At 42.9% G+C, this 72,089-nt stretch overlaps 1 protein-coding gene across 6 annotated transcripts; it reads left to right on the top strand.

Moving 5' to 3' along the window:
- The first annotated feature begins 13,217 nt into the window (after positions 1 to 13,217).
- LOC118220801 (gamma-adducin-like) lies at positions 13,218 to 68,511 on the top strand. Of its 6 annotated transcripts, none has more exons than XM_035405049.1 (16): positions 13,218 to 13,362; positions 40,600 to 40,821; positions 48,395 to 48,533; positions 50,159 to 50,310; positions 50,700 to 50,780; positions 53,635 to 53,784; positions 54,216 to 54,359; positions 54,724 to 54,822; positions 56,542 to 56,715; positions 58,386 to 58,646; positions 59,567 to 59,683; positions 60,273 to 60,362; positions 61,128 to 61,145; positions 62,521 to 62,641; positions 64,045 to 64,137; positions 65,550 to 68,511. In XM_035405049.1, the coding sequence occupies exons 2-16, from the start codon at positions 40,627 to 40,629 to the stop codon at positions 65,798 to 65,800; spliced, it is 2,085 nt and encodes a 694-aa protein (XP_035260940.1). In that variant the 5' UTR covers positions 13,218 to 13,362; positions 40,600 to 40,626; the 3' UTR covers positions 65,801 to 68,511. The 6 variants fall into 6 exon arrangements, with proteins under 6 accessions (XP_035260940.1, XP_035260941.1, XP_035260938.1 ...); XM_035405050.1 differs by lacking the exon at positions 13,218 to 13,362 and adding an exon at positions 36,727 to 37,026; XM_035405047.1 differs by lacking the exon at positions 13,218 to 13,362 and adding an exon at positions 36,728 to 37,041.
- The last annotated feature ends 3,578 nt before the right edge of the window (positions 68,512 to 72,089 follow it).

The following is a 72,089-nucleotide window of genomic DNA, read 5'->3' as shown; positions in this document are numbered from 1 at the left end:
GCTAAGAGTCCGGCCGTTTCTCTATAAAGCAGAGTCAACACAACCCAGATTAGAGAGGCTTTTAGTGCGGGCTGCAGTGCAGACTGAATCGCTGTCAGAAAAAAACAAAACAGCTGCTATCAGGGAAACCTCAAATACTTTGGTTTTTTATCTGTTCTGAAAGGCCAGCTCAGGCCACCAAACTCTCTACCTTTTTTTAACATTTAAATGTAAATGTAATCAGAAGAACGCAACTGTTTTCAAATAACGTGTTTAGATCCATTAATTCCAGAATTGATTTTTAGCATGTTTTTTTTATAGATCCTTGATGTTTTTGTCTTCATATGTATAAAGGCATTTAAAATGAACACCTACTATTATGTGAGCTACTATAGTGTTAGATTATGATCACGCATTCTATTGGTCCTATTATTGTTATATTGTGTTCTTTCAGAAGGGCCATCCCATCTGCTTACTGATCCTGTGCTTACGTGATGTGATTGTGAGCCATTTGCTGTCAATATGACATCAGGAATGTTTGCATGAAGAACACGGTGCTCAGTACAGAAAGCACTGCTGAGCTGCACAGACTCTCTAACAGTTGTTACGAAAGACTGACAGAACACAGTTTGTTCAAGATTTTGAGCCGGCAAAAACAGGCTAATGATTGCACTTATGTAACTGTTTAAACACTAAATGGGGCCATATCCTTAAGTTTTTAATCAAGGAGGGTGCCTGCCCACCATCACTAAATCCAAAATCAAATGCCTTACAGTATTCTGATTTCTCATGGGGGAGGAAGGGTTATCACATTACTAAAAATTATTGTGGTTCTGTTTCAAGTGAGCAGTGAGCCTATGTAATTAGAATCAAAAATTGCAGGATTTTTTAAGCCTTTTTTCCATCTGCAATCCCACCTGAATTTGAAATGTCCAATTTGTGAAGTATGTGCAAGCGTGCTCATTTATACTCCGGCTGCCAGGTTGGGAAAGTGAAAACAACACTGTTCTCCTCCGAATCATGCGATGCCAGCCAGCTGCTTCTTTTAACACTGCAGCCACACACCAAGCACATAGTGAGGATGCAGGAGACCCAGTCATACAGGTACACGGAGAGCAAGTCATAGTTGCCTGCATGGGAAATGAACAGTGCTATCCCTCCAACCAAATTCCTCCCATATATCCCTTGGGCGACACAAAGCAAATTGTGCACCGCCCCTACAGGGCTGCTTGTCTCAGTTGATACTGGCACAGGTCAAATTTGATCCTAGACCTCAGTGCTCACTCATGCACCACAAGTGGCACTTTTACTGAGTGAGCTACTCAGCAGAGTATTATGATTAATTTGATATTCAAATATTCTGTTGCTTCCACAGTCCAATATTCAAATCAAGTCACACTTCCACCCCAAGGTACTACAGTTCTTTTTATATTTAAAAAATGACTCATACCCTAGGGCAGGAAAATTTCATTTTATACATAGTTCTTGTGATCCCTTTACAGAATATTAGAATTCTTTTAAATTTTTTTAAATTTTTTATTTTGAACCACGGGCTCCAACTATTGCTCTGGGCCCCGAAGGCATAAATGTCCTATTTTGCAAATTCTGTATATGAAAAACCCTGAAACAATAACAGAAAAAATAAACTGAAAATATATCCTCCCCCCCATCCCCCCACAATATATTTACAAGGATACATTGAACACTGTTCATATTCATTCATTTTCTTTTTTTTCTGTTTGTTTTGAATAACATAAGTTGTTAACATGGATTTGAGCTACAGTATAACCCAGCAAAGGTTATATCTGAGTGGCCTTCTCTTGTAGTGGCTGTAAAAAAAGTTGTATTTACTGAGTTTATTTAGTCTTTAGTTTTTATTTGGTCTGGGTTGGGGAAGTGGGCAGTATAGAGAATGATCTTTAAAGGATGGTCGTTGGTGGAAAATGTGTGGTGAACTCCAGTCATAACTCTTCAGTCACTGCTGTAGTACTGCTGTACTGAGGTACTTGGAATACTTTTGGTTGTGGTTGAGTTGTGACTCAAACATTTATACATTTGTTCTGTATGTGGATAGTGGGGGAAGAGGCTGTTTGGGTGGGGGCAGGGGGTGAGGGGTGTCGGTCTCAGATACAGTACCACACAAGCACTTGTTACTTTGATAGGCTTTGCTGTGGGGAAAGTGGGCGAGTCCCAGATGAAGTTCAGGTCACACCTACTCACTGCAGGCATTCTGACCCTTTATTTCTGGAGGGTCAGTGAGTCCTGCTAAGATCCAGCGGTGTTCAATGTGGGGGCCTCATCTTCCCTAAAGGGGTGGATGCAGTTGATGAATGAGTCACTTTCTAAGTCTTGAAACCAGATAGCAATACTTTTAAACGTCACACCCATCTGCAAAAGTATTTTTGCTCACCCACCCCCTCCTGTTTCCATCCTCACGCCATTTAAAAACTTCCATTCACGTGATGCTCTGCATACATGAATGGTAATAATCAGTGCTATGATAATTATAATTGTTATTAATAATGATATGATAATTAATATCACATTGAATCATAGTACCTTTCCAGCACATGAAGAGGAACCAGTGCAATAAAAATTGCTCTGCAACATTGTTGGCAGAATGTACAGAAAAATACAGTATATGAGTTGGAGAAAAAACAAACTATTAAAGTGAAAATACATTTACTTCCAGGAACTTTCAGTTGTTTTCAGTCAGGATTTGCATCCTTAACCCCAAAGGCTTTTTGGAAGCATTACTATGAGAAATGTATATTTTCCTTGTTCCAGGGGAGACATTTTTACCTGTGTGAACAGAGAAAAGAGTTTATAGAAGGTAAGACTATTGGTCTATTTCCATAGTCTGCTGTGCACTGTAAGGCTCTACTTTTTTTTTTTTTTAGCTTATTCTTGTTTTTTTGCTTATCATTTTGTCATCAAAAGCCCTGTTTTCATTGTGCTTTTGAATTGTTTTAAACAATGGACAATGTTTTCTTTGTATTTAACTCTGAGCTGGGTTCTTTCAGTGTGTTTCGGCCCCATGTGGAGCTATAGGTATTGTTGGGGGGGCGGGGGGGGTGTAGAAGACAGGTGTGTTTTTTAAGAAATAAGTGGTTTGACTCAGGTGTCAATGGCCAGGTTCACAGCATCTGATGGGCCCTGGTCTTTGCCAGCCACTCTGTTAAGAGCTAGTTACTTCTGTAATCAGCTTTTCTTGTTTTTTAATCAACTTTCTGGTGATCAGTCAATTTTCTGATGTAACCCTACATCTGAAGAAGGGTGGCATTTTATATACAGGGATAGGTGGAGAAGGTTTCAGTCTCTGATGTTGGTTCTGTGTCCACCAACGTTTTCTGTGGATTTTAAATTATGTGTTTTAAAAATGATCAACCAGAAAAGGCCTGAGTTGATCTCTACTGGAAAAGGCAGTAATGTCAGGATTATTAATGTGAGGAAATTTTCTTAATGATGCTGTAGCAGGGTTTCCATTCACAGCTGTCTGTGTTGGGGCAATAAACACACACCCTCGCACGGTGTCTGAAGTAATTGGATTAATGCGTGTGCACGTAATCCAGCCTGCTTCCGTTTTCCTTACCCTGGATTGTCTTGTCGGGCGGTGCGGCAGCGTGTCGTCCACAGGGCTTTGTGGGGAGAACACAGTCGTCCACATTGTGCCTGCTGGGCCTCGCTGCATGCGTCAGGCTGCTCGTCAGACGCCACGGGCGGCTGCCTGCTCACTGAGCGTGTCCTTACGTGCCACTGCGGCCGCCTGGATTCAACTACGGCTCATCCCCCCGGTCCACCAGACATTAGCGATTGTTCTTGTTTGACCTCACCACCCCCCTCAGAGTTTGTACTCGGTTGATTGCGCATCAATAGCGGGACAGTGTCTCCCAGTACATATTGATGAATCATTTACAGCATCACAAGGAAGTGCAGTATGGCAGTCAAGTTGAGTAAGTGCATTTTTAGCATGGGATCACACTGGACCACAGCTGATTTACGCGTCACCAGTACATTATGTAATATGCTCCATAGTCTTATGATAGACATGCAGATGCACATGCAAGCATGTTTCACCATCAGCAAGAACCTGTGTATTTACAGTAGGTTTAAGAGCAAGTTCAGTTTGGTTTTCACAGGCATATTGGAGATTAAGAAGTCAATTGTTTGTCAATATGCAGTATGGGCCAACATCTTTGTATTGTTTTTTTATTTTTTATTAGTGTGCACATTATCACTTACAGTGTGTATTTACCAGCATTGGTCAGCATTTTCAAGTTGTATGAGTGGATATAAGGCCCATAAATTAGCACATTCTTAGTCAAACAAATGTTCCTCTGTAAGATTCTCATTAAATCCAAAGGACGAATGTCTTTCTCTCTCCCTTCCTCCAAACCTGAAATGTTCCTCTCCTGTCATTGCTTTATTCATGTGGTTATTTTATTCGGCTGCACAGACGTAGTCATCAGAGAAAGAGGGCCTCGAGGGTTGCTCTCTAAAGGTTGTGAGGCTGCTCGGTGAGGTACATAGTTTGTGAACGCAGGGGTAGAAGTGGGGTCGGAGTCAAGAGAGGAAGGAATGGGGTAGGGCCACGTGACCGGTGATCTTTTTTTATGGGCGGGTGAAAGTGCCGGTTCGGTGTCTCACCTGCTGGGCAAGGTCACTCCCGGCGATAGCTAGCTTAAGCATAAAGAGGCCCAGGGTCCCCATTAAACCCCTGCCCCTGCTGGTCGCATAAAAACCTCTGTTCTCGGCCCTCTGCCTCCCCCTGAAAGATGGAAATGTTTATACCATGACCTCGGTTTCCACAAAGGCTGTACGCTTTGCTGTGATGTAATGGAATACTGCAGGCTGTTATGGTAGAAGTTTCAGTGGCAGGTGTGCCCAGAGTGGCCTGTGGGGTACTCTGTGGGGTTTATTTAAAATGGTTATTAGCAAAATATGATAACTATAAATTTAAGTCATCCTGTACACTAAACATACAAAAACTAACTGGAAACCAAAAAATAATTAAAAGCTTTTAGGTTAACTGGCAGACAACAAATTAGTTCATTACATTGCTACAGCACTGTCCTTTGGGATTGGAACCTGGAACTTTATTTGAAAGTCTGGTTAACCTGTACTTTGCACTGTTACCACTAAACTGACTGTGACTCATAGGAACCCACAAATCACTCTGGAGGAGCATCATTTACATGACATCATCTATTTGAGTGCTTGAAGTTTTGGACAAAGATCATTCTTTAAGATGGTTTTATCTCCTTTGCTGTAAAGTTGTTCCCTCTTTCCCTGCCCTATTGGCCCAGTGACCTGCCACCACCATGTGGGAGTCAGCCTATCATATCTCCCACACTCACCTTAACAGTTTATCTACCAATTGCAAGGCCTCCCTTTGGAACTTATTGAACGGGAACTAATAGTCTTTTACTCTCTTTCTGGAGCCTTCCATGCATTTCTGATGAGCACATTAGTTCCTCCCAGTTACACCCTCCCAGTTCCTCAGAGCCTTTCGAGTTGCAATAAGTTGTACTGCATCCTTAGGGCTATAGTAGATCACTCATCTTGATACCTTTGGAGTGACTGAAACGATGTAAAAACCTGCTGTTACAGTATGTGCTGAAAATTATATAAAAGCATTTCAGATGAACGCAGCATTTTTTGTGTGTTGTTGTTTTGTGCAAGTTTTAAGGGAAACCCTGAGCATAGTAGTCTGTTCTGTTATTCAAAAACGTTTTCTGGTAGAGATGGATTTGTATTTGAAAATTATGCATTGAAACATACTTTAGTCAGTTTTCATTTGAGGCTTCGTCTGTCCACCAGACTTTTAACCTTGCTTTCATTTTCCCCTTGAGCAACTTTGACTATTCTTTAGCTTACACTATAATCAGTATTGGTCCTCATTAGTCAAAATCAACATTTAAGGCTGGTCTGGTTTTGTCTTTCTCTCAGCCGTTGGGAAGTTTAGGATGTTGACACTGAGTACGAGGGCTTTTTTTTTTAGAATCGAGCTGTGATGGACTTGGTGCCTCAAAAAGCCATGAGCGTCGAGAGGCATTCTTGAAGGGGGCACAAATTCCCTCCATGCCCCACAGTGATGAATGTCGCAAGGTCGGGTTCATAGTCCTGCCTCTCCCTGACCCCTCTCCTTCTCTATGGGACAGATTTATTCAGAGAATGGGCCAAAATATCATGTGCAAAACCCATTTTTCTCAGCTGATCTGAGCAGTTAGGGGAGGGAGGATGGGGTGGTGGATGGATCCTCTTTTTGACAGTGACCTCAGGGCCTTTGAATGCAGAAAACACACTGAGCTCTGTTCATCGGCAAAATCTGGAAGTAAAATTCTTCAGAGTTTTCATGTCCCTGGAGTGGAAAAAACAAATTGGCAGGGGCGGGGTTCTCAGTGACAAAAAACAGCTGGAGAGGTTCCATGTGAGTCACGCTATGAGTTCTGATCGATGTTTTTGTCTCTTGTGTCTGCAGAATCTAAAACTGTCTGCCAGTTGTGCAACAAGACGGAAAGACGGAAATGCTTTTCTACAAGATACTGTTTGCCAGTTGTCTGCCTAATAGTTCAGGCACTGATCGGCTAAGCATTATATTCAATCTGGCCATGTTGAACCGCAACCTTCTCTGGAGAATTTGTGCTAGTTTTTATTGTTTCTTACTTGAAATCAGAAATGTGAAAATTCATGGAGCAGTTGTATATATAAAATGTAATGGCTTGCAATGGTTTTTCAAAGCTAAACACATGCATTGTGCTTACATAGCATCAAAGCGTATGCTTTTTTTCCTTATATAGGCCTCATGTTACCGGTAACACTGGTACATTGTGTAACTCATGCACACTTTGCTGGGTCAGATGGTCTTCGCCAGAGCAGCTGAGGTGAAGTGAGTGCTGCACCTTCTTCTAGGGTACACGGGCAGGGTTCCATCTGGGATTCCAGCCTACACCTCCCATGTACCCCTAGGTCCTGCGAAGTCCAACGAGCTAACCTTTACACCGCGTTCTACCCCCCTGGGCTACGGCCATCTCTCATATCCTTTGTGCACCCCCTACCCTGCCCTCTGCTTTCAGCATCGGTGGTCTATGGATCCTTTGTAGCCCTTTGGAGGCCACAATCGGGCACATTGTCCCAGCATAGCTGGGAAAAGTCCGCCGAGACCCAAATGTGCACTGTTGCGTCTGGCTCCTTTGCCAGTGTCAGGCCAGTCCGCCGCTCCATTCAGCCTCAAAGAGCCCGATTCATTGGTCTTCTCATGAGAGTCAACTGGGCCTAATGGTGACCACAATGGGCTGCCAGCGATTTCACATCTCTTGGGACAGCACGCCCATGAAAGAAAGTGAGCAGCATGTTTGAGTTTGAAGGTCGGCATTTTTTTCACTGTGACACGTGATATGTTTATGATTTTTTGCAGTGGTCATTAACAAACGTGAAAATGTATCTTGTAGTTAAAATATAATGCTGGAGAATTGAGCATGGCTGTAAAATAAATGGCCTAGATGTATTTGAAGTCCACTGTTTAATCCCATGTCGAATGAATTTCCTTTATAAGGATCTCTTTATTGCATAGTGTTTTTATGCAGTAACTGAGCTGATACAGTATGTACTGTATTCTGGTCTGACATGCTTTTCTTGTACCTTCAGCATATCTGTACCCACAGAACATATAGTGTCATATTTGCTGTGGCCTTCGGTGTATTTTGCAGGCCCGGTATAGTCTGCTAGATTGAGCGGTTGACGGCGTGTGCATTCAAAACCATAGTTCAGCGTTATTCAAATAGCTGGAGCGACCGACTGCAGGTGCAATTTGCAGAGACGACGGTAATGATGAATGGCATCCAGATAGCGCCAATACTCGAGGGAACGATCTTGAGTCTCAATCCCCCTGTGGTGTGTTTCCTTCTTTTTTTTCTGTCTGAGAAGTGAGTTCTAATAAACGCCTAATCTCTTTTTCCAGGATCACACTTTTTTCCTACTTCCCCCACTCTGTGCAAGAAAAATAGTTTTTATCTAATATCATTGCCTGGGTCTGGCAGCTTATGTGGAAATGTGTTGCAACTATTGTTTACAGAAAAAGGCAGAGTGCAATAGGGGCTTGATTTTGTCAGTGAAAGTCCTCCACAGACTTCTTTGATTTGTATTTTTTTTTCTGTATTTTTTTTTAAACAGATCCCATCTGGCTGTTCTCACACAGTCCATTTCATTTTAACATGCGCTTGATATGCAGCCATTTCAGTTAATATCGTAACTAGTGGTGACATTTTAATCCACCTCCGCCAATGTCTCTGACCCTTCATTGCAACTCATAAAAGCCCTTTTAGTTTACACAAAATAATGATTTATTTTGTGTAAACTACTTTTGATCAGCATGCTGGAGTCATTTATCATTTAATTTGGAAAGGGGCATTATACAGTCTATTTATTGAAAGTAGTTATTTTTCTTAAACCTGTGCCGAAGGGGTGGGAGGAGCACCTGCTTGTGTGTCAAAGCCTAAATGTATTTACCCATGAGAGAACGAGAGAAATGCATGTTCGCACGTACGCACATGGGTATGCACATACACGTACACACACACACGCATGAGCACGAGCATACACATGCAGAACACACCCTTCATATAAACCCACGGGGTGATTTCTTCCCCGTTTCATTTCAGTTCGGATCAAGATCAAAAGGGAGGGCAGTGGATGGCTTTAGCTCAGACTCGGTTCTCTGCCCTGCAGGGGTAATCTCTTATTTTCAGTCTGCCCTGGGGACCCGTTTCACATTGTGTGGAGGCGAGGGGCCCGAGCGTGGGTTGACTGATTGGCTGTCTGCCTGTCCGCTCTGGTGATCTCTCCAAGACTTTAAGTGTACAGTATAGGTCAGGCGTATTGGGTGTCAGAACATACCTTGCCCTGTAGACATTTGCTCATTAGAGTCCGCCTAGTCCGCTTTTGTCACATGATATATTTGAAAAAAATAGGTAATGCGATCTCGCACATCCATGAGTAGAGCAGGATGTGGCCTTGGGTCATGGATGAACCATCTGCTCATGAAAATTATGGCAAATGTGAATTTAATCTAGCGCTCAAGGTTTCGGTAGCGGTCACACTGGGCATGTTTAGCATTTCCTATGTTTTATTTCAAATAAAATGTGAAACAAAAATATAAACTGGACCACATTAAAAAGCTCTTAGGGCTCTTATCTTGTAGTATCTGTTTGTAAATACCAGTGTACTTTTTGTGTGTTTAGCAGTTGACTAAACACACAAAAAAACACAGATGACACACAGAGCAGTAAGGGCCACATATGTTGGTGTTCGTGGCATCAATTGCATGTTCTGCCACTGCAGTAACTGTAAAAAAGCACATGCCACAGCATACCTTTCTGACTCCCAAGACAATGTCATTTCTAGGCTTTTGAGTCTGTGCGGTATGTAAGATCTAAATAATAGGGTTCCTTTAGAATTCCATTCTATTCTTAGAATTCCATTTTAGAATATCAATCCTCTTTTAAAATTTTTGTCAACAATTGTTCAGTCATTTCAGGTTTGCTCTTTTTGTCCCAATCATTTCACTGTGTAAACTAAAATGCATGCACATGGTAATGATGCTCAATGAAATCTTGTCAAGATGTGCAGACACAGCCGTGCCTAGACTGAAACCTTTGGGACTCAATCCTGCAGACCTCTGGTCTTATGTCCAGTTCCTGAATCCTAGCCCCATAGCACTACACATGGCTGTGAATCTGTGGCCGTCCCAGGCTTTTGTTGATGCCAGTCACACAGCGAACATCCTCTGAAATGTTTGCTGGTCACGGTGAAGTGAACACATCTGCTTTATGGTCGAATTTTCAGCATGGGCAAACAGTATGCAAACAAATACACAAATGAAACGTACTGGAGATCCAGTTAACAAATGGGGACACAACCAATTCAATGTGTGGGAAATTGTACGTTGTAGCAAGATGTTTCATTTTAATTTAAACTTTAACACATTTTTAATGTATTATATGCTTTTCTGTTCCTGTGTGCTGATTTCACTGATGACAAACGTGATAAGTTGTTGCTGGACTGTAGTTTCAACAGAGTGCATAGAAAGGACATTCTTTCTTCTCCAAGAAAATTCACTCCCCTGCAGAACTAGCAGAGTTAGCGCAGTGAAATAAGTAATAAACTATGTATCCCAGTGTTCGTTAAAAATGGAGAGTTCAAAGCAGCATAGAATTGCCACATGAAAATGTGGGTAATCTTAGACCTGCATCCCTGTTGGATCTCTTGTGGGCAAAAGAAGTTATTTTGGGCAGGTATGTGGTCTCTGGTCAAGTCGAAGAAAACCTTGTGTGCACGTGTGTACATGTGTTTTTGTGGATAGTGTGTGTGTGTGTGTATGTGTGTGTGTGTGTGTGTTGGGGCGAGGTTCTATGTATGTGCGTCTGTGTGTTTTTAATGACACGGTTTACTGTCTAATTGTAGTACATCACCCGTGGGCAGACGGTTGACCACATGCGTCTCAGTTGTCCCAAAAGCACTGTGGGAAAGCCGGCTGTCAGTCAGGGACAAGCTGTTCCCCTGCCAGGGGGTTGAGAACGCCACCACTTTCTTTTACTTGGATCTGAATTAGTCCATCTCATGAGTATTTAAAGATCCCTTAGATTCTAGACGCTAGTATTCTGCCAAGTTGAATTTCTGGAAATTCGTTTTCTGTCACTTTCATTATTACTTTCACTTTTGAAATTCTGCTTGGCTAGAGCTACGCTATAGAGTAGGCCTAACTGTGAAATCAGGCTGTAGAAGTCATAGACATTGTCACCAGTGTTATCTTAATAAATGGTTCTCTGGCCCTGTTAGTAACTATGAAAAAGGTCGGCTATGTTAATGAGTGAACAGTTAAATAAATAATTACAGCAGAACAGGACTGGCTGTTGTACAAAACATGTGCCTGCTGGCCCTAATTGAAACGTGACTTTAAAGGTCCTTCTGCTTCGTTGACTAAAAGCAATGGAAATGTCAGGCGGACATTGTAATTCGAGTGTGATGCATGGGCACACAGATTCTGACAGTACATTATATCGGAAATGTTGCACCGTGACTGATGGTTTTAATTAACCTAGAGGTGGTGGCCTTTTTAAAAACAATCACGGTCCATCAAGAAATTAACTTTTTATTTATACATTTTTTTATTACTTATGAGGTATTATGAGAAAATGGACTGATGCATTTTGTTAAGAAAAAAAAAAACAACCCCTAAACATTTTTCAGTTGAATCGTTAGATTCAGTTGGCTGTTTAAATGGCTTTGCTTTGTTCTGCTTGAGTTCACAAATTGACCTTGTAACCATAGTAAGGCTTCATTAAAAGCACATTGAAGCCACACTTGCATTCCGCAGTTGTAATTTACTTTTTAATGTGTGCACTTTTAAAAATCATTGAGCTGAGGTGAAGAAATGCACGACAGTATCTTACACATTTTGTATTCATTATACTCATCATGCTGTGTGTTTTTCTGAATGTCTGTTTCTGAGGCTGATTTCCATTGCACTCGTTTCTTAACATCTTACTAACAATCTGGAATAATGTAAAACATTTCTGCTTTGTAACATGTAGTTTCTAATGTTCAATATATTGTATGTGCAGGGTGAATACTAGGAAAAACTCATTGTACAGTATATATGTTTTCTGATGGGTTTGGATTCATGTGTTTCCTGAGGCCAATAAGCAAGCAAGTAATGCATACAAGTGTTGAGACCGTGTCTGAGCATGAGTAAAACATGGGATCTGGAACATAATGACAAACTGAGATCAGTAACATATTTGCTTCATTAGAGGATGATTCAAACAAAATGCAAAGTGGTTTGTGCTTGTTACATTCATTCTTGGCACAACAACCACAGTTTTGTTTGTTAAATTTTCTGGGAAAAGCTTTTTACTTTAGATATTAAATAGACAATTAAGAAACATTGTGAAATTGTGGAGTTTAATGTCCTTTCTCATTCATTTATCTCTCTATTTTGTTCTGCTCCCATTTTGTTTGTTATGAATTCGTTGTAAACATGTATGTGAATAACAGGCCATGGTTTACTTTATTTCATTATCAGAGGTCCAGTTTAATTGTTTGGGATTCAGTTTGTGGAGTCCCATGCTCTCATTCTGTCTTGGTTTTCAACAGTGGCACCAGGCAGTTTTAAAATTTTAAACTTAAAAGAGAAATGACACTTCTGAGAGATGTACTGTATGACTAGTCACTATATCTGTATAGATTCAGATTTGGTTTGTGTTCAACTAATAAACATGATACATATATACAGTGAGCTTCATAATGTTTGGGAGAAATATATTTTTTTTCTTGATTTGCCACTGTAGCCTACTCCATAATTCCCAATAGTGTGAATATATTTAACACAGGCTAAGAGGTTCAAATGGGCTTAATACACAGAACACAAAGGTTAATTGCAGGTATTCATGCAATTTTGGGTCAAGAAAGGCGGCCCCCCTTTATAGAAGCCGAATATGTTAAATCCAGTGCCTATCTCGGGAAAAATCGAGAGCCCCTATACAATTTTCTAAAAGGTATTTAACAAGGCTTTGTGCCGGGCACAGAGCCTTCCAGTTCTGGAACTTTTGTCAGCGTCTCCATTGGGGAATGCTCAGCTGAAAGAAGAGAGATGTGTGCAGGCGGGAGGGGGGGAGGGGCCAGTACGTGGTCTGTCCACTCTGGAAACAGCTGCTCTGCTAGCGTTCTTGGACCATTGTTCAAATTCTCTAACTGAAGGAAGCGATACAATTTCACTCATAGTTGTGGAAAAGTGTGTGTGTGTGTGTGTGTGTGGATTGTCCATTTTTTTTGGGGGGGGTGGGGGGGGGGGGGGGGGGGGGGGGGGGGGGGGGGGGGGTTCACAGAAGGCCTCTGAACCCTCAGCCTAGTGTTAGGTGCATTACTCATTAATCTCTTCAATCAAAATTTGCTCACACAGTGCCAAAAACAGTAAAGAGCAATGGACAGGAACTCTCACAGCCCTTCACTATCCTGCATGTGCTATGAGAATTCTAATCAGCTTGATTATAACCCCCCCCCCCCCCCCCCCCCCCCCACAGACGTAGGAAAGTCAGGCACCTCAGCCTGCTCTCCGTGTCCTGAAAATAAAGACCTCGGTACATTTTCCCCTCGTGTGCAGTGAGATTAAACAGGCCACGTTACAGAAAGAGGAGGAGTGGACGGGGAGCAGCCCTTTCCCATCACTCCTCTTCAGATCCAGCAGGCCTGCTCGCCTTCACAGTGTGAGGGGGAGGCCGGAGGGAGAGCAGGAGCCACGGACAGCAGGAGCTAGGGAGGATTCGCCCTACACTGGGGGCAGGTGAAACCCGCTTGCTGAGAGACGGACTCCAAAATAGTTTCCAGGTTAGTGAGAACGTGTGGTTTGGCTGGGCAGTGTGGCAGAGTTTTGTACATTTGGACTCCCGATAAGACGGTTGACTGGCACTTGGCTGAGGGCCATTTATAAATCTGCAGATACCAGTATGGTGGCTTTATTTTTCGGTGCTTTAAAATGAATTACCTTGTTGAATTCATTGAGTCAGAAGAAAAACTGCCAAGGATGTCCATATTGAATTTGCAGCAAAACTAAGCTAACTTTGTGTGAACTGCGAGGGTAAACGTTCTCAGACTTTGAAAATAAATGTCTGTTCATTCCTTTCTTTCCAGCAAATAGCATTTCAGATAGGATCATCAGAACCTCAACGATCCTCTATGGTACATAAATAATGCATTCTATGGACTGAATCATTTCTTGCATCTCAGTGGTGAGTCTCAGATGGTCTCACCGCAGGAAAGCCCCCGTTTCCCTCCTTCCCGGTCTGTTGGCTCTGTCCAGCTCTCCTTGGAAAAGCCAGCCTGTTAACTATTCATGGCTCAATAGAGTGCAGCTTGCTCTCAGGTGTGAAAGTTTTAGCAATATCCAAGCTTTATGTATAGGATTTCAGTTAGAGAAATTGCCAGACTACCTTCTCAACAGATGACAAAACCTGTTTCCTGTGGAGTATTTGCGTTTTCTTCCCCTGTATCGGTGCCTGTGAGAGGACGGAGTTGTTAGTCATCCGGATGAGAGATCCAATCAAAGTAGGGGCTTTTCTTTTGTAGGTTTCTGTTTACCGACAAGTGCTTAAGCAGTGATAAGAGACATTAAGTAGCAGACTTTTTTTTCTTTCAGCTGATGGAAATTTTGGATGAATGCACCTCTTTCATGGCCAGATAGCATGCAGTGAAAGCCCTCGGTCCACGTGATGGCTGGGTCACTCCCTTTTCAATGCTTGCACCCTTAGCTCTGTGTGCACTTAGAAGAGCACACAGTGACAGAAGGAAATAATGAGCTTAGATGGGAATGTGCTGTGTGAGGAATTCTCAGTTTGTGATGAAATACACTTTGGCTATCTCTGGGTTTATATCATTTAGTTTTTCGTTCATTTGTGTTTTTTTAATTCAGTCCAAGTGATTTTGGCCAATGCGGAGCAAGGGTTCAGTCTGTTCTGGGGCTTACTGCAGGGAACACATACGTTTTGCATTTATGTTAAATTCTTTAAGTGTTGTTGGTGCATTTGAGGGGACTCCCTTAATGGAAACAGATGTGTTTTCAATAGTCCCTTAACCACTCACTGGCTGCTGTCCATCAGTAATCAGCCAGCTGATAATCCGATCAATAAAATTGAATTTCCTGACATTGTAAATGAGATCATCACTGAAATGCAAAAAGGAAAGGTGATTTTTGGATAAAATAAGTATTGTTGGTTTCTGTGAATATTGTGCATTTGCACAAATAGGATCAGTATGACAGGTTGTGAAAAGATTCATTCAGCTTAGATTAACTGATAGCACAAGATGAGAACTGCAGATATCATGATAGCTCCTCTTATTAAGATGAGAAAATGCAGCTTGGCTAGCTAGCTACACTGTCTCCAGGCAAAAGCGTAAATCACTAATATATCCTATTCCCAAAGCACTTACTGCCAGGGTTACAGACACTTTTGCTCTGCTTTTAAATCCAAAATGTGGGATGGAAGTCAAATATTTATGCAGGCCCCACCCCAAGAACTCTAAAATCCCATTGTGCTTTCCCCCCCTTTTTTAAATATTACTCTGTACTTAGTTGGTCCTCCAAAATATAAATGCATTATTTAGAATTTGACTTGCGTCACATTGCTCAGTTCTCCTTGCAAGATTTATGTTACATCACTTTATGTTTTTGTTCCATGTGTCTTTATGAATTTTCATAATTGGCTGTTGTTAAAATCCAAAAAAAAATGCTCTGCTTTATGAAGTATATCTTCATTATAAAATGTTTGAACATATTGGGCCAACAATTCATCAAATTTTTACTCAGTTCATCAATGGAGGAATGAAATTTCTGTTAAATTTTATAATCAATATTTATTCCAGATTTTATTTTTTCTGGAATTTAGTATGTCAAATAGCTTCCGTAAGCACATCCCATCACTACAGTTATCTTTTATTTGTGTCCTCTGAAGTATACTCTGCCACCTGTCACTTCTTTTTCACTCTGTGGTCCACAAGCTGAGTCTGAGTCATTACATTGGAAGTCTTCATGCTTGGCTGACATAGACAGAGGTGCTGTCACAGGCAGTGATGGGAACAACCATGCTACCTGAAACTCTTCCTCTCCAGGCGATGCTACAGTTGACAATGCTACAGTCATGATTTTATACCATGAAGCGCATCACTACTGAATCCCAGTGCATTAGCAGGACAAAATACCGAACAGCTCCTTGTTACATCTTTTAATATTTCATTACTCTGACCTCACAAATGATTTGACTTCAAAGTACATTATGGACTAATGGCAATGGGCTTATATGAAAGCTGACAAGCTAAGTACCAAGGTGTGGCTCATTGTATACAGCTGGAATTTAGCTGGGCCTGCCAAACATCATAATTTAGAGATACATGCAGTGTGTGCTGTGTGCCCCTTCATATGGTCATGGCTGTCACTGTCTGCTGTGCTAGGATTAGTAATCACCACCAACATCTGACACCAACTGAATACTCAGTACCATGCTTGAAATTTCAGGCATTGAGGAAACTATTAGGTTTGCTTGTATGTACCTGTTACCAAAGGAAGGAGCTTTGAGTCTCCCAAACACTGTTATAGAATTGACCCTATAATTAGGATACATACAAGTATCCCCTTCATTTCACAGTAACTGTACAGGACAATACACAAACACACATGGATTCAGCACCGCATCCCTTACGTACTTTACTGTGTGCGCTGACTTCAGTTCAAGAAGTCAGAATGCCACTCCCTCTATTTCAACATCTGCTGACCCAGCTGTACCACCTCAAATCGCAACACATCTATCAGAACATGAAATGTCTGTTATCAAGGGTGATTTAATGATCTGAAATTGTGTTGATTTCTGGGCCTTGGGGGGGGAAGGGGGCAGGACTTCCCTGCACCAAAAGGGTGTTGCCAGCCCCTCTGCGTATCAGACGGGTTTATGTAATGGCGATTCGACGCAATCCAGTTAAATCGCTTGGCAGGGCCGCCTGCAATTATGTCACCCAGCAGCATCGGTTCCAGCTGCTGAAGTCACCTCACAGCTGTGTTCACTTAGACTTCACCCTGTGGAAAAACAACACTATACGTGAATTTATTTACTTTCAGAGTGAAATCAGTTTTCAGTTGCTAGCAGGAAGATCGAATTCTCTTGTTTTTGCGAGATTTCCTAAGACCGCCTTTTTTGACGTGGGGTTTCAGATATTCCTAACCCTGAGGGTTTGGAGAAGAGGGAAATGTATTCCTTTTTTACACTGCCTGATTGAGAATTCAGAGTGAAGAACACTGCTAAGCTAAACCAAATGCAGTAGGGCTCGGCTTTGTCAAGAGCGATAAATGAATACGCAAAAACACATTTCTGTTAATGGACAAAGGTCAAAGGTGTGTTAGATGGGCCGTGACATTCTGAAACTAATGTCGGGAGATTTTGTAAATAAAAGGGAAAAAATGCATTTGGCATTATCTGTGAACCAGTGGGCTTAACGTCTCGTTGCTGTTTAGATCATATTTCAGATGCCGTGATAAGAGGATCATGATATTGACAGGGTTATATTTTCATGGATGGAGAAGTCTGATAGATTGGTTGTTGAAGTGTTCAGCAAGGAGATTAACGGGACTCAGCTGTGAGTGTCTATACACTATGTAACACGAAGACAAAGTTGTATTAATTGTTTGTTAGTTGGATTAGTGTATGTTAGTGCACCCATCTGTACAGCTGTAAATTTTCTAGATAACCTGTAGAATGACCTTTTTATGTTATAATATGGTAAATATTTATTCCCAATAAACAGTGATACCATTTCCCTTTAAAGAGCAGTAAGAGGAATGATTGGATGAAGAGCAGCTGCCTTTTTGGCCAAGGAGTGTTTTTCTTTTTTTTCTTTTTTGAGTATGTTGGAGCCCAGCTCATGGTCTGCGGTTTAGGGGAGATTTATTGTGACTAGTGGGTGTTTCTGGGTTTCTCCAGTGTGAAAGACCCCAGGGGAAGGAAGGAGACGTCGGACAAGGGGAGGCCTCCTCCCTCTCCTCCTCCTCCTCCTCTGAGCCCTGACTGCGAGCCAGCCACACCCTTGCTCGCAGGTGAAGGTCGGGGGAAGAGAGTCCCTCTGCTGAGTGCTGAGCCTCTCTGTGAACCAGGCCTGAAGCTGATCTGCCTTTCAGCACACACTCCCATACACACACACACATGCACACACACCTCCCTGCCCCCCCCTCCTCTGTGAACCAGGCCTGAAGCTGATTTCCCTTTCAGCACACACTCCCATACACACACACACACCTCCCTGCACCCCGCCCTCCCCCCCCCCCCTTCTGCTGAGCCTCTCTGTGAACTAGGCATGAAGCTGATTTCCCATTCAGTACACACTCCCATACACACACACATCTTCCTGACCACTCCCCACCCCCCCTCAAACCCCCACACGCATACACATGTGCACACAAACCTGTGCACAAGCACATGCACAATCTCACAGTCATGCACTCACTCACTCATTCACACACGCACGCATGCATGGGCACATAGTCATGTGCATTAAATCCCGTCCCCACACACTGTCACGTGCACACATAGACCCACAACTGTCACACACAACACCCATTACATTACATTACAGGCATTTAGCAGACGCTCTTATCCAGAGCGACTTACACAACTATTTTACATAGCATTTTACATTGTATCCATTTATACAGCTGGATATATACTGAAGCAATGCAGGTTAAGTACCTTGCTCAAGGGTACAACGGCAGTGTCCTACCCAGGAATCGAACCTGCGACCTTTCGGTTACAAGTCTAGTTCCTTACCCACTGTGCTACACTCCGTCCTAGTGTACACCCATACACTCATATACACCCCCCCTCCCCCCATGGATACCCACCCATGTCTACGCATCAAACGAAATACAGTTCAGTCTCTGAGTTTGTAATCGATATTTCTCAAAATTAATTAATCTGAATTATGGTTTTGATCCCATTTTCTTCCCACATCCTGATTCATCTTAAACAGACATGGTGGAAATTTCTTAAGTGCAGTTCATGCACGCCTGTTCGGTTGCATCTGGAAATCATTGAGTTTGTTTACATTTTTTTATAGTGTGACTTGAATGAGACCTCCAGCTATTTCAAGCTGTCGGTACTCCAGCTCCATAATTCTGTTGTCTTTATTCGGAGGGCATGCATTTTATACATAATTAACATTCATGCACAGGCACAGGGTGAATTAAAACACTCCTCGTACTGTGTCTTTTGAAGATATCCACACTCTTTATTACTACAACACAAAGGCTGCAGTACATTTTCAGAGCACATTCCAGCTTTTCACTTTACGAACAGTCTGCAGTGCTGAACCTGTATCTGAACTCCAGGCTTTTGTTCACCGTGCAGTAAACAGTGCTCATTCGCATTCAGTCATCTGTGATAAATGGAATGGCTTTCTCTTCAAAGATCAAAACCCCCTCATTTAGGTACCGATAAGACTTTTTATGATAGTCTGAACTTTTCATGCTTTTTTGGTACAGGGCTGCCTTTGTCAAGGACAGGATACGTTGCAGTTTGGCATGAAAAAGATTTTTAGATGGTGCTCAGGGGCTCCTCATTTTACGCTCGCTGATTTTGAAAAAAATATTCTTTTCTCCCCTGTAACATACGTGAAGGCTGTTTCAGCAGGATATCCTGTGAAAATCTGCAAGGTTTACAGATTCTCTGATTGAAAACTGGAAAAGGGGGGTAGGGGGAAGGAATGAGGATGTTACTTGTCGGGCTTTGCCACTTCCTATGTAACAATAGATAGTCCATATCCATTTCTAATGTGATGTGTCCCATAAATGTGTGTGTGTGTGTGCGTGTGTGTGTGTGAATGATAATGAATAATACAACTGTTGCTATGTTTATTTTTTTTATCTGTTAGACAGCTATGTTCTCTTAGCTATGTTAATAGTTTATATTTTTGTTTTGTTCATTTCAGTAGCCTATATCAACAGTGCATTGATGAACAAATGTTTAATGTTGTCTGCTTAGTGTTAGCTTTATTGCGTTTGTGATATGTACATTGCTGACTCGATACAATATAAATAAAAGATGCCAGCAAAGAGAAATGTTCGGTCTCCAGCTGTTGACGACAGGGTGTGGAGCAATTCTGACTGTTATGGAACTGATTTCAGAAACTTGGGAATTGGGAAATTGTTTTTGTATGTGAGAGAACTGGAATGAGTCAGAATGAATCGATGGGATTTGAAAATGAAAAAGCAGGATTTGCCTAGATGAAACTAAAGGCTAGGTTACGTGTTGTTGTTGTAAGGGTAGACTCAGTCTTATATGGCTCTCTGTCAGGCTACTCCCTGGGCCCAGTATGGAATAGTCATGTGAGGGAGGGTCCACCAGGAAATTAATATCAGAACCTTCTACAAAGCAGGAATTACTCCAGGAAGAGAATTCAAACCAATGTAAATGGACATATATGATAAAATACCGTATTAGTATGTTGCCATATGTGAAAAATCTTTCAGGTTTTCATTACCCAGTGCTGTTTTAGGGTCTGAGCTTACATGAGCAATTATTTTCCTAATATAAATGGCGATTTAAAAAAAAAAAAAAAAAGTTTTGAGTGACAAATAAGCGTAATGGTCACTAACTTTTGGCAGGTTTAGGGAGGTGGGAAAGAAAAACATAACTATGTGGAGAGATGGATTAACTTCAGTCAGGATTATTGCAGATTAAACCCACTTCATATCACTGAAAAATTAGCAACAGCCTATTGCTCGCACTGTGTATGGATAAGAAACGAACAAGCACGATTAAGAGAAGGCATCCCCGAAATGGTTCAGCGGCCATTGCTTTAGCTTAGAGGGTGTGGGAGCAGTGACACGACAATCTGGTTGTGATTTCAGACGTGGCTCCTCGAGATCCTTAGTGAATTCTTGTTGCGTTAGAGCTCCGGGGTCCAGGCAGGCGTGCATTATGTCAGCGTGCGCTGTCAGTTCCCCGAGCGGGAACGCCCTCGCCAGACTCCTCCGAGCTCGTCCAGCTGGGGCCCGAGTTATTGATTGCGCAGCCACATTGGCTGTTGTTTTTCCTAACATCGTCATTTCCTGAGCAGCTGTTCCAGCGTGAGAGAGACAGAGAGAGAGAGAAAGGGAGGGGAGGGAGGGAGTAGAAGGGGGGATAACAAACACGACCAGTCCAGAAGAGTTCACAATCTAAACATTTATACGGCGTGTGTTTGCGTGTTCTTTTTTACAGCATCTTGCAAAGAAAAGAATTAGGAAGAAGACAGGAAGTTGAAACCCTGGTGGAGTTCTGTTCTTTCTTGTTTTATTGTTTCAATACTGATATTGGGGTACGCTTTTGTCGAATTCATTTTGTTCCATTTTGAATTCATTTTTGTGTTACGTGACTGAATCAGCATTCGTTTTTGCATAGACTAGTGAAGTCCATGGACTGCTGATGGTATTCCAGCAAAAGTGATGTAATTCAGATTTGTCCAGTGTTCAGCTATAAAGCCAAGATGAGAAGAACAGAAAAGAGACTGTGCTTTGGATGAGTTCCATCTAGAACTTCACCAATTGTTTTATAGTCTGCTAATAATTCACTCTTTTGAATTTAACTCTTTATTTAATAAAGAAAAAAATCAGGAAATATCAAGATCATTTTATATATTCTGAGATACGGTTGTACAAATTACTCATTGTTTACCGAAGGAGTTTTTTTTTTTTTTTTTTTTTACTTAATTCAAAAATTGTACTTTCTTTTGACAGACCTGGGTAAATACAACTTTCATCACTTTTATTTGTGTTATTTTCTCCATTTTCTTGCATCCATTCATAAACTTACTAGGGCACATAAGAAACGTATTTACAACTTTTAACGTTAATTCAAATGACCTGAAAAGAGGATTTATTGACACAGCTCCACAGATCTCCTTTTAATTCATTTTCACTGCATTTTCTGCCTGTCTGCTCAGCGTGGTTCCTGAAATAACACTTTTCCACGTCCCCTCAAGACCACCCGGTTTGTGACGGGAAAGCTCTTAAAGGGCCTTTCCATTCATTAGGCGCGATAAATCATTAAAAGAGCATCCGATCCGCCTGACATCGGGGCCCCCTCTCCCGGACGATGTTTATACAGTTTGTTTACAGTGAGGAAGACCGAGGGATTGAGGCGAAATGACGCGTCAGTGCAGTGGGCGGAGGGAGGCGGCCGTCTGCTCCGCCCGAGTCGTCGGAGGTCACTCGTTAATGCGGCTGATTCGATAGAGGCGGGGGAGGGGGCGGGGCCTCCTCGGAGTTTGAGTAATTGGCGATTCTGCCTTCCCTCTGCCGTCCCAGGCTTTTGGCAGGTAACCCGGGAGTCATGGAAGTAATTAAAATTCCTCTGGCCCGCGCGGGCGCCTGTTTGCTTTTCCGCACGCGGGGCCGCGCCGCGGAAGGCCGCGCCACACCGGCCGCGGTGGGCGGATCGGAGCTCCGCCTCGACCCCTCGGCCGGCCTGCCGGGTCCCCTGGAAACAGAGAGGCTGGATGGATGAGACCTGAAGGGTCACTCAGGCAGACGGGGAAGCAGATTAGCAGTGGATGATCAGTCAGGAGAACTCCAGAGAGGCGGCTGGGTGCCCCACGAAATGTAATTGGAGGAGAGGCTTTCCTCTTTCCACCTCGCCACCCCCTAAGACCAAAGTCGGGACTGTACTTACGCACTTTTCCTGACATTGCCATTATATTTTATTTGATAAATGTTACTTTTAACGCCACAGTATAACTCTGGATAATGCAGAAGTAGAAAATTTGAAGGCCCTCATATGATAAGGAATGATTATTCTTAACAAAACTGTGAAGATTGGTACCCCACAGTAGAGGATATTTTCTTTTCTGCAAGTTATTGAATGTGGCTAAGCAAGAGAAAAGCAACATAATGGATCAAAACACAGACATCTAATGTTCCTCAGCAGGAAAGCTGGTTTATTTAATAGTGTGGGTGCTCTTTATCTCCCTTTTGCAAATAATAAATCCTAAACCTGGGTCTGAGAATGTTGAAATATCAAATGCTTCCTCAGAGGAATTAGTCTGAAAACCCACTTGCTATTGAAAGACTGATTTTTAAAACAGAGGAGTGAGGGGGACTCAAAACCGTAACAATCCGCCGCAAAGACGTACAGCTTCCGCGTGGGCCGTTTTTCCATCGATATAGCAGCTTCGCCAAAAAACGGTCAGACCAGCTAGCCTTGCTCTGAAAGAATCTTCCCATCTCTTCTGCATGACAACAGTCTGCTGGGCTAAAGATTTGTGTGTGCAGACTTTCATTTTATTATTATTATTTTTCTTTTCTTTTCTGGGTGGGGGCAGGGGTGTGGGTGATTTGTACTGCCGATTTTCCTGTGGTCTGCTCTAACCTCTGTCTTAGCTTGTTTCCCCTGACGGAGTGCGTTTCGGATGGAGACTGAAGTTAATGTCTTGGAATGTCTGCACATAGCTGAAATATCAGTTGATGTGGCTTCTTCTCCTCTCGCTGTGCGTGGAAAAGACTGGGTGCAGCTCTTTCAGCGCCATTAGGCTCTGAGTGTTTTCTAACTCGTGGTTTGATCACTTCATTTAGACTGTTGTTTTGGCTAGGAAACCAGTTACCTGGCTTTGCTCATTTGTGGCTAACTGAAAGGAAGGTTGCAGGAGTTGAGCCCTGAAGTACTGAAGCCGTCAATCCCTCGTCTAGACGGCTGACATTAATGTTTTGTGACACAATGAGTCATCTAGAAACTATCTACCCTAAAGGACTTGGGAGTTTTTCTCCTTAAAAAATACATACATGAAGGAGATTACATGACCACCCCCTCAGTATGTTATTGTATGTCTGTATTTATGCCTGTCTCTGTTCTCAGCAATTGTTTGTGCCTGTGAATGATAATTCTAGGAGGTTATGCAGTATGTATATGTACATAGTTTCATTCTGTTTTCTGCATGTGTTTCAGTTATTTCTGAGGTGCTATGAATTTAATATCTGTTCTGGATGAAATGAGAATTCTAGAATTATGAATTATACTTCATTAGAGGCATGTCTAAATTGTAATTATTAGCTCAGAACAATGTGAGTATGACCTTACATAAATGTATTCCTCATTTTATCAGGGCTTTTAATTAATGTTAAAAAATGTTTTAACATCTGCCTGGAACAGCTTTGATACCCCACATGTGACCTTCAGCAATAGTTGTCGTCAAGCCAAGTTTTGTGCATCAGATATTCCTCCCTGAAAACTCGACCTCTCCACATTTACTGTGGCCAGAATTACGCCCTCCCCTTGTGGACCATAATGGGCCTTGCCAAACTTGGTTCATTTCCTGTCTTGCATTACTCGTCATATTTTTCATAGTAGCTTAACCATCTCCCTAAAGCAGTTTTGCGCATGGGAACAATGCTTCGGAGCTGCCGACACATTTTTAGCCATGCTTTGCTCTAAAGCCCCCTCCTCCCCTTGTGAGACTCAGGCAGATACGACTGAGGCTGATTCTCCAAGGGAAGGGGGCGAGGAAACAGCTGGAGAGATGACCTCTGACCCCCGTATCCTGGCAGCAGGGATAACGAGAGCTTGTAACTTACAGTAACTAGCTCTCCCTGAGCAGAGGAGGGAAGAGAGGCGAAACAGGGTGCTGAGGGTGGTCTCTCATGGCTCATAACGCCTGGAGTCTTCAACAAGTTACTGTGGCATTCTGGGTCAAATAAAATGATTATTAAACATCAAGCAATGTGACCTGCCAGATTTGAGGGAAATATATATTTGTCTGCATAAAGTTGAATTAATTCGTACAGTTCATTGGCTATGTGTTAATACATGTCGTTGTATTAAGATTTTCCCAAAATCATATTTCCTTTTATGTTTATTGATTCCTGTTTCACGTGTTGTACTGTAAAGTTCTCTTTTCTGTAAAGTGTTCAAACTCTTGGAACAGCAATTGTGCGTAATTGTGTCCATAAATACTAAGGGCCCTTGGGGTTGTTTGTCAGTGACCCCAAGTGACACATTCAGGGCATCAGTGTTCACGGTCAACATCGTAAACATTGTTAAGTTTGACACCCCCTCCCGCCCTTCCCCCATTCCAGATCCTGGCTAGCCCACTAGCGTCCCCTCTTTTGACTCTTTTTTTTCCCTCTGTCCCAGCTGAGAGGAGACGCTTGGCCCTGCGCCCAGGGCACGCAGTGGGACTTCACTTCCTGTCAGGAAATGCTGGTTTTCAATTCATTCTCTCATTCAGCCAGCCGCCGGCGAACAATGGCCATTTAAACTCCCCAAACCGTGGCCGTCACGAGAAAAAGGCAACGAGCCCTGGAGTTCCCTTCTCCGCCGTGGCCGTGTCCGACAGCGGCGGGGCCGGAGGACTCCCACCGCCCAAATCCACACCCCTCCCCCCCCCCCCCAAACCCTCGCAGTGGGTAGAAGGGCCATCGGGCTGCCAAACCACCCAGGGCGTGTTGTCAGCCAACAGACTCCGCTTTCATCTCTGAAAGAAAAGCTTACATAAATAAGAGAGGAAGCTGTTGGAGGGATGCAGTCAGTCTTGCATTTAAAGTTTGATTTGCTCTCAAAAATATCGGCAATTTTTGTGAATTCTTCTGTGTCCTTGTGAACGAGTCTTGACCGGGGCGAGGGAAATTGGGGCGCGGGGGGTTTGAGGTTTTCTGACCTCTCGACAGTTCCGACGGCAGGTGATTGATGCGCGGCACTAATGGCCGTCTCCTGAGGGCCCACACGCTTCTGACAGCGTGACAAAAAACGGACCGGGGAGGGGGCCGCTGACAGGTCGAAGAGCGAGCCGCGCCTCCGCTCCTGCTTCCTGGGCCGTTTGCGTTCTTGCCGTCGCCCGCCGGTGCTCTTGGGAGTGGCAAAATATTGAGAGGGAGTAGTCGTTTCACAAGACCTTCAGTGCAACAGATCTTTATTTATTTATTTATTTATTTATGTGTAGCATGCATCAAAGAGCGCCATTTAGATTCATAAATGCCATTACGTCTTGCTTAATAGCACCATAGTGATATTGAAGCATACTTTTTTTCCATTTAAATTGCTTAATGGAGGCCAGCGTAATGCAGTGGTTAAGGAACTGGGCCTGTACCTCCTGCGATTCATTCTCAAGCGACGCCCTGCTGTCGCTCCACAGAGCAAGTTGCTTTATCTTATCTTGTTTAGTAAAAATAGAACACAAGATTGTCAGCTGTATAGGCCAGCTGCCCTGGAAAAAATAAGTTAATAAATGCAGTTTATTTATAAAAAAAGAAAAAACAAATTGTGATGATGACAATTTAATTTACTCGTCGCTCTTACTTTGTTCCTGGGGATGAGACAAGCTTGAATCTAATTGAAATCTTGCCAGACTTTCACTGAAGTAGCATTGCCTCAGGCTTCCTGTACAGTACTGAAGACCTGTGTCTACATCAAGACAATGGGTGGAAGAATGAGGGAGCCCTAAGCCTACTCAGTTGTCGTTGTGCTGTACAGTTTGTCTTAGGGTTTCAGTTTCACTCAGGTTTCAACGGCAGGATTGGGGAACCCAAGCAAGATTTCAGATGCGCCCATTAGTCAGTGACCACTGTCTCTTGCGTTCCACTGCGATCTCTTGGACCATCTTGTGTGCAGGATGGTGCTTTTAAGGATTTGTGAACCATGCGTATGGAACTTGGTGGGCGTGCTTTGAAGCCCAGCAGGACTTGCAGTGAAAGTGTCACCACCCATTCCCACAGACTGCCCCCTGCTGTAAATCAGGCCTTTATGGGTTGCACTGTGCGTAGCGGAGCACGGGTCAAGTTCATGTCACGAAGACAAGGGCAGCTGTTAGCCGCTTTGGTGTTCTTCCAGGCCCGTCTCAAACAGCAGGTTGTTTATTAGCCTTCACAGTGGAACAGAAAGTTCAGTTTGAGAAAGCTGAAGTTGTAGCACTATGGGGAAGCAATAGAATTTTAAACAGTCCAACGGGGGAAAAAAATGAAGCAACAAACAAAAAAAGACCCAACACCCTGTCTGTGCGTGTATGTCCAGCATATGCCCCCATATGTTTTAATAAAAGAGGATAATATAATTAATATATTAATACATTTTTTTAATCCATCCATCCGTCTGATATCTATACCCGCTTATCACGGGCAGGGTCGCGGGGGGTGCTGGAGCCTATCCCAGCGTGCATTGGGTGAGAGGCAGGAATACACCCTGGACAGGTCGCCAATCTAGCGCAGTAATTTTTTACATTTTTTTTTTTTTTTATGAATGAGATCTCCATTCATAACGTGAAACATCTGGTAGGGCTCGAGGAGTTTTCCTCCAATGGTTGCTCTCGGTCTCTCTCTCGCTCAGGGCCCCACCCACGCAGGAATCGGGAGGTGGCCAGTGGTGTGCCTGCGTTGTTTGTTTTACGTTTCCAAGGGAACCCTCAGCGAGTGGACTGCAGGGCAGATGTGAGAAGCCAAAGGGTCAGACAGATTGCAGTGGGAACGTTCTGCTTTTCATTACATCGGCCCATATGCGCCGTATCTTGCCCGCCTCCGCGGCTCCCCGCCGCTTCCTGGAATTGCTAAATCAATTATTCCAGGGAACCCTCTCCGTCGTCCTTAGGCCATGATGTGTGGATGCGGAAGTTATATCTTGTTATAGCCACCGGGGTCCCAGGTCTGCAGATACGTGACCTGCCTGTTGCTTGCTTGCACCCCTTTCATCTGCTTATTCATAAGTTGCGGTAATACTTGAGAGAAAAGTTTCTTCTTCTTCTAGTGAATGCAGTACTCCTTAAGTTCTACATCGTCTTACTATGGAGAGCCTGAGGAGAGGATAGTGACCACAGATGAGTTGCAACAAAATAGGCCGGCCAGGATCTGCTATTGAATTTTCTTTTAGTTTGCTGCCATCCATTAGGTCTGAATCAGTCCATTATCTCCAGCAATCCATTGTCCAGAGCACAGGTCAGGTCATGAAAACATATCAGCCATTGTGGATTTAACCAAGTCCACCCCTTCATCCGGTTCAAGAGCAACTGCTAAGTGCTCATAATGTAATGCATTGTAGTGCAATGGTCCTGGCCTAATCCACCCTTCAACTGTAAACCACCACGCCCACTCCTGTGTCTGGGCCCAGCCACACCCACTCCTGTGACTGGGCCCAGCTACACCCACTCCTGTGCCTGGGCCCAGCCACCCCCACTTCTTTAACTGGGCCCAGCCTCACTTACCTCTTTGCTGATTGCAGCCATGCCTATCCCCTCAAATTGTTACAGCAACAACTGCCCATGGTCACAGTCATACCTACACTTTTAAATTTCACGGCCTCACCCACCCACTTAAGTGGTCACGGCTTGGTCACTGCCAGTGTAAATACAGTCAATGCTGGAACACAAGGTGATTCCCACTGATCTTTGGAAAGATCTTGTTTAGTTTTCCACACCTAGATTTACAGTTATTGTTACTTGCCAAAGTATGCTGTAGATAGTGTGTAAAATTGTATTTTTTTTTTTTTTTTGGATGCTGGATATTTCCTGATGTAAGTTGAGTTAAGCAACTTGCTTATGGGGACCACATAACATTAGGTTTTAAAGTAAAGCAAGGTGATGTACATTTTTAAGTCCTGTTTTCTATCCATTAATCTGCTGTACACCTCTTATCTCTTCTGGTGCTATTCTTATGAATTAATGTCAGTCATGAATTTAGCTTGTAAACTGAAAGGGCATTTGGGAATTTTTGTAAACATTGTTGAAAAAAGGCTTTCATACTTGATGGAAGTCAAAAGATTCTTTTCATTCCTCAAATAAAATTTTGGCTGAAGTATATAATCAATGTGTGGTGATACACAGATCATCTGATTGTGAAACATATCTTAGATAATTGTACACTTGGTACAGAGCAAAATGTCGAACTGTCATGTGATTCTGCTGCTTTTCTCATGGAATAAACAAACACTGTTTGTATGTGACTCTCAAACATCAATCTTGATTTGTCTTCTGTCACGGTTGAGGAGGGTGGGACGAAATTGCGGACCGAGGGGATCTAAAAGTTAACCCTGAGGGGTAACCACAAAATCGCCGAGCGATAGAAAGGGAAGGGGAAATACCAAATAATAAAGAGCCAAGTAATCGCTCCCTCCACTCACTGAAACTTCTGTCAGCGGGCTCAGAAAACTAAAAGAAATGAAACACCGCCGCAGCGTAGCTACCCAGAAAGAAAAACCCCACTAGAAAAACAGAGTGGAGTCACTTACAAAAGAAAAAGGACACTCGCAGCCTGGTGGGTAGAAAACAAAAGGAGAACTAAAGAGACAAGGGCAAAATGTCCTCCACAGCGCGAAGAGATAATCAGCTCGAGAAGAAACTAAATAGTGATCAAATCTGGCAGATAGGATCAATACGGTAACTTCTGCCGATTCTTACACCCCTACACACCAAGAGCATGACAAACAATGAGTCTGCGCTGAACCCCAGAAATCAGGGGCTAGATATAGGCCTCCCACACCTGACCCTCATCAGGGACAATTAGCTCAGAACAAATGCCTGTGAGGTGCCATCACCGCACCATAGCACTCACACACCTGCCCCTTGTCAGGGTCAATTAACCCGCAGAAATCAGAGTGAGAGGTGCCACCACCTCACATCTTCACACTGTTTTATAACTTGACATGATTAAAATGGCCGAACTTATTGTACCATTTTGGTCACATTTTTGTAATAATGAGTGTGTACCAGTGTAGAAGTGGCCATGTGTAGCACACAAAAAGAGCCATCACCAAAACTTTGCAGCCTCAGTAGACTTTACTGTCGGTAATTCTTCAGATAACAGCATCAAGTTTCAACCAGGCCTTAGTGCTCTCTGGGGATCTGGTTATAACGGCAACACTGAATCGATGCCATTTTATCATCTATTAAGCAGTCCAGCTGACATTATACTCACAGAAGAGCTTAACACAGTGTTAAAGCCTCCCCCGAAGAAATATTGTATTCCAGGAAACGGTGTGAACACGGATACAATGGAATTACAATAGTTTTCAGTGTCCAGGCGTGTGTGTGTGCATGCTTGTGTTACTTAAGCAACAGGTTCAACCTTGTGTTTGTCTAAATCTGTCACACCACCAGATCTTGTACATTAGAACATTTTCTGGCTGGTGAATTGTCTGCAATAGTCCCTGTAGAACAGCACACACCAGAGTCGTGAACTTGTTTCAATTCAACTGAGAGATGTTTCTGTTTTCTCTGCGAATAGTAATCACGGCCTGTTAAAGTGCATGCCTTTGGGTCACTCATTAAAACCCATAATTGTGAGGTAATGAGTGGGAAGAATGTTTTCTGTTTTCTTTTTGTCAAAACCTATGGCCAGTTTCCGCTCTCATTATCATGGCTCCCTGTGCCTCTCTCTGTCATGCCATTGTTAATCTTCAGTAGCGGGGCCACTAATCATTAACGAATGATATGAAAATTACATGATGCCATTTTGAAATTTAAATGTGATGGAAAAAAGAGCTGGTGGGACTAACTGTCTTCTTGGGAATGGTTTTGTAAACCGTTATATTTATAAAAACAGAGAGTTATATGTTGTTTCAATTATTTTATTTTCTTACAGTCTAGCCCCAAACAATTTGAGATGCCAAGTTGAGACCCAAGAATGATTCCTTTCACAGTATATTGACATAATGGGCTCAGAACAAAACCCTAAATCTTAAGGTTTTTTTGGCTGGACCGCAACAGCGGGGCCAGCCCTACAAACACGAATGTCTATGACTGAGTGACTGAGTGATTTTACACCATTGGTCGGCCGAGTTATGAAGTTACAACCTTTGGTCGGCCGGATCACGTGTGTTAGGTCCAGCCATATACTAGGTTTTAACCTGGTCTTGTTTTTTTTTCTTTTGTAATTTGTATGTACTCTACTCAAAAAGCTTTGATAGAGCTTTCTTTCCTGTTCGTGACATGTGAAGGTCATTTTGAGTATTGTTTATTATTGATTCATCAAATGATATATTTTTTTTTCTGTAAAATAAAAGAATACTACTGTGGCTCATTATTTTAGGCATTTCAGAAGATCAGCCAAACGAATAAACAATTGCGCAGTGACTCTGAAACCGTAGTTGTATCCGGTTTGGTCATTGTTAAGGTGCATCCGGTCATTTTTGAAAAGGATGGCACAGTCTTCGCAGGAAGCGACTCTTGGCTTTTAACTTTGTCACATACGGTTCCTTTGGGCTTCCCACCGGTCCCGCTGCACGGAGCCGTCCCCGCCGCGAGACTCGGCACGGCGATGTCGGCCAGAGCGGTGGCCGTGAGCCCAAGCCCAGTCCGTGCGTTCGTTTGTGTTCGCGGCAACTGCTTCTTTTTTTTTTTTTTTTTTTTTTTGCCATGCGTGGCTTCCTGTTGGACTTGAACTCTCGGTTTCTGGACTCCGGGGGAAATTCTGTAGTGGCAGAACGAAAGCCTGAATAAGATCCCTCTCTGGTAACCAAGCGACGGTTTGGATACAGTGATAATGTTGCTGTGCGTTTTGTTCACATGAAGACTGCAGACTGTGTTGAATCTGATTTGGGTGGGGGGTGTTTAAAAGTATATCCAGCATGAGATGTTATTTTCCAAGGCAGAGGGGCTATTTGACATGCAGTTTACATGCAAGGAATGCAGTGATTGCTATCAAACCTTGTGGCATTTTAAGAACTGCACTTCTTTGTTCAAAATCAACCCATGTATTTCCCTTTCTTAAGTTTATTTCCATTTTAGTCTGTTACTTTTTAACAGAGTATCCCTTAAGAATGCATATCAGAGAGTATTTGCATCCAAATGTTTGAAAAAGCTAAATGGAAAAATATGATGTTATGGCTCCTTCAGTACCGCAAGCACTGTCCCCTGGAGTGGTTTCAAAATATAGAGTGTCTTAGCTAGTGAATATTAGTGAACTTTCTCATTCCTGACATTCTTATATTTACATTTTACATTATTCTTTACTTACTGTGTATATTCTGAATACAAATATTTTGTGGTAATCACATGGAGTTATGGCCCTTTTGTCTCATTAGTACACAAATTACATCCCCTATTTTATTGGGCAAAGAAAAGAGCTTTTATCTCATCCATTACTGAAATTGATTAAATTCAGATGTCCAATGTGAAGGGGTCATAACTCCAAATTGAACTTGTGACTCCAGACCACGGAAATGCGAAAAAAGACCGACCCTGAGCAAATATCAGCCTGGGTGGCTTTTATCGTTCCCTCTGCATCTCAACTTGAGAATGAGGAAGTCAGCAATCTCACGCATGAGTAAGTGCCACTAATGACCGTCTACACAGTACAGTTTATTTCATCATGCAGTAAAATGTCCAGTGTTAATTCAACTCTAACATACCTGCTAGAGCTGAATTAACATTGGACATTTTACTGAGTACAGGTTAGGATGATGTTTACAACGGGAGCTTATGCAGTCACACTGTAACTGCATTGTGCAGAAGGGCAGCAGAGGAAAGAAAATATGTCTGTCTTGGTTAAACTTTGCCAGCCGCCACTGTGCATTTTAAAAGCTGTTGTCCGGGATTTTAGGGCATGCGGTAACCCGGAGGAGTCAGCCTGTTGTTTTATTATTGGGGGTGTTCCCATGGAACTTTGGTTTATGTCGCCTCTGGACAAGATGTAGGTTGATTAAAGCAATGGGTGCTGTCAAGACGAAACAGTGTGGATTCACCGTTTCATGGGTATTTTGACTATTAGAGGCATTAATCCTACCAACGGTGGCACGGCATCAACCTCCCTCTGGTGTCAACGGTTGTCTGCGTTACTATGGTGATAGGTTTGTTTTGTTGGTGCTGCAGGAGTTGAAACTGGAACAGAGGAACTTAATTTGTTTGTTCCATTTGTCTGCCAAATGTTTGAGATCACACCATTGAGCAGCTTTTTCTTGGTCAAATACACTGCAAGACCACCAAAGAATTATTATCTGGAAATAATAAACCTTGTAGTCTTGCCTTTAGTAACACCATCTTAAGGTGTCACAATATAACATATTTATCAAAAAAGTGCAATTGCGTTTCTTTGGAAAAGAAAACAGAGTGGTTCTGCAAACCACACATCAAAAACTGTGAATCTGGATGTCTCAGGTGTTCAAATAAATAGTCTGCACTACAAAGGAATACATGAGTGGTGCTGGTCTGAATGTTCTTGGATATCGTTATAATTGTTTTGAACAAAAATCAGTTTGCAGAACAATAAAATTGAAATCCCTCTGAGGCCCCTTAGAGCATTTGTTATTCCTGGGAAAGGATACCCTCCATGATGCTTGCATTCCAAAGTGCTTGCATCATGTAATACCCCCTGCCTCTGATTATTTCAGAGATCGCTCCGAAAGTTGTTCTGTGGGAATGCCAGAACAATAATAAACTGCAAAACCGATGCCAGCACCTATTTCTTTTCCTGGAGTGATTGTTGATGTATAATAAAGGTCAGAATGAGGGTGACACAAAAAGCACAACCTCGGCTGGGGTAAAGTGTGGAAGGCCGATTTTAGCCATTGCATTTGTCCTTAAAATGCTTACGAAGAAAGGTGATGCATAAAAAAAACTACACAAAACCTTTGTAAGCATGGCATAAAGCTGTCCTAGTTTTGCATTAGCATTCAGTGGTATGATACATTATGCTTATAAATGTATGCTTTCAATATTGTTTAGGGTTTAGGAAGACCTTAGGTAACAAATTCTTATGTAGGACCCTTAATTGGTAGTGTTGCTGTTGTTATAGTGTTGCTATAAACAATATTTTATTCAATTACAGTCACAGCTGCTCAATCACAAATGCCTGATTGTTTTCAGTTCTGGTGTTATGATGTTGTGGTTTCTATGGTGTTGTGGCCCTGTGTTAAATATATACATATATTTCTACACTGAATGGAGTTGCCATGTATTGGGGCTTAAAAATTCCCTTTTTTTCTAAAGATGATCTTTTATCCTTAAGTCTAGGCCACAGAATTAAATGACAATAAGAATGTGCCCCTAGAATCGAGAAACCCAAATGTTTAATTGCTCAACCAGAGCCACAGCTGAAGGCCTGAGCTTCGACAGAACTCTGTGAGTTTTTAACACAGGTTTTAGTGTCCACAGTGTGAGTTTTTTGAGCCTAACTCATACTTTAATTCCAGTGAACAGGGTGAAAAACTGACTTTTTATCTTTATGGCCTTTTTCACATGACAGTGTTTCAGAAAGCAGGAACACTGAACCTTGTCCATCAGCTCCAGTGTTATGCTCCACTCCGGCTGAATATATTCTATAAATGCTCTAACTGAAAAGTGATTCAAATGGGTCTTTTCACCTTTTCTGGGCCAATATGCTTCCTGTAATATTTCCAGAATAGGCAGTGTGGACCAGATTTTGATACGATTTGTAGCATGGAGAATAGATGGGCCTCAAGTTTCCGATAATCACTTTAGTCTCTCCATGTCTGTGTTTCTGTCTGGGCCATTTTGCGAACACAATTCTGTCTGAGGAACTGGTATCATCGATTTGCATAAGACTATGTACGTATTGGCTTCCGGTGTCGTCATTAAGTATACACAGACAGCGTATTGTTCTTGTTCATGGTAAACGTTGTAACATCATTTTACTCATCAGAATGATTAGCTCTCTAACTTGGTTTTCCTTGTGACGTAAAAGATAAGCTGATAAGAGCGCACACTCTGCACCAGGCCATTATAGATGGACGTGATTAAAGGCATTGGGCACGGTGAACACATTAAAGTGGTTTTGATTAAATATTGATGTAGCTTTCCTCTTCCTGTTCGTCACAGTGCCGCCCCCGTGCCCCCAATGACGTCCTCAGACCGGCTTCTTCTCTACACAGCTATCTTCCTTGGTTCCATCCCTCTCTTCACACTCTGTTCAAACACACTTTGCATTTGCACACGTGAAGTATTACACTTTGTTACAGAACAGCAGTGTTTGTGCTAAATGCATAATACATGTTACCAGATAATATTTAAAACAAGCTAACTTATTTGTACTGTCCGCTACACATTCATTTACTGTCTAAAAGCATAGTTTATTGGTGTGGATTGTTCTAGGGTTACTTCTGAATTAGTAACCCTTGTTTTCATTCATTTGTTGTCATTTTGCTTCGACACATTGAACAATATATTCCTATTTTTGGACATGCAATCATGATACCTTTTTAAACATTTCTGAGGCACCTTTAGAGTGGTGGATCTAACTGCGTTTTCCAGTTTCAGTTTTCTACATTTCTGTAAAACTCAATATTTCCATATTTATAATTATTTATTATTAAAAATAAGATTATAATAAAAATAATATTTATAATTCAATGCATTTCATTGGATTAACTGTGAATGTCAGCTAGCACCATTGTGTCTGTGACTGTGTCTGGGCTGAATTCTTTGCTTTGCTTTCAGATGCTGTCTTGTGGGGTCCTGTTCACCTTAGTCAATGTTTATTCACTGACCTCAGTCATAGATGTTTCATGACATTTTGGCTTATCCATTATTGTTTTGTGTTTAGAGTCTGCCAAGTAGGGCATAACTGTAATACTATCATCATACAAGAAAGATGTTGCTTGAGCAGCAGATACTGTAGATGTATGGTGTCCGTTTGAATGTTGTCAGTTAGGATCATCTCAATAGAAGTGCAGCAAATGGGGTCTCATGACTGAATGCAGCACAGTGCAGGCAGATGGCTGTGAATCAACAGGAGTGGGTGTTCTGGAGCAATTAGACATTCCTGCTTCAGACCATCATACTGAGTCTGCATTTAACACATAAATCTATCACACAACCTCGGCCTGGATTCAATCTAAACTGGTCCTTAACCTTGACTCACAATTAAATTCAAATTTAAGTTTTTTCTTTTGTTACTCTTAAAGTCTCGCAGTTCAACAGTCACCAAAATTAACTTGTCAAACGTTGTCATTAGAAAGGAACATTTTGAATTTTTGTACGTAAAAGTTCATAACAAATTGCAAAGTTCAGACTGATTGCAGGCCTTTGAAAACTTGGCACCATCTGTGAGGAGTCACTGTTGACATCATCTCATTCAGGGTGAGTGCTGATAAGTACTGGAGTGGTGTGGTCTTCAGCCCTGTGGTACCACCGGGCTGCTCCCCTCCTTATAGCTTAACAGCTGATGCGAGGGTCCCTGTGACCTGCTTTTTATCATGTAGAAAAGATTGTCAGGTTGTTATTGAAAACAGCAACATATTGCTGCAATGGTCAGTGCTGTTCATCAGGCTTTGAAAGACACAATAGCCAGGCTTGGGTACAAGTGCCAATTGGTGATTTTAGTATTTGGTAGTGTAGGCATGTATACATACAGTATATACATACAATTGTAAGATTGCAGATGGCAAAATGTCTAAAAGGAATGTTGAACAGCTTGTAAGATGCTATAAGCCATCTATAAATGGCTTTTAAACTGTCGCTGATTTGATGTTTTACGTAGAACCGACAAAGCAGCAAAGGTCACATAAGTGGGTACACATGATGTCTCAGTCTTGACGGTGTTTCAATGTGTGTTCTCTCAGGTCATGACCTTCAGTTGAAGGATTGTGCATTTGGCTGTGTGCACCCCAGGCAATAAGCAATGGAGCACCAAATTCACCCAGCCTCCAGCATAATCAATGGCGCAAATGCTCCTCCTGGGGCTTGCTGGCTCCTTTCCGTGTTTTTCTTTCCTGAAGTTTACAAGGCTTGACAATCAACAGGTCAAATCACTTAATCAACTTTGCCCAACCATCTTTGATTAATGAGCAGATGTAGTGCTCATGGAACTGTCATGCCAGCAGCCAGTCATGAATGATCGATATAGACAGTGTTGTTTTTCTAACCAAATATATATCAAGCTCAGTTTGATTTTCAAGGTAGAATTCAGTTCCACTATTGTGTTGTCATTTTATTTGTTTGTTTTTTAATGGGAAAAAGTTTTTGTTTTCTCAATATTTTTGCAGACATAAATATCAAGCATGATTTGCCACAAAACAATACACAGCCTAAAATATGCACAGTAGTGTCTGTGCTCGCAACGGCAAATGCAAAATCATTTATATTTAAGAATGTTTATTCATTCCGAACGTAGCGCAATGAATGCTGAGCTGTAATTCTGCCCTGGTGGAAGGGGGGGAAGAAGTCCCTGCAACCCTGTGTTTCAATTGGTCGGACAACAACAACACGCGCTCCAGCAAGTGGGTGGATTAGACCGGTCACGTGGTCTTTGAGCCCCTTTTCGCTCAAACAAGCCAGCAGCCAAACGCGCGCGCACACACCTATAGTACGGACACAGCTGGCGGACCCCGTTGCCCGGAGAGTAGAAGCCAACACCGCGTGTGAATCGAAGCCGTTTTCAACGGGTGCGTTCTCGCTGAACCCTGGATCTACCTGACAAAAAAAGAAAAAAAAAACTGCTGTTTGCTCAGTGCACTCGGTCTTGGATCTTGGATTCTCAATAAGAAACTATGATTTTTGACGGGAGGATTTTCTGCAAATTAAATGAGATACATTGAAGAAAGGAATATTAAGGTTTGTCTTTTGCTGGTGAGTTGAAAAGTTGTCGTAGTTTTCATTTTTGTTAAATTTATTATATGCACACGTCTGTTAGCTATGATTATTACCTATATTACCTATTATTACATAGTCTATTAGCTACAAGTAGGCTATATATCGAACATTTTTTGCTTGAATACACTGTTGCTGAGTGTAACATAGATGTCTCTGTGGTTGCATTGTGTGTTTTCTAATAAAATACTGTAGCTAACTGTATTCACTTTACGCAACGTTATTCTTTTAAAACTGCTTGAAATACCTTTATCTTGCAGTGAGTCCGAGCCAAACTTGTTATCGAGTCGGGCGTGGAAGTTCTACGTTTCTGTCGTTCAGAGCATTTAAGTAACCACACTAAAAACTATTGTTGTGGGAAGGCGTGTTCACGTTTGTTCCCGCTGTGCGGTTTAAAATTTAACACAGTTTGTTTTGACAATGCTCGTCTCCAGTGCGCTGCACAGTATATTCCGCTATAATTAGAACGGATTATTTCCTGGTATTGTTGCCATGTGGTTTGAAACCTAACCTGAAACTTTTCAGTGCTATTAATAGAGGTGGTAGCTAAAACGAGAGGTGTTCTCTTTAATTCAGTATTGACTGAAAGCCACATGGACAAGTCCGTGAATGTTGACAGAATGTAGCCTAAGATTAAGAAACTTTTATCAACATATCTTAAAACTTTAAATGTAGGCTATAGAAAATGTGCCTGTCAACAATTGGTGCGTACGTGATTACGGAGTATCTTTATTTTGTGGAATTGCCCGGGGTTCAAAACCAAGGTCGGATTCGATTGCCAAAAAACTCCCAGGGCTGTCACTGTTGTGCTTTCAGAATCCAGCATTTTACGTGTATGCCCAGAGAGGTTGATCTGCTAACTGTGATGCACAATAAGATATTCATTTAACTGACACAAAATCTTGTGAATTTACCAACGTGGTGATGTCCTGTTTTGCGTCTGTTTTCTAAGTAGGCTAGCCATCGTCGTTGGAATCAGTTTGGTGCTCAGTAATTTGCACTGGAGTCAATGAAGGTTTTTTTTTTTCTTTTTTGGGGGACGGGAGACGACGGCGACGGTGCAGCTATTTTCTTTATAATCATGGCGTTTTGGAGCTCTGCTCTTTGTCCCTTGAAGTGTTGTCATATTTCAGACTATTTGTTGACTGTCACCTAAATATCCTACATAAATTAAACGTGTGTTTTGCAATGTTTGCGGTGCGTTGACTAAATATTTGCTGCCTTGTTAGCGACGTTGTGTGACCTTCAATAAACAAACCACAAGAACGGATTTTCTCACACTTTTTGTAACAGCAGCTACAGTTGACAGATTATTTAATCAGCTGTTACCTCATGATATGTCTGCATTCATTATGAAGTTCTATCTTGCTTTTCAATGGCAAGTTGCCATGCATAGTACTGTTAAGGGGAAGGATGTGCGATCTGTAACATTATTTTATCTCAGATACTCATTTGTTACTTGGTTTTAATTATAATGCTGTCCAGAACCCACTGAGGATTGATTTCTCGGTTTCATCCGAACAGTTGGAGGCATCATTCATATCGGAGATGGGCAGCGGGGCGCATGTCCGTTAGTAGTTTTCATGGCAATTTCTGGCCTTAATTACTTAGCTTAAATGTTAGTGTTAATTATCTGACATGTTTGTAACAATTCTTGACAAGCGCACGAAAGACAGGCAAAGACTGTTTTTGTGACCCTACATAAAACGTTTTACTGCGATATAGCCTAATCTACGAGTGAACCGGTTTTGTCTGTACAGACAATTATCTTATTTAGCGAGATTAATTGGGAGAAAAAAGAACCTGCATACACGCCGTCCCTCCACCCCCAGTCCATATGAGGAAACAAATTATGTTTACAGTGAAGAATTATTTCTGTTTTTCCAGCTGCTTTCAGTTTCCACTCGAACTAGGAGTTTCAGTGTCTCGGACCCGCGTGGAAGAAATGTACGTTTAGATTGGCTTTGACAATTGGTCAGGCTGCAAGGGGATTGTTTACCTACCGTAAGCCCTTGCCGACCCCAGCCCTGGCCAGGGTCTTTTACCACTGAGGACACCGATCTGTATCACTCATTATCCTTAGTGTGTGAATGGGCATGAGATGCAAGACCCCCTGTGTAGATTTATTAATGAATTTATTTATGTTCAGCTATTGTTCCCATGGCAAGATAAACTAGGACTGCCACATATCACATGCCTCTGTCATCTGAAGATTGGAAGTTTGCCTCAAGGTGTGTATGGTCAGTCTCTTGGATCCCTCTACATATGGGAAAAATCGAGTCAGCAAGATTTTTTTGGTCGGTAACTTCCTTATTGTAATGCACCGACTGGCTCTTGTAGTCCACTCAAACCACTCAAACCAACTCCACTTGGATTTCTTGAATGCTTGTGCTGGAATAGCGTGAGATTTTCACTGGGATGCCATGATATCCACACCCACGGCGCACCTGTCTGAGCTGGGTTAGCATCTTTATGCGCAGTCCTCACTTCCTAATCTGTGCCAGCTTTTTAAAGTGTCATTTGACCTGAATGAGCCGCTTAGCAACGGCACAAGAAAGCTCCTCCCCGAACTCCTCCACCCCCTGTTTGAATCTTGGTGGGGGTTGGGTTGGGTTGGGTTAGGGTGGTGGGGGGAGGAGCAGCCGAGGAGCCGAGCCAGGTGATGGCTTTTCCTCTGCAGCTTGGAAAAGGGGCAGGTTTGAACGCAGTCCCAATGGTAGTTTTTTCTTTTTTTAGTTGTTGTTGTTGTGCGTGCCCGTCTCTCCACGAGTCGCCAAGCAAAGCACCATCTGGCGGAGCACTACGTTTCCCTGCTTGACTGTAATGCTGCTGGGGCTTAGCTGGTACTCGAGAGCCTTGCTATGGATCTTGGATAATTGAGTCTCGCTCTTTCCCTGCTTCGGCCGAGAACCTCGGCTCGACGGAGCAAAAGAAATAACAAGCCTTGAGCTCCAAATGAAATGACCCCAGAGGTCTGCCTAAAAGGCGACTTTGGGGGAATAGTCTGCATCTGTGGGCCCTCCCCCCTCCCCTCTGTTGGCAGACGATCAGACGCTTTTTGACTGGAGGGGCTTGGATGAAGAGATGAGGTCATCTTGCTCAACTTTTTCTTTTTTCTTTTTTTTGCTTTTTATGACACTAAAGCTGTTTGAATAGAGCTTTTTCTAATCATGAAGCCTTTTATCAGATGTAATTTGTAGTGTTATTTAAGCCTTTTTTTTAACGCACATCCTGTCTTCACATTTTATTAACTATCAAGCCTTCTTAAATTTCTGCCGTGTAATAACTGTAGCCAGCCTGCTGTGTCTCGCTACGATGCCCTTATCTTGAACTGATACTCAGGGAGGAGATAACAGACCAGGATTTCATAGTGATTTTTGACTGTCAAATCAGGGGTTGACCTCAGGGACTGTTTTGATACACCACGCACTTCCTGTTTGACTGGAGTTCTGTGGCTTGTCATCGTCATGCTGCGCATTTGTCTTTGCGTGCTGCTCTCAGGCTGATCTGCCTGGTGTCCCCTCCCTCTTTGTCCAGGTAAAGATCTGAGTCAAACGCCAAAGCATGAGCGCGGACATCAGCCAGGGGGTGGTGAGGACCCCTCCCCCGCCCGTCCCGGGCCAGAAAGAGAAGTACTTTGATCGGATCGACGAGAACGACCCGGAGTACCTCCGGACCCGAAACATGTCCCCGGACCTGAGGCAGGACTTCAACATGATGGAGCAGAAGAAGAGAGTCACGCAGATCCTGCAGAGTCCAGTAAGCAGCGCCACCTCTGGCCGCATCTGGTCTGTCACCCCCTGGTGTGTTCAGGTTCCAGCGAAAGCGCCTCTCTTGATGCTCACTGCAGTCTGGGACTCTACACTTCAGGATGTAGAGTCAGCCTTGGTTTTGCGGTGCAGTTCTCCTCTTGCCCCCAGGGGTCGAGGGAGCGTATGCTGGCTAGAATTCCTTGGGTTCCAGCAATAGTTCATCCCAGGGACACGCTAGGGACCCACAGGTTGCCGTATCGGCTGTCTGCGGAAGGCTTCTCTCCTGTAGTACAGCACGGCTTGTGCTGTGTGAAACAGTCACTGGTTTATATTAAGCCGCGTTTCCACCAAAATTACCCGGAACTTTCAGTCCCAGGAACTACTTTACCAGGAACTAAAAGGTTCCTTCAGCCAATGGTTGTCTGCGTTTCCACCGGGGTCTAAAGTCCCGCGAAGATTAGGCAAATTAGCCCACTGACATATGAAAAAGCGACGTTGTCGTCGGTCCATCTGTCATATGATTTCTTCTGTAACCCCATACTACCACCGTAGTAGCCTACATTATTTTCTAATAACCGGGACAGCCCGGAGGGGTTTATTTCACTTATATACAACGGGTTACCAACAATGACTATATATGGTTACTTTTGTATTTATTGATTTTCATATATCCTCTCAAACACATTCATTATGTTTTTATGCGAACATTCGCTTTCATGTCTTGACATCCGAAGCGACAGAATGCATTCACATTTATATGTATAAATGGCAACAACAGCAGAAAACATGCACACATTGTAAACAATTTGCTGTTTGATTACTTTCTCGTCGTCAATTCCATATAGGCTAATGGCAAAATGACAAGAATAGAACGAAAACTCGGACTTGCGTGAAAATGTAAATTAGTAGTGGTACAGCCACCGTTTGCTTTCCTTCGAAGTTACTGCTAGCCGAGCAGCGAAGTGTGCCCTCCAGATGCGAACCATGCACCATAAATTAGTCCATAGTCTTCCTGGTCTTTTCGTGGAATTGAAAAATGGCAGTAAAATTGAGTAAAATTACGGCAGTCTGAAAAAGCTAAAGGGAAGATTACTAGAATTAACCTGTTATTTTACCCGGATAAAAAGTGCGGAAGGTGATTTCCAGTTTGCTTGTACTGTATCACCAATGTTAATTATGCAGAAGTACCGCATACCTCACATAACTGTATCAAACGTTTTGAGTCAATTACAACGGGCTAACAAAGAAAATCCGGAAGAAAATATTCAGCAACCGAATTAATCCGTTTGAATGTTTTGGTAGCCTATGTAATATGCTGTCCCAGCACGAATGCTTAGCATTTTATAAAACGAATACTAAAGCAAGAAAAGAACAGAAGAGCACACGTTATAATTCCAAGACGTTGACAGGCTATAACCAAAACTAGGCTACTGCGCCGCATAACATACAAGTTTGATTTGAAGTTATTGTGAAAATAAATTGGTTTGCCGCTGCATATTTTCAAACATGGCGGGTAATGGAGGAAAATAAATACAACACAAATGCTGCGAGTACTCGACCAATCAGAAATGTTCAGCGCTGCAAGCTCCACCCAAAAGGTTCCTGTACTTTCGGAAAGTACTACCCCCCGAGCAGGAACGTTTTGGGGGGTAAAACAAAGCCCCCAGAACTAAATTTAGACCCTAGTTCCTGCGGTGGAAACGCACTGAGTTCCTCAAAAGGTTCCTAGTTCCGGGGTATAGTTCCTGCGGTGGAAACGCGGCTTTAGAGGGGCACATGCACTGATACCAACAGTGCTCCTGGTGTGCAGGTGCACGGGCCTTACTGGTGACTTTTATGAGCATAATTGAAGATTCTGATTTAGAGAGAGAAAAAAGGCAAAACCTATTTATTTATTTGTTCTTCTTATAAAATCTGTTCTATTTGCACAGATTTGTGACCGAGAGTTGTGAAAATTGTATAAAGAGAAAAGAGGAAATCAGCCAATACACAGAAATAAAAAATCAGCTGACAGGACTGATGCCAATTTTTATTTTTTCTTATATGTTGATGAATTTTTTTAACATCTAATGTCCTGTCTGTACATCCAGGTTAATGATATTCATGTTATTTTTGTGTACCTAAAAGTCCTGTCCCAAAAATCTGTCAATTTTCAGAAGTCCTATCTTTGTGTCTCTTATAAAATTTGATTGTCAAATCACAAGTCAAGTCATGTGATTTGTTTGTTTATTTTGTTCTTAGTTTTTCTCCATATCATGCAGTCTTGGTCTGTGTCTGTATGTACGATATGTCGTGTCCCTTGGGGAGGGCATCTGTTCGGCTGTAATGTCAAGCGAAGGGCCACCATCAGGACAGTGTGTCGTGTGGCCGAAGTTTATTTTTAAATGTCGAATGCGATCCGCATTCCTCTCATTCTACGCTTGTGGGTTTCTGATGGGCTTTCATAACAGCTGTCTGTGAAGGCAAGGGGTGCGGGCACTTGTTTTGGGGCGTTTCTGTTTTGCATGATGCAGTCAGAACCAGGTGCAGATGAGGGACATTGCTTTAAAGAAAAAAAAATCTATTAACTGATTAACTGCCACCAGGTGTTGCCCTGTGGAGTAAACACTGTTGACCTGTTGACCTCTCTGACACTGGTTCAGTAGCTGCTATTAGCAGCTGACCACTTCCACACCGCAGTCTTTTTTATTTTTCTCTTTTTCCGAGCAGATTTTATTCATTTCCTCTTTCTTCATCTAAAGTGGATTAAATGGGTTTCCCTTTTTATGATTCCCTCCGTGCCATTTTTAAATTGTAGGGAGGTGCTGCTCCAAAATGACATGTTTTCAGACGTCTCTGAAGCTTTTTGGTTTTTTTTTTCTCCTAACCCGCAGACTGCTACTGTGTGTGGCTTTTGGCAATGTGGGGATGTAGAACTATGCAAGACAGAATCTGGGGTAATAAAGAGTTCCATGTTAAATGCAATGTTGTTGAGCACTGAATTTTATGAAATACCCTTGCAAATGCCTACATATAGTATATGGCTAATGGAAATTATTGCTGTGCTTTAGATATGAAATAAATGCCACATATAAAACATTGTAATTTCACTGAAAGGCAGCATTACAAGTTTACCTATCTTTCAGGGGTGCCCCCAGTGACTTAAAAAAATTTTTTAAGCAAAACCTCAGAGGTCCAGTCATTCCTCTTGCTTAGCCTTGGCTGTTAGCCAGGTTTGTTTTATTTTGGTTGAAAATAGGTTTTTGTTTTTTTGAAAGAACTTTTTCTTAAAATATGTATGACTCTGCCAAATATAAGTGAGGTCTTAAAGGGGCAGGGAGGGGGTGGGGCCTGGGGCTAACTTGCATGCCCATCTTTGAGAATGTGTGTGCTTCTGTGTTAGTTCAACAAAGGGATCTAGAAGTGCTTTAGTCTACTTGCTTCATTTTTTACAGAGAGACACTGTAGCCATGGCTTGATGGGCCCATTTAATGTTGAAGCTACAAAGTGGTTTTCTGCCATTTCTACCTCATCTAATGTCATCTAATGGATGGTAAAGTTAGTCGCTAAGTTCCATTTTCAGATTGCGTTTACAGTGTTGTCGTGTGCGTTTTTCGAGCTAGTGCTAAGCTGAGATATTATATTGAGTCTTGGGCGTTGCGTCGTAATTTCTTTGCACAGATATCAGTGCTACTGGTATGCTAACCTGTGCCATCCTTATTGAGAACAGGCAATTACAATTATGAGCCACAGCAAGCCAGTGCCTTGTAGCTATGATGGGAGTGCCATACTGAATGTGGTGTAATCTTTAGTATATAGTACAGAGTTGAGTATGTTGACCCCTCCCCCACCCCCCCAGCGTCCTGGCCAGGTTCCTTATCTTGTTTTTAATCTGACGTCTGCCCACCAACTCCCGCCTCCCTACAGTTGATTGGCAGTCTCATTCCTTGCCCTTCCTGGTCCCCCCCAGTCAACACTCTAAAGGGGAAATGAGCTCTTGTTTGACCTTCCTACCTAAAAAAGGTTAAATTAATAAAATGAATAAATAAACACGGGCAGCCAGCGAGCGGGCTGCGAGCCAAGAGAGAGGAATGAGTAACTGAGCGCTATAGGGCTCCGAAAAAGAACTTCACAAGCTGGACAGGTTTTTTTTCGGCACTGCTGACTGTAATTACATGCTGCCGCTGGTACTGTAGTCATGTGCAGAGACGTGCATGGGTGGAGCAGACCCCTTTGATCTGCTTCCATGCGTCTACTCGCTGAAAATTAGCCACGGTGTAGCTGTCATGTAATTTCTGCTTGTCCTTTCCGTCGGTTCATACCGCATACTATTGCAATGATACCATTGCAGACAGGCTGCTCTGTAAATAGGAATTAAGGCCCGGAGGAGTCTAGGCCGCTCAAAAAAACCGGATTCTCTCAGAACTGGAAAGGAAAGACGCAATGACATCAGCGAGGAGGACTATTTACTGCCGCTTTTGTGAAGTTTCTTTCCCTCCACTGACAGTTTCCTACCAGCTATAAAGTGAAATGCCCTTTTGTCTGACTGCAGGGTCTCCCAGATCATAGCTGGGAATGGTGATTTGTTATTGCCATTCGCCGCTCTCTTCAGCTGGCGTGTCAGGATGACCTGGCTGGCCTTCAAGACAGCGTGTAGCTGCTTAACTTGCGCTGGAGATATACTCCCTGCTGTCTGTATTTTTACTACGTTTCAAGACGCCATCCATTTTCCCAAGATTGCTGTCTGCTTGGGTGCGAGCTCTGTTACTAAGGGATCAAAGAGAGAGGCTCTCACAGAGGAAGATGGTCTGTATTAGCAAGCCCAAAGTGCTAGTGAAGTCTGTCAGACAACTACCTTTGTCTTTGGTTTTGGACAGGAACTACACAGGCATCCACACTGTCTTTTAAAGGAAGAGAAGGAATGCTGGCAACTGCTAGTTAGCATTTTAGAGCCAAATGTATATAGACATAAAATATGACCAGTTCTTTTCCTTCATAACCATCTGCGTGTGTATATTTCCTGTTCGTCCAGTGTTTGGGACCTTGTGTCATCTGTTTTGAATTTACCGAGTGAATTTGTGATTTGTCAGTTTCAGAATAGTTTTTTATTATTTTGCAGAGCAGCGAAGCATTTTCAGCGTAGTATTAAATTGAAATATTTTATGTTTTGCCCCATCACCTTTTGTACAGGGTTATCTGGGCAATTGTTCAGTACATGTTCAGGGATTTCTTATTACTGCGAGTACAGGACTCCCTTAAATCACAGAAAAATATTGCGTAAGAAAATAATAAAAATGTAATTCCCACTTAAATGCATTACAAAAAGTAATGTGCTGGGGAATAGTAGGCCTAATAGTAATAATCTGCTTGAATAGTCAAAGCTCTCTTGGAGCCACCTGTGCTGTCATCTGTAGTTGTCATTTACAGGCAGGGAAGTCTGAGGGCCAGACTGGGAACAGTGACCGTAATGAGCTGTCGCGGCAGACAGGATATGTCCAGCTCTGTAAATCAGAATGAAAGCATCGCGCGAGTGCGTATGAAAGAGGGCGCCTCCGTGGCCCTGTCGGAAGTCCGGGCTGAGCTGAAACGGGCCAGGGCCCAGATCTGCTGCCCCCGCGTCGCGGAGCGTGGGTATAGCCGCCGAGCCATCGCCATGGGTACCGTGCCGGCAGAGGCAGCGGAATGTCTGGCTTTTTGTCAAGGACGCGGGGTCTGGTCTGGTTCTGGAAAGATACGCGGGGTTATGCGACGCACTGTGGGCACACATCGACGATAGCCTGCCTCTGTTGGGGATTCCCACGCTGAAACTTTAACTGGTGTTACACTATAAGTTGGTGGGTGTGTCTTATGTGAAGTGCTGCTGTAGGTAGCTGAAGTAAAAGCACAATAAGAAGGGGATTTCACGTGCTTAGAGGAGTCTTTTTTTATGTGGAAAATGGTTACGGTCAGTAAAAGTGTTTTTGATACCGTACAGAATCGTGGCACTCTCACTAGTCTGGCTGCTGCCTCCTTAAATTAGTTTGAGTTCAGTTACTAGGCAACCCCTCAGTGCAGCTGTATTGATTAAGAGCTCAGACAAAAGGCTGCAAGTTGTGCCTTATGTCCCGGCCAGTGAATTTGGGGATTGATTCCAGATAAGAACCTCTTGTCCTTTTGATAATGGTATGCAGCCATAGAAATGTATAATTGTTTGGCAATCGCCATTATCCAGAGCAGCGCCGTTGGCCTGGCTCACAGGAGCAGTAAGAATGGAGAGAGGAACACAGCGAGAGGATTCAGCACCACATTAATTGCAGCTGTAAATTAACGCGATTAATAGTGTTCCGCTGGAATTCACGCTCTTTAGGCTATATCACAGCAGATGCACACGTTATGGGGATTTCCCTGTATCTGAATCGGATAAATTTAATAATGATGTGTCAGTAAATATTCTGTAATAGTGTCTTAAATAGCGTGTTAATTATGAATGTTGAGCCAGCAGAAATGCTAGGGATTCCTCTGAGCTGAAAATGAGTGGGTGCCAGCCTATTGTGTAACTTCCACAGTGGAGAGGACTCGGCATTGAAAGCGGCACACAAAAAGATAATAGTCTTGATTCGATCCGGATGACGTGTATGGCCGTTACCTCGTCCCGGTGTGTTTGAGTGTTTGTCCCAAGGCACGGCTCATTGCATTTTCTATAGTAACCAACCCCCGAGTGTCATCTGTGCTGCTTTTCAGAGTCGCACCATGGGCGACGTGCTGCGTTTAATAGATGTGTCCTTTCAGCTGTTTGTTCTAATGAGCTTTGTGAGTGTTCTGCGCAGTACCTATATATTATCTTTAGGGGTCAAGAGAAGTTGGTTCACCAAGTTGTAAAAGATTAAAATATCTCCTTTGATGTCGCCTCAAAACTGTTTAACTTCTGAAGAAACCAAACTAAAAATAAGGCCTCTTCAAAATATATTTTACTTTTGGTTCACCCCTTCCCAGTCCGTGGAATGTTTTTGGATTCATTTGTGTGTGTGTGTGTGTGTGTACCTGTGTGAATGCGTGTATTCTCACATTGATTAAGCATATTTCTCTCGCATTCTCCCTCTCACTCTCTCTCTCTCTTTTTCTCCCTCTTATCCTCCCGCATTCTGTTTTATCACACTTTATCTGTCAGAAGAGATTATACTTGTACATGGTGTACATTGCACTGGTTGTCCCAACATATCATACCAGTACTAAACATGCCATTGGAAGTTTTACTCGCACATGTTATAGAACCAGATTTTGGTTAATTTCCATCTCCTTTCCCCTTTCCCCCCCTTAATCCAGTAGTGTTGTCTGTCTCAGTGTAGCGAAACGGCAGAAGCCATGCCGTTGGGCTAAACGAGCTCTCACGAGACACAACCGGTGTTTATCCCAGACAAAGAGACTCGGGGTGTTTGCCTCTTAATGCGCTTCGAGCTGCAACAAGTTGCCAAGGAGGACAGGCGGGCCAGCCCCGGGACGGGGATGAGAAATCCGTTACACCGGGGCTCGCTAGAAGACCGCGAGTCTGAGGAACGAGGTTTTAATCCGGTGCTTCTCTCTCTCTCCCCCCTTCTCTCTCCCTCCCTCTCTCTGGTTTACAGGCCTTTAAGGATGAGCTGGAAGGCCTGATCCAGGAGCAGATGAACAAGGGAAATAACCCCTCGGGGCTGCTAGCCTTGAGGCAGATCGCAGACTTCTTCATGGCCAGTAGTGTGGCCGGCTTCTCCACGTCTCCCCTGAGTGAGTGCCTGTAGCCAGTATCAACAGTCAACTATTCTCCTTGCACACGCATGTGATGCATGCTTACTAGCTCCTCACATTTTAAGAAGTCAGTAGTAGTTCCAGTGGTTCCACTCTTGTTTTTAGCCTACATGTTTCGGTATATTAATATATGATTTATTTTTGAAGTGAAAAGGCTTTTCACTGTGCTCTATACATGATATATAATGCCACTTATTAGCCTAATCAAGTATTTTTCCAAGCTTGTGAGTGTGAGGTAGGTGTAGAAAGGCAGTTCAAGTGGAGTCCATACTTTGTTTATTGCATTCGTTTCTGGTTTTCCACTTTTCCCCATCCCTGAAATCCCCTCACGGTCATGACTTTGGTATGCAGAACTAATGTTCAGTCACTGGAGTGTAATAGAGTGGCCCTGTGTATATTCCCTAGTATTCATACCACAGATGCTTCTTAGTGTCTGATAAGAATGACTGGAATGAGAAAATGTAGACCGTGATGCCAAAGGCCTTGTTTACACATAGTTTAAGCCATAACTGTTTAAAGACAAGCTGAGTGTTGGTTGTCTTGTGCTTCAGTCGAATTAGAATGGAGCTAAATGGAATGTGTGAGTCCTGTTTTCTTATTCAGTTACTTTTGGACTGCATAGATGTGAAAATGTCACAACCTTAGATCTGATTTAAAGATATCTCAGTAATTCTAACGTATATGAGTGTGTGTCCGTTCATAGTTCTCAAAACCAAAAACATGAAAAAAGTCCTACTTCACCATCTGAAGCATGGGTCTCAAAGTTTGATCCTGGAGGGTGACAGTCCATGCTCGTTTTTGTGATTTCTTTTCAATCAGCAGTCAATTAGGCCTTGGAAACAGGGTGTTCTGACTCTTTAGCCAATCAATGAATTATCATTTTACCTGTGGAAATACTGTACATAAAAAAAAAAACAAACGGCTGACACAGCAGCCCTCCAGTATTTCAGTCTGAGGTCCCTGTTCTGTAGTGTTTCAAAAGGCTCCCCTGGAACAAAGTCCACCCCCCCCCCCCCCAGTTTAACTAATACTGCTCCCATGATCACCCTTGTTTAAAAAAAGAAAAAGAAAATTCCAGAAAAAGCCTTTTGCAATCCCTTTTGTTCAGTTTTGTATTTTTGTTTTGTGAAAATGTTTTCTTTTCTTTTCTGTTAGTAAAACAGTTGGAGAGAGCCAACCAGTTCTGCAGAATGCTTGATTCTATACAAGTCAATAACAGTGTATCCCAAACCACCATAATGCATTTTTACTCAGCTTTTGTTAGTCACAGTCACTTGTGGGGACTGTTTACACTTTCCCCTGGTTGAAAAGGGTTTTGCTCTTTATTGGTACTTTCAACAAAAGAGCACGGTGTATTGCAAATCACCATAATATATGTTTATTTAATGCTATTGCTGGAGTCCCTTTACAAAGGTCATTACACTATGCCCTGTTGTGCCAAGTCTCCACAAAGGAGAAACATTGGTAAATGTTTCATCTGGGTTCTATGTAATAAGGCCATGGTAGCTTGCCTTAATATGACATATAGCATATTTTTGTATAAAACATGTTGGGAAAATCATTCAAAAATGAATATTGTTTAACCTTTCTACCCTTCACCACAGGCCTTGGAATGGTTACTCCTATCAATGACATGTATGGAACCGAGCCTTCCACTATGGTGAAGGGGGAAAAACAAACTCGCTGCAAACTGGCCAGCCTGTACCGACTGGTAGACATGTTCAGCTGGGCACACTTGGCTAGCTCCTACATCACAGTAAGTACAGCTCGCAACCTCTCCCCAGGAACCCCGGCATCTGAAAACCTCTGTGGTCACATCTCTCGCTTATGTTCATATTTCTCTCTCTCTCTCTCAGCGAGGTGATAGATGCGAAGAGTCCATGAATCCCATAAATCTGTAGCAATACTATGCTTTTGCTTAAAAAACACCCACATGCTTATGACTCACCCAATATAAAACCAGTGTTTCTCTTCCTGCATTTATTGTTATGCTTTATTACCAAGTTTCAGCTGGAAGTGCTTATTTCCATGATTGAAATGACTCGGTCCATATTCATTTTTTGTGACAGTGAAAAGGCACATTCTGTATGAAAACAAATTCATGTTTTGTGCTTGTAACTCAGCTCCTTATTTCCCTCTTGGTAGGTCCGGGTCAGCAAAGAACAGGACCACATTCTGATTCTTCCCAGAGGCCTGTCTTTCGCCGAAGCCACGGCAGCAAATTTGGTGAGCGAGGCATAATTACAAAGATGTGTTTCTGTGCCAAACGTCACAAGCTACTCAAAAATACAGGCTTGTAGCAGGTGCTGGAATTTGTTTCGTTTTTTTTTTTTAATTGGCAGAGCTTCACAGCAGTTCTGAGGAGTGTCCCGCCAAATTGCGCCCCAGTTTTTGAGTTCTAGGTAATCAGTGGTTCGTTTGGCTAAATTATGCATAATTGGTATGAGATTAACTGGAATCCAAACTTTTAGCTAGTTCACAAATATGTGGAAACATGGGACAAAGGAAAAGTTTTGTTTGCAGAACAATCCAATAAAAGTGGTATTAGAGTAGCTTTTTTGTTAATAATAAAGAGAACATGCCCTCCTACTGAAGTAATCAAATACTGAAACAGACAGTGGAAAAATATGTTTGTTGTATGTTTAAGAATGCTACTCATGGTTATTTTGTGCTTAGAGAAAGCCACAGAAATTGATTGAGGGTATTTGTCAAACAAATAAATTCTGTAAAGTTGGCTGCTTTATGTGCTTCATAGTCCTGGATGCAAATGATCAGGGAGTGTATTTGTATGTGTGACCAAATGTGACGGACAGACTGAGCGAGAGATTATCTTCACGGTGTCGTCTGCCCCACTAGGGCGATGTTCCGTTTTAGGGCAGGTGTCTCTGACATTTTCAGTGGTCGCTCCCAGTATTCGCAGCAAGACTATCACATTCACTGAAAGACTCGGCGCTGTGCGGATTTAAAGAGACCTTGCACTGAGCTTTTAAAAATGTTGTTATTTGGGAGGTTTGGAAGCGGGGGAGGGGGGGAGCGGGTTAGTGGGGGCACGCCTTTACCTCCGGGAAGCCGGGCTCAGTATATCTGTACAAGGTGGAAGGGTCATGTGGGCGGGACGTGTTCTGGCACCCCTGGCGGGTGCGACACAGCTGGCTGCCCAAGGTGAAGGAGAGGACATCTGCAGGGCGTCGCCCTGTAGCTTAATAAAAGCACTTCCTTTAATAAAAGGATGTACACAAATAAAAAAACAGGAACCGGACAGACACTCTTCATATTGGCTATGCCTTCTGCCTTGACATTTTTGACTTCTGCTGCCTCTGTTGGTAGAACATTGTTCCCATGGTATCTTGCTTAGCAAAACAGTGATTGATGGACTCAACAGTCAATGCCAAAGCCAAAAGTTCTCTTAACAACAATAACCCAATTTACGTCATTGTGACATTCAGCTTTTCTGGTGTAGCTTTCATATTTCTTTATTCCCTTAACTGGATCCTGTTGGCATTTCTTCATGAAGAAGGGTCTCATTTACTGAAGTTGTGATCTGATACAGAATTGAAGAACTAAAACAAATTAAGCGCCCAAAGACTTAAACAGTGTAAATTGTAAAGCGCAATGCCTTTCCTGTGTAAAATTATCACAGTTCCCAATTCCTGACCCTCTATAGCAACACAAAAGCAAGGCGTGATTGGCTTTCCTCGGATCCTAGCTGTCCCACATGTTGTATATGCAAGTTTAATTCAGCCTCCATGGTTTTATTTCACCGATCAATAGCACTTGTTTTGATCTGCCCATCGAAGCCATTCCTGGCCTCAGGAAATGACATCACCGGAGTGGTTTGAATTATGTGTAATCATTAATGCCAGCTGTACAGAGACCACAGAGACACAGTGGTGTAAACGGAGTGAGAGCTGTCTCTTACCAGAACTGTGGGCTCAGGGTGATTTAAAAAAAACAAAAACAAAAAAAACATTTTTTTTGCATATTGGTGCTGAAAATCACCTTGCACTTTTGTCGCATAAAAGGACCCTTTTGAGTTTTAAGACTAGTTTACTCAAATCTGTTTTTTGAGAGTACAGCCGATTGAGCTGTACACAGCTTCTACAGACGTGGCTGTTAGGTGGTGTGCTCATGAAGATGTTGGTTTCTTAGGGGTGTACCTTATGATCAGTAAACACCAGATGCATGTCACGCTTGCTTGACCTTGTTTCGTGTCATTCCTCTAGTACACTAAACCTCAGTACATTTAGAGAAATTGATCTGAAGTTTGTTTTAATAATGGTGCTGTTGAACACAGAAGAGCCAGTAGGCAGTCCAGTTCAGAGTGTAGCAGACAGACATTCGATCGCCATGCATCCCAGCAGCTGTGGGTTAAGGGTGAAACTGCCAGACTGAATTAAGCACGGCCCGCTGAAAGGTCAAGGACAGTCCGTGCTCTCAGAATTCCATTCAGTCTGGCCCTCGTTTTATTGATCAGATCCAATCTGTTCTGTCTGTTGTCTAGAGAGTGGTGTTGCATAATAATTATTGGCGCCTTAAAAATCAGTATTTGCATCTGGGAAGAATACCGTGCGCTGATGGCCAACCTAGTTCTAACTGTTGCTGGGTGATTTTCTAAGCAGGAAGCAGCAGCTCTTTGGTCGAGCCACATGCAGACCTGCCTGCATAACAACTGATAGCTGTGTCGTTCGCCGGTAATGAATTCATCATGTCGGACGTTAATTTATTATTAATGCAGCTTCTTGACAGATGATGCTCATTTTCCCCATAATAACATTGTAACGCAGTTTAAAAAGCTGTTATAAATCTGATCGACTCATAATACAGTTGCAGCTGCGAGTCATTCAGTAGTAAACAACTTGGTTCAGTGATAAAAATCAGACCAGCATCACCAGCATTGTTTGGACCTTAAGCTGCGTAACGATGCTGGTCAAACAGTAGCATTAGTATTGTCTCGCTAAGACGGTCACAAGGTATTTAAGAGCCGGCATTTCTGCTTAGCTCGGGAGAACCGAAACCCGCCCCGAAGCAGGTTCTGACTGCTGCGTGTGCTGTTCCCACGGCCCCCTCCCTCACCCTCCAGGTCAAAGTCAACATCATCGGGGAGGTGGTGGACCAGGGATCCACCAACCTGCAGATCGACCACTCCGGGTTCAGCCCCCACGCCGCCATCTACTCCATGCGCCCGGACGCCCGGTGCATCGTCCACATCCACACCCCCGCCACCGCCGCTGTGAGTTACCGCACCCCACTGCACCTGCACGAGGCTGTACCTCACACAGTAATATTTGGCACCGTGGGCGGCTCCGTGGTGCAGCGTTAGCACTGTTGCCGGTTCCAGCCGGATCCTTTGTGTGGAGTGGCTGCCCAGTGCTGCTAAGTAACTAGGATGGGTCATGCAGAGGACAAATTACCCCACAGGGTTCAATAAAGTGTATCTCTAACTTACCAGCAGGCCTGTTAGACAGACACATGGGGAGTTGGTTACATTTGCCATTTTTATTTGTACTAAAAAGCCTTTGAAGTTATATAAATTTTTGTAGACTTTTTTTATTTTATTTTATTTTTATTTTTTATTTTTATTTTTTCCCTAAGTTTTTCCCTGAAGCTGTTAAGTAACACTGTGTGTGATGCCATGTTCTTTTTAACCCAAAAAACCCGCAGGTGTCGTCTATGAAATGTGGAATCCTCCCCATATCCCAAGAGGCCCTCTGTCTGGGAGATATTGCGTACTACAACTACCAAGGGAGCCTCGACGGGCAGGAGGAGAGGCTCGAGCTCCAGAAAGCCTTAGGCCCATCCGCCAAGGTACTACTCCCCCAGGAACAGCTGCCGATAGCGCCTTGTTGCATCACATTTTGTATCTCCAGAGATTCTTTGGACCAGCCAAATAGTCAGCTGTTGTTTTCCTTTTGTGATCTTTGCTTCCAAAATGCAGGAGGCTCTGATTGGTAAGAACTGTGTCCAGGGCTGTGTTTCAGTTCATTTTTATTTGTGAGGCGGTGTGCCCAAGGGCAGAACATTTTTCGCCACAGTATTTATAAAATGCATTTTCACATTTACATTTTTTGGAATATTTATGAAATTAAAAAACTGGAATATTTCCGCTTCAACCATAGAGAGTTAGGATTTTAAATGTTGAAATCTTCTAATTGGTTCATATGTTTTCCAGGTTCTGGTTCTGAGGAATCATGGGATGGTTGCTCTGGGTGAAACCATAGAAGAGGCCTTTTATTACATTTACAACGCCCAGTACGCCTGCGAAATCCAGGTACGAACATTGGTCAAGTGCACACGTGCCACACAGCACCTCTTAGGCACAGTTGGCTCATGTCATCTCAATCACATCACAATCTATGTTCATCAGCAATAGATACGGAAACGTGTATGTGTTTTGATTGCTATTTGCTGGCATGGCAGCTGTTGGTGTAGTTTTAAGGGTGATATTTGGTGTTGAATGTCTCAAACCAGGTGTCAGGTGTCATTTTTATCTATGGGGGGAAAAAACAACGCTTTTCGCAGATTAGTTTGCCATTTTTGGCTGCGTTTCTTAGCCTTCTTATTGATGCTGGCCAACTGTTGTGAGAAATAGTCCTTTTCCCCAATCCTTTAAAAAGAAAATGTCTTGTATGAAAACCAGCAGCTTCTTTTATCATATCCGATAGGAAGACCACTTCAAATGCGAGTGTACACCAGAAGGGAACTTATGACCTACTAAGCATCCGTTTCAACAAACCAGAGGTTAACATATTATGTATGTTGGTCCAGAGGAGTTTTGGCCAGAATACTGTTCTCTCTGCTGTGACCCTCCCTGGAAGGGGGGGTGAGTTTTGCTGGGGATGGGGTTGCTTGTGGCGCTTCAAGCGATGAGGGCAATCACTCAAACATAAATCAGGCCTTTTTTCCGAACTTCATTCCAAAAAAATCATTGGTGAACTTCCAAGGGCACATCAGTGAAAAGCAATTCACAATCTTACAAGAGGAGGATGCAAGGGATGATCATGCGAATAATAAAATACAAACTGAAATATAGAAATAGAAATGAAGGGAAAGTAAACACAAGTCTGAGCACAGCCGGATTTGAGACCTGGATATCCGAAACGACAGGGGGCTGATTAATGAGTTGGTCTTAAGGGGCAAAAAACACAGAAAAATACCAAGGTCAGTATACCGAGACGTGGGAGTGGCCACCGGCCCCTGGCCCGGACGTCCCACGGCAGGATGCTCGCGCAGTTTCAGGAAGCGAGTCCCGTCAGCCGAATATATCCTTGTGCTTGAGCTGATCGTTTACTTATAAAAAATATTTTGTATTTTTCCTCCATTTATGTTCGCTAGTGGCTTGACAAACGGCTTTAATTATTGTTTTAATGGTTTTGTTGTATTTGCCTTGCCCCTTCTCTGGCACAGCCGTGCAAAGATAATCAGTGATCACTTTTTATGTTGCAGGGTTTTTTTTTTTTTTTAACTGACGCAGTTGGTTCTCAGTTTACAGTTTGATGAATTAAAGTGTTTTTAGGAGTGGCTTTTCAGCAAAACTAAAGCTTTGTCTGAACTGTCAAAGGAATGCCTGTTTGTGCATGTATTGAAATGCAGCAGTTAAACAGTGACTTATATTTTATTATGTTTTACGTGCCACGCTTTGGCATTTGCGCTGGAATCAATACCTGCTATTGTTCAAACCTGCAACAGGACTGCCGTGTTTTTTAGGTTACAGTGGGTGAACATTAATTTGTGAATTCATGGGAAATTGCTCTGGGTTATGGGTGCGACCCTTTGGTGTAATAAGCATCACAAAATCCATGTTTGAATCTGAGCCATCAAAACAAACCGAACAACGATCCACAATTCAAAGCCTATTTACACTCTAAAAAGAAACCATAGCGAATGACTAGTGAAAGAAATGTCCTTGAGTCCTGGTCCCATTGCTTCCTGCGATACCTTCATAGGTGCAATTATATTGAAAGCGTTTATTTCTTAAATTTGTTTTTAGGTGAGCGCCTTCTCCTGTGCCGGAGGTGTGGATAATTTAATAGTGCTGGACATGGAGAAGTACAAGGCGCGGACCCACGGGGTGACCATGGCTGAGATCAACATGGGCAGCCAGCAGAAGTGGAGGCTTGGAGAAATGGAGTTCGAGTCACTTATGAGGATGCTGGACAATCTGGTGAGTGTGTGAGTGTATTGCGTTTTGAGTGTGTGTTGAAATATATTGATTTCCATCCATCCATCCATCCGTCCATCCATCCATCATCTGTACCCGCTTATCCTGAGCAGGGTCGCGGGGGGTGCTGGAGCCTATCCCAGCCTGCATTGGGCGATAGGCAGGAATACACACTGGACAGGCCGCCGATCTATCTATTGATTTCATAGCCTAAATATAAAGAATTTTTTTAAATGTTCTAAATAATAGCAGATATTGTTGAACCGTTATTGTAGTGATTTTGCCACGGTCTGTAAAACTCAAAGCCGAAATAGGCTGGGCGAAATACAGTTCTGAGATCGGATCAATATATTGATCGATTTGCTGTGGTGTCTGACAGGTCTGGGTCAGTGAGAGTAGTTACTCAGCGGACTGTTGTGGTCTGTTGTTTGATCACTACGGTGACCCTGCCTACTAAGGTCATGACCTTTGGGGTGTACAGCCGGACAAAAACACGGGCCTGGCACGGTGCCCGAAGGCCACCGGCAATCACTCATCCCTAACTGCCCCGCACCCTGCGAGGACAGAGTGCCGACCTGACCTGTTTGTGCGGTCAGCGTTTGGACACCTCGGCATCCCGCCTCCCCACCGCGGTTAGACCGCAGCCGAGCCTGCAGCACAGCTGTGGGTTTTAAGGAGCGGAGACCGCGCGGTCATATGGAGCCGATCGAGCGGAAAACCCGGCATCTGTTCGCTGGCACCTGTCGGCGGCACTTCCTCCGCTCGTTTCTCCGGTCGTAACGGTGCCAGCTGCCGCCTGTGGCGATGCGTAACCCACACGATCCATCACTGCACACTCAATCATAACGGCACTACTTTTTTACAGAATTACAACTTTCTTATTTTTTTTAACCGCTTAGGCTGGCCTGCAGGATTGCGTGCAGATAGCCGCAGAATTTTGGTTGCACCATGGTTGTATAATCATTCCCATTTTCCCTTTCTTTCTCCTGGCCCCAATTTGGAACATCCAGTTATAGTAGCATCATACTTGAAGCCCATCCACTCTTCGCAATTGCTTCCAGCTGTATAAATGCATACCATGTAAATGCTATGTAAAAAGTTGTGCAAGTGGCTCTGGATAAGAGCATCTGCTAAATGCCTGTAATGTCATGTAATGAGCCAGCTAATGACATAGTCATGGCTACTTTAACTGGAATCATCGAACTCTGTAGGTACAGTGCATCGGATGTTATAGTTATGCTCAAACTGTTATAGTTATGCACTGACAAACTGTATTGCACTATGAGGAATAATGGACATCTGTGGGGCATCTGTCTGTCTCCTTTTTGTATTTCTATTCTATGGATGTGTATGTTCAGTCACATTTTAACGTTTGCATAAAGAGCTCTTGTAAGAGCCTAAAATGCATTTAGCGCAACCTTCTTAGCTGTGTTTTTTTAAATGTTTACTTTTGACAAAGATGCGGAATCTAGGCTTGTGCCAGTCTGAGGCGAGTTCATGATTTATGGAAGTGCCACCTGTTCCCCACTTGCTTTTGTTTGCACGCAGTGCAAAAAAAAAATATTGACGTCCTATAAAAGTCCTTGAGTTACGGGAGTATGTTTTAGCCGTTGGTGAAAACTTCAGGAAGTGACATCGTCGTCTGAAGCACTGCCGTCTCTCCTTTCGCCCAGGGTTACCGGACGGGCTACGCCTACAGGCACCCCATAATAAGAGAGAAGCCCCGGCACAAGAGCGACGTGGAGATCCCCGCCACGGTGACGGCCTTCATGTTCGACGAGGAGGAGGGCGTGCCGCGCTTCCCCTTCAAGTTCCTGGCGCACCGGCAGCAGAGGGAGAAGACCAGGTGGCTCAACTCGCCCAACAGCTACATGAGGGTGAACGTGACCGAGGGCTCGGTCAGCGAGGAGAGCAGCGCCAGGACGAAGACGATGGTGAGCGCCAAGATATTTCCACTCCTTAATGACGTCATAAACAACCACAGCATATCTACAGAACTTGAGGCAATGATTATGGAAATCACGATATGCAGCCCCAAGATAATAGCGATGTTTATCACAATACTTCTATAACAATATATACAACAATATTTATAGGCCTTTAAGAAATGATGTAACATGATATGATGTAACATGATAGCGTGGTATTTCCTGTTTCGTCAGGGAATAGTGATGTGTCATGCAGTATTTGCTGTTCCTTGAATTTTGCCAGTGCCATAAACAAGTATGAGGATTGAGACCACATGAAGTTAATTGAAAAAGCATTATTAAATTACACCAGAATTGATTTTTTTTTTAAAGATGGACACGCATACAATGAAACTACTTACATGTATGAGGGAAATATCACCCAATGATTCGAGCACCTTTCGCTGCAGAAAACATTACTCTGTCATAATCATGAGCCTGAAGCATTCTCCAATAATGATAAAATATTACATTTTAAATGATAACTTTTGCTTTTTAAGTCATTTGTACGCAATAGCTTGAGTTGTAAGGATACATTTTGACCAACTGCTCGCCTCAGTGTGTGTTCTGCTCAGACTCTCTGCTGCTCAGTGCCTGGAAGCAATAGAATTTACTGTAGGCTGTGTGATTGGAGCTGACTGGGTCAGCAATGCAACCTTTTAGTCCTGGTTATTTGTGCTCTATGTTAGACTGTCCTCTTGTGGAAGCCAAGAGAACTGGCTTCCAGATTTCGAGCCCAGGCAAAAAAAAAAAGGTTGTGTGTGATGTGAACTGAACTGATGCAGTGTTTCCTGAGGCCATGAATTTTATCCTTCTGCATAATTTAACACTAAGGTGATTGGTTATGAAATAAATTCCATTCATGTGTGCGTCTATTTTTGCACCAGTGGATGAAGTCAGAAGATGCCAGCAATGGCAGTGGCACTCCAATCAGAATTGAGGACCCCAACCAGTTTGTTCCTCTGAACACAAACCCCAATGACGTGCTGGAGAAAAGAAACAAGGTGGGGACTGACGTGACTTTGCTCACATTCTCGCCCTGAGAGGTTTGGCTGTGTGTCTAGCCTGTGGATTTAGCATGCCGTGGGATGTTTCAGCCAAAGCCAATGTTGTCAGGGTCAAAGGTTGTGTGCGTTATAACTGCAGAGCCAATTCCAGAACTTCTCCAAGAAGAATAAAGGAGGAGAGGCAATTTCCCTCAACTCCAGTCGTCATGGTTGAGATCCTTATTAAATTGGGTTGAAATGTAATTCTGCAAGTGTAGAGCAATCCCTGCCACCAAAAATGAATGGCTCATCTAAAACCCTACTCCTGTTCTTTAGGGTGAAATAGCTTCAAGCACATCCTGTTCTTCACGTAAATAGTGATTGACAAGCGTAAGAAATGTTGATCACAGTGAGGAATATTGAGCACGGGAGGAATGAACATTGCAGAGCATATGGGTTCACTGACAGATGGGGCCAGCCTATCAGTATCACTGTGGGCTCTGGGTTTACCCAATTGTTCAGCTCTTCAGCACTTTTCAGAGTTTGGCAGAAACCCACGCAGAGGGTTTCGTGGTTTTCTCTCTCTAAATTTGAGCGCCCGTTGCAGATCAGGGAGCAGAACAGATTCGACCTGATGACAGCTGGACCCCAGTCTCAGCTGTTGGCCGGCATCGTTGTGGACAGGACACCTGGGCCCGTGAGTATTTCCCTCATACGCAAGTCTGACTCTTTATACCAATCAAACCGTAAACTGTTCTCAAAGGACCTCCGTCTGCTGTCAGTTTTACAATGCTGGTGCCCTCAAACCTAGGCCTAGAGAACAACTGGATCTCCTGTTAGTTTTCATTAGCTCTTAACTTATCACTTAAATCAGCTAATTATACTTTCAGTTGCACCATTTCAGCTGGTTCCTTGGGCTTCGAATGGTGGTTTTTAAGGTGAATAGGAAAAACAGCGAGACCCTCTGGAGACTTCTGCTACAGTGTGTATAAAAGTACTAGTACAAGTAGACAGAAGAAACTCTTACTGCCTCACTTAAAATCAATGTAGTAGTACTGTTAAACTCATTAGCACTTGTTTTAAGAATGTAGGGTTTAAGTATCACAGTTGTTTCTGCATCATGAATGTACATCAGCGATTCCAACTAGTAATAAGTAATTGATAATATTAACCACCTCTGCCCAAGACTACAGTCTCTGAATATGGGTTCAGAAAATAAATTCTAACAGTCAGTAGGGAAATCATTAGGGAGAAACCAGAGCTGCATATACCTGTTCTACTGATAAGTATTTATTGACACCACTAGATGGAGCTATCTACTTTCTTTGTGAGCTGCTGGCCTCATTTAAAGGAGTGCCCCCTTACTTGGGGAAGTAGCTACAGGGAGGATACAGGTATAATACTAGAGGCCTTCAACTATCCTCTTTTTCATTTCCATCACATGGTCCTAATTTCACTGAAGGATCAGGTCTGCGTGAAGGTAAAATTATTAGCATGTTTCTGAATGCAGTGGTACTGTGTGTGTGAGTGTGTGTGCGCGCACACGTTTTTAATTGGCTTAATCTAATTATGTGGCGTTTCGTGTTCTGTTATCGTATATCACTCCATGTTGCAAGAGCAGCTCTGACCAGGATTTGAACATGCAACATTTTTGGTTACATGTGTAGTACTCGACCGTCTTTGCTACAAAGCTATCCTTTGTAGTTTTGTCATTTAAAAGCCTTAGAAAACATTCAATATCTACAGTCATTGCATTTTGCATGGGTGCTGGGGGTATGTGGATCAATTGGATGGGGTAATCCATCTTTACCCATGCTTCTGTATTGACCTTCAGTATTGACCTGTGCATGGGGGTCCAGCAGTGTAGCGTCACTCATTCCCCTTGTATTGTATTTCCGCTAATGTCGGGCCTTTCACGAGACCCCTCTCATTTAGCCGTAATTGAATTTAGTCGCAGCGAAACGGAATTGAAGGGCGGACACGCGTTTGCTGTAATCCCGCTAATGCGCGCAGCTGAGGTTCGCTGGGCTTAGGGACGTTTCGGGGGTTGGTGCAGCAGTGTACTCGTGACGTGGTGCCGTCTGCGTCGGCATGAAAAAAGCTTGTGTGTGTGCGTGTCAATCATACTGCTTTAAAATGTATAGACCATGGTTTATGAAATTCTAAAAGTGTGTGTGTGTGTGTGTGTGTGTGTGTAATATCACGTTTTTGGCATTTCTGGATATTGTATAGGTCAGAAGTGTGAATGTGTGTCTCTCTAAATATTAAATGTTTGCTGTGTTGTGATACAGTGTGGATAATGTATTTTTTAATTCAGTGATGATTGACTCTGTGCTATGCTTAAGATGGGACTTTGCTGTGAATTATGTCACTCACTTTCCTGTTACACACCTATACATCCATATCTGATCCTGAGCACGGTGTAGATGTGGAGTGTTTGCTGAAATCTGTGTGTGTGTGTTGTGTGCGTGTATGCATGTGTCTGTAGGTGCGGTGCAGTGGAATGTATGTGGGTTTTCATGCTTGGGTAGTTTGTGTATGTGTGTGTGTGTGTGTGTGTATGATATTTCATGGATGTATGTGCTCATACTGTGCAGTGCTTAAGTATTTGGACACTAGGACAATTTTTTTTTTTTGTTGTTTTGGGTCTGTACTCTGAGACTTTGGACTTAAAATAAAACCTACGAGGTTAAAGTGCAGACTGTCAGCTTTAATGTAAAGGAAAAGTATCACTGTTCAAATACTTAAGTCCTACACTATACATCACTGTTTCTGTATAGGTGCACATGCTCATTTGCACGTGTGGGTATGTGGTCTCCCATGCACGGTGTTAACCCTGCCGGCTTTGTACACAGCGCGTGATTCTGGACGATGAGCAGACAGGGCCCCTGCCTCCGAACCCCTTCAGTCAGCTGTCTGAGAGGGAGCTGGAGGAGTACAGGAGGAGAGTGGAGCGCCGACAGCTCGGACTCGAGGGTAAGCCCCGCCCCCCAAATCAAGGCCCGGCTCTATAGTGTGATGTCATGGGATGAATGTTCTAGAAGAAATAAGGTCAGCGAGGGCACGGTCAATATTTCACCTTGACGTTATTATTTAACCCGCATGCATGCGTGCGCACACACACACACACTCACACACACACATTGTGCGTGCCATTACAGAGAATTATTAATTCATTCATTGTTAGCTCACTGCAAAAAAAAAAAAAAGAAAATCATGAAACCATTCCCAGGAAAATCGATCCCGGTGAAAGGTGTTTGTTTACTAAGCCCGTCTGATTACTTGAGGTGTCCAGTCAAACGCTGCCCTGAGTTGGTTTGTAACTGATACACACTCTAAGTACGTTTTAATGAGAAAGTCTGTGCACTCTTGCACTCCAAACTCATTTCGGTGGTTACTGTTATGTCCCGGCCCTACAGAGGAGAGGCCGAACTGCGCCGGTGTAGCGTTAGCGTAAGTGGTTGTGCGTGAGCCCCGCGATGCCCGGTCAATGGTAATCTTATTATCGGGCGGGCGGAGGGTAGGTTCAGGGGACGATCGATGAAGTGCGGAAAGCAATATGTCTGAAAGGGGCTGCTATGCCATGCGGCAGTCGCGCACGTTGTTTTAGACCGTCGGGGTCTTTAAAAACATGACAGAGGCCGCTAACATGCTAGCACCGCGCTTAGGAGCCAACATGGAGTCCCAGCTGCGCATTGATCTCTTTTCTGATATGTATAATGCATGCATCACCTACCCCGTGCACCGAAGATGTCTGCTTTTCCACTTTCTAGATCAATGACTGAAGATTGTTCATGAAGCGACTGATCATACTTTCTTTTTTACAGAGAAGTCTGACAAGGCTGCGTCAGCTTGTTTAGGCCTAATATCCAGGAACATTAGGGTTAGTGTTAGCATTGCGGTTAATAATGCATTGGCAAGTAAGAGAAGGTGAGAGCAGGCTTAGGGTTTTCAGGGTTCACTCACCTGTTTCTGATGGTTTGATGGTTGTGAAGCGCATGCCCATGCACATGCTCGCACACACACCCACACGCATGCACGCACACACACGCGCACACGCACACACACAGCATTGTAAACTAACCTACAGCTTCCTCCCATCCCCACAACCCTTGAATGTTTGATTTTCCTCCTAGTGCATTTGTCTAATTAAATAAAGATCTTGACGCGACAAAAGCTTCATACATCATGACGTGTGGCAGTGAACGGATGGGTCAGCATCCTTCAGGCGCCTGCGCTTGATGTATGTACTCATTTAAGCGCTATCGGTAGAGAGAGGGTTTCACACATTGACCCCCTGCTAATCCCTCCAGATGTATTGACCTGCTGTGCATGGCGGCTAACCCTGTCTGCGTACACTAAACTGTGCCCCTCCACAGATGCCGAGCACGAGCTAACGTCCGATGACGGTTCCACTCTCTCTCAGTCTCTGTCACAAACTCAGTCTCCGCAAATAACTCCGGCAAATGAAGGTATCAGAGAGAACTGAGAGAGATAAGCTGATGAAGAGCGAATCTGTGTATGTGTGGGACTGTGAGGCGTGTATGTGTGAGGGTGATTGAAGAGAGTCCTGTGTTAGAGTGTGTGTGTGTGTGTGTGTGTGTACGAGAGAGAGAGAATGTTTGTTGGCCTGAACAAACATTCTCCATTAAGTGTTACCTTGCTGTCCTAAAGATTAAATGGTAATTCTGTGTGCTTTGTTGCCCTGAAAACCAGAGATTCTCCTTTCACATAAGCTATTTCATGTTTTATTGCTCCTCTGTGATTCTGGAAAGTTATTTTAGGTGAATATTCTCAAAATGCCCCCTCTCCTGTCTGTGCTCTTGTTTAGAATTAAAAATATGGGGTAAGTCATTAGTCGCTTTTCTACCGCATGGTACCCGGCTCAACTCGACTCGACTCTACTCGACTTTTTTGGTTTTCCATCGGGCAAAAGTTGTGGATAGTACCTTTTTTGGTATAACTTCCGTCGAGGTACCAAGCGAGCTGAGGCGGTACCAAAAGGTGACGTGAAAACACTGCAGACCACTGATCGGTCAGAGCAACGCGTTTCATGCGGCATCGCTAATGACGACCAGCCACATTTGACGGGGGTACTACCTGCAGTGGATAAGGAAGTATCTGGTATCAAAGCAAGTAGAGTCAAGTCGAGTTGAGCCGGTACCATGTGGTGGAAAAGCGGCTATTTGCGCAATCAAAAGAAATCAGATTTTTTTGGGTCCTTTTCCACCCCTAATATTTGAGTAATAACGTAAAGCACAATCCCAACAAGTTCCTCAATTGGATAAAAGAAACTGCTCTACATATAGCAGTAACCATTGCGATTCATAGCAACATGACATTGTTGTTGCATCACCACCCGTTTGGCTTGATCTGGGGCTTTTGAAGTGTTGAGCTGGAGTAATTGCTACAAGGCACTCTTACCCTGTCGTAGCACCCTATGATCTGCTTGACTTATCTCTATATAATTGGTCAATATAAAGAACTCCCTTGATGATGTAATTTATATTCCATGTCACCCATTTTAGAGCTAAAAAAGAAGCAAACTGAAAGTATTGAAGAGAACTACAGTATAGGATTATTCAGATTATTGTATAGTATTTCCAGAATTCTTTTGCAGTCTCAAAACACTCAAATGAAAATGGGCCCCTTCTTGTTTGTTTTTCAACTTAGTTATTATTTTTTTAGCTTGGACTAAAAGTTTATGGCCATCCCTGGTTTACTGCTGAAATGCAACAAACCCTGGTGTAAAATCTGCAGTAAACCCGAATCTAGAACGGGGTCGCGTTTGCTCTGTGTTTGTCCGCTCGGTGTTGTGGCCTACTTAGCGCCCCGGCAGCTGTTACCGAGTCACAGCGTGACGCTCCGCTCCCGTCCTCCGCAGAGAACCACGCGGACGGCGTGCCCAACGGGAAGGGGGACGCGCACGACGCCGAGGACGACCTGAGCAAGCGCGTGAGCCGGCTCACCACCGGCGGCGAGAGCGTGGAGATCACCGTCAGGGGCGGGGAGACCATCGAGGAGGCCCTGACCCCCGACAGCTCCCCCTCCAAGTCCCCCAACAAGAAGAAGAAGAAGTTCCGCACTCCCTCCTTCCTGAAAAAGAACAAGAAGAAGGAGAAGGCCGAGGCCTGAGGAAAGGGCAGATCCTGTAGTTTGTTTGTTTCTTTTTTTATGGCGGATGGGAGCTGTGGGGGAGGGGGGGGGGTTGCTTGTAGTTTTTTTGTATTTAATTTCTTTTTCTTTCTAAACAATTGATTCAATTGATAAAAATGACACTGCGCGTATGGGGGGAGATGTTTATTGAATTGGCCGTTTTTGGGGTTTATTTTTGCCTTCTAAAGACAGGGAATAGGGGTTTGGTGTGCGAGATGTTTGGGGAGGAATTAGCACCTGATAAAAAAAGGAATCCCTGCTAAACTGGTTCTTCCACCGTCCCATTCTCTTCCACTGTGGGGCTCCTGAAATGTGAAATCCTCACTTTTTTATCTCCATTCCCCTCTCCCCTCCTCCCCCTCGTTTCATTGTATTTGGCCAACTGTGGAGGATTTGAATGTGTACAGACTGCAGTTCACTGCCCAGCAGAGATTTTCTTATGTATTCACGCTACCTTACAAAATCTCTGCCTTTGATGCAGACCATGCCTCTTTTGTTTGTTTTTGGGGGTTTTTATTCCCTTTCCCTTCCACTCATGTCCTGGTCACTTGATCTACAGTGAGACCCAGTGAGGTCCAGTTGGGAAAGCTAGGCAGCCGATGTTATGGGCCACACTGGAAAACTGTTATAAAGGAGAGAAAAAAAGAACGAACAGGGTTTTTAAAGATTGAATAGGCCTACTTATTGGGGTCTCCACAGGTCAAACGTCTGTGAGAACGCCATGCCTGTATTCATGTGTTCAAAGAAGCTATTAATTCTGCACTGACTTTGTTTTCAACCTGTGTAGCATTGTACCTGGAGCCTTTCTTCTCTCTTTTTGTTTTTGCCAAATGAAAAAAGAAAACATCACGTTTTAGTGAATTTTAAGCTCATCTTACAGTCTCTCTTTTAATCGCATTTTGATTTTAAAACACAAAAAAGTTGTGAAACAAACGTTTATTTTTCTTTTTTTTTTTAGAGAACACAAATCTGTATTCGTCCATTTTGTTTTATACTCTTTTCTTATACTTTTACAGACATCATGGATTTACGCATGTTTTGCAAGAGTCTAAATTTATATGGCTGACAATTTAGTAATGCCTGGTTTCTCAAATGATATATCATTGTTATAAAGGCATTGTAGCTCAGATTACTAAAATAAAATATATAAAGGATATATAGCATATATATATATATATTAAAAAAAACTGGATTAAGTGATTATAGATTTTTTAATGATATATTTTTATTTTACTGTGCTGCACTTTTATTGTGGTATATAACAAGTCACATGCAGTTTGGAGACGTAACCAAATGAAGGAAAACAGAGGGCAAAGGGACAGGTCGCGAAGGTTGTCGGAAGACTAGTCGCAGGACAGTGTATGGCGTACAATTTAGGCATTTGAAAGTGAGTTGTAGGACAAAGGTAAATGTTTGTGTTATGCATTGAAGTCTATATAGTTTAAGTTTGATAAAATGTTGATTCTATATATATATATATATATATATATATATATATATATATATATATATATACATACATATATTAGTATGCGTTTGTGTAAAGTACACATGCACACACACATGCATAGAAAAGCAGGCCATTGGAATGGGCCAGTGTTGGCATATACTTGTTATTTGGTGTGTTATAGCGTTGAAGCCATATATATTATCCTGTGTTTCGACCATTGAGACAAGGGTTGAGAGTAGATCTTCCTGCATGGGGTGGGCACCAGCATTGCAGTGTGGGCCCCAGGGTTACCCCCATCATCACCACCCATAAGTCACCCGTGCAACTGTGAAGGCTTACCCGCCAGCCCGTAACGGAATCAGTCACCAGATGTCATTCTGTTGCTTGTTTTGCCTGTCTCCCCTCCACCCAAACCCCACCCCACCCCCACCCTGACCCTGACCCTGCCCCTCACCTTCACCCCCACATTCTTTTTTTTTTTTTTTTCCTTTTCAGACGTTTTTCAAATAAACATTTCAGAGGCTCGGATTTGCTTCATTTGTAAACTCTGGGACGTATGCAGCACCACCGTGGCATTATTGTAGAAGCTGAGCTCAAGACTCCACCCAGAGATGTAATGGTGGATTTTCACTGGTTTGCGCATTTGCTTATAAACCCAGTGCTCATAATGTGAAGGTCTGGCTTGTGTATGAATGGAGAGGCGCATTGAAGCTGTGTTAATGGCATGTGGCTTCAAGGTGGGCTGAGCCTGAGGAGGGCAAAAAAAAAATACAGATTAGCAGACAAGGGTGCGAGTTTGCAGAAAAGAAGAGAACCTGACATGAACAGTTTTTTTTTTTTTTTTTTTGGTTTTTTCTTTTTTTAAGAATTTTTTTTTAAGAACATCTATGTAAAGCTTTAGAATTGTCTTTTGAATGGTCTCCATTCATCATTCATTATCAATATTTTTTGACATTGCTAAATTGAGAACTAAACTTTCATGTACCATTCCTGGGCATAGAGCGCCCCCCCAGGTGCATCGCTTTATTTCTCTACAGACATTTTGCACCTTGTTTTCGATGCAGCGTCACTTCCCATATATTTTTTTCTGTTTGTTTTGTTTGTTTTTGAAGCTTGGGCGTGCGAGGCCTCTGACCTGTGAAAGCTACAGAAGTGCTTATCTAATGAAATTGCTTTTAGATGTATGGCTGTATGGCTAATCCATGTAAATGCACAAATAAAACTATTTTAAGAAACTAAAGCCATTTTAAGTCTGTCACATGAAAGAAAATCTGCTCTAAAAACTGGGGAACCTAACTTAGTTTAACTTGTTAACATAATTTAACGATTTGCTGTTGTGTGGCCAGTTAACTGCTCATTGTTTCTAATATTGTTCAGTTGCAGCTCAGTTGTATTTCTTTTGTGGAGGGGAGGGTTTTCAACAACCATTCTTTGTTTTGTTTATTTTTAAATATATAAAGCTCTGAGAGTTATAATACATTTTATTTATGAAGTGCTTTTCCTACATTCAAAGCACTGTTCAGCACAGTAACCATGAACATAGATTAAACTTACATGAAGCAAGAAGTGTACAGAAGTGTGTGACGTTAATTCAGTGACAAAGAAAGAGAGAAGGACCATTCATTGCACATTGTCTTTATCTGAAGTCTTTATTCGAAATGTTTTCAGTTCAGGTTTCCATGTTAACCTGTCGTTTTTCTTTCATTTGGTTGTCACGACTTTATATACTGATTTAAAAAAACAAACATGCTTACAAGTACATGCAGTGGTACTTTGTCCTCACCTCACTGAAAACGCTGAGGGGCAACATAGTGTGATATTCTTCTGAAACATGCTTGTTGCATAAGATTGTGTGCATGATAAGAGTGGTATATTTCAGGCGCGGCCTGTTTTTTCAGGCATTGTGGTACTTGGCTGAGCGATCCTGAATGAATGCCTGTTTCCACCAAAGAGGCCCTCTTGATAAAGTAAGTCGGGATTGAGCTTTTGTAAAGATCTCATTTTCGATTTAAAAAGCTCTGTCTTATAAAGTCTCTGCCACCACAAAACATCCCTCAAGTTATGCCAACTTTGTAAGCCAATAAAAGTAGTGTGTCTTCCATTTCTTGGAAGAGATGACCTTGAAAGTGTGCCTTTGTGCCTTGATTGCTACTCCCACAGATGCAATATAGGAAATATGCAAGTGACACATCAGAAGTATATTCTGCTGCACGCAATTGTTTTGGGGCAGTATTTCCAATTTATTGCTCTTGTTTCTCCCTGGAATACTTTTCATTTGAGTTGGATTGTGTATTGAATAGTAATCCTTCAGAGTGTTGATGCAATAAAGCCCACTCAAAACCCAATCCTCTTTTAGATAAAGCCTCAGTGCAGCTCTGCTCAGTCGAGCACTCCTCTATAGTACCATTGGAACACACTGAACAATTTGCTACCTGCATAAATGAATGCTACAATCGTGGCACGCTGTGCAGTATTTTCCTTGGCTTCTGAAATTGAATGCGTCTGAACGGCAAGAGTTATTTTCTAAATCAACACACTATTTAATCTCGCAAAAGCTAATTATACAGTTTAACAATCATGGCAATATCTGGGCCCGAAGAGATTGCAGTGGTGACGCTCTTGAGAAAATTATGCAAATGTCCAATTCATGTCAAATTGATTCCTGATATTGTATTGTTGCCATCTGGAGACCATTTACAATGGAGAAAATACAAATGAATTGCAGGCATACATCAAGATTTATGTGGATGGGACCTAAGAAAAATCTATTCGCTGTGGTTCTTCAAATGTAAAGCAACCATGTCCTGGTGCTTGATTGTGATCTTTTACATGACAACAGTCTCCCAGCAACATGTGTGTTGTCACTGCGCACATACATTCTAAACACCGCGTGATAAAATATTAATCTTTCCTTACATTCACAATTATATTTATCATTATAAATACTTTAAGATACATAATCCAGTGTGTCACACTCTCGGTGGGGTGCCTTGTCCTTGTGGAATTGATGAAACACCAGGCAAGTATTTTGCCAGCAGCAAACCCTTTGTAGAAACGTAGTTTAAATGGCTTTCTTGTGACGAAACCCCAGATCCTCGAGAGAAGCGGGAACTATGGAGACAAGGGGGGGGGAGGGGGCGGGGGGAGGGGAGGGGAGGTCTCGCAGTCCTCTGCACTCCAGACAGATCCTCGCTGTGAGTGTCAAAACAATACCCGGGCTCAGATCAAGATGGATGCCCTTCCAGTGGTAAGAAACATGATAGGCTTGGCTTAGCCCCCACCCCCCCCTCCGTGACACAGACTCACAGACACCACCGCACTCCAGGTACTGGGTGGGGGCTGTGAGCAGTGGAGGCATGAATCGCAAGTGTTTAGACTGAAATTAAACGCATGTGTTGATGTGCGTGCCGTGGGGGGAGGAGGGCGCATCTGAGAGTTTTCCATTCCCATTCTGAGGTGTGTTCAAATTCAGGGAGTGTGGGGTAGGGGTGAGGGTGGGAGTTGTTTACAAAGCACATAGCGGGCCAAGAGGAAGGATCTGCATGTAAATAACAGGTGTTTAAGCTAAAGGGACACTGGCTTTCTTATGACAAACCACCGTGGGTGGAGTTTCGCAAACACAAGACAAAGCAAACTGCAAACTTACTTGTGTTGGTAAAGCTAACTAATTGCCATTGTTCAGAAAAAAAATCCATAGGAAGGCAAGGCTGTAAACCAGGCCCATCTGCTTAAAATGATTTTTTTAGGTCATGAGTCAGTCCCCAGTAAAGTTTCAAATGTCCAAATGTAATTATTGTGAAAATGAACCCACCCCTTTTCTCACTATTACATCAATTCAGATTCTTATAGTGGGCTGGTTTAGTTCTGTAGCTTGGTTTCTCAAGTCTGTTCACAGTAACCACCATGTCTTAACTTACTCCCACCCTTCCCATCGTTTGTATTTCCCCCGCCAGAGGTGGAGGAAGGAAGAGGCTGGATGTTCGGGAGGAGCAGATGGCACGCTGGGAGACCACCACCCCTAAAGACAATGGGTACATGGGTGTGTTTCTGTGAACACAGGGTGAAGGGGAGGAGCCTGGAATGAGGTCACCCAGGTTCTGAGGGTGATGGGCAGGAGCACGTACAAGGCCAGGGGGAGACAATACTTTTAATGGAGATGCCTGGTGTCTTTCTTGCAAGGAGAGGCCCATTCTCTCATAGAGTCTGTGCATGCCTTGGTTGTCAGCGGACTGTCTGAAAGAATGGTGTCTCCCTGCAAGAGGTCAGTAAGGTACAACCCCTCTACTGTGGGATGCCTCATGTTCACGTCTAGAGAAGTTTTTTTTTTTTTGTTCCAATGTGACAGAAAAAAAAAATTGAATGGAGGTTTAAGATTTCCTAAGTGACACTGCCTAATTCTAGTAATTCCTTATCCCTTTTCTGGGGGTCCATGTCCCCTTACTTGGGGACTTTGTGCCTGTAAAAAAACCTGGAGGATGGTTATATGTATTTGTAGATATGTCCAACTATTTAAGTTAATAGCAACTTGTTTTTCAATCCAAAAATAGACCGAAATTGTACAGCATATATGCCTATATAATGTGTAATTAAAATGTTCTAGTCTTCCTTAAATGAAAATTATAACCAGCAATATGTTACAAAGTACACAATTCTTCCTTCCATACACTTCCACCAGGGGATGGAAACTTCCCTTAAGTTTCACTGGACTGTGTGACGATCCACACGCCCGTTATTTTATTGCACAAGTTGCCCAAGTTCCAAAGCCAAATATTATAAACCCCGTGTATGCTGCACTGACATGTTCAATTCCCGCAATAA

The sequence above is a fragment of the Anguilla anguilla genome, chromosome 2 (genome assembly GCF_013347855.1).
Source record: "Anguilla anguilla isolate fAngAng1 chromosome 2, fAngAng1.pri, whole genome shotgun sequence".
Classification (NCBI taxonomy): domain Eukaryota; kingdom Metazoa; phylum Chordata; class Actinopteri; order Anguilliformes; family Anguillidae; genus Anguilla; species Anguilla anguilla.
Note: the sequence above shows the minus strand (reverse complement) of the source record. Positions and strands in the feature narration are given on the sequence as shown.

Bases quoted from the DNA above. Each gene is read 5' to 3' on its own strand.
- LOC118220801 (XM_035405049.1), top strand. From the start codon at position 40,627: ATGAGCGCGGACATCAGCCAGGGGGTGGTGAGGACCCCTCCCCCGCCC. The intron at 50,781-53,634 runs GTGAGCGAGGCA...CTCACCCTCCAG, and splicing joins AAGCCACGGCAGCAAATTTG to GTCAAAGTCAACATCATCGG. The intron at 59,684-60,272 runs GTGGGGACTGAC...CGCCCGTTGCAG, and splicing joins TGCTGGAGAAAAGAAACAAG to ATCAGGGAGCAGAACAGATT.